A 60,948-nucleotide genomic window follows, 5' to 3' on the forward strand; every position below is an offset into this window, starting at 1 on the left:
AACAACGCCAATAAATGTTTGTTTTTGACCATGAACAGGCTAACACAAGGTGCATTTTGCTTGTTAAATAGTGCATTTGCACTGTTTCTTTCACATTGTGCCATTCTAATTTAAGAAGTCATGTGTGCTATCTGCATCAGCTGATCAGTGTTTCAATTTCGGAGGCTGCTAGGAACGACCCAGCTTGAGACAATGTTGTCACACTCGGCTATCAAAACAGTAGCACCATGGCTGACAAAACTGCTGCTTGAGCATCATCTGCGACTCAAATGTAAATGTGATGCATTTTATGAGCTTAATTACATCAAATTCTTACCGTGCATTTTTTTTTACATATATGAATGTGAGCAATACTTGCATTTATTGGTGAAGAGTCTTCTAGCTTTTTGATTTAGTTATAAATGCAGTGATGGAAGTGCTGCTCCAATTGCTCCAAACTGCTCCAAAAGAGAAATGCTGCTACATGCTGCTCCAAACTGTCATTTTTGTTAGTAACTGCTCTGAACCTGCTCCGAAACAGCGCTGTCAAAATGAAGACGAGGAACTTCAGCTGTGTGACCAACCAGTCAGCCCCAAAGAAACCAGTCTCCACGGTGCCTATGGCGAAATGTGTGTGAGAATTCTTCGATCTCACACTGATTACCAACTGCTGCTGTGGTAACTGTGATATGCGACTGATTACGTTTACATTGCGATGCTCAGCTTTATTAACTTTGATTTCATTTCTGCCACATTTTAAATATATAGCTCATTTAGCTGTATTTTTGAACTTGACATGCAGACTATTTTGGTGAAATGTAAAAGTGACTGAGATTACTTCGATCTCATATTGATTATCAACTACTGCTTTGGCAACGGTTATATGTGATTGTGGTTACTTTAATAATGCGGTGCTCAGCTTTACCGGTTTGATCTCATTTCTGCAGCAAGCACTCGTATTTTAAATATATAGCTAATGTTACTGTGCGTACGTTAACCATCTGTCCTCTTAATTGGTTTCTTCCTGCAATTTGCATTTATTATTGATGTACAATATGTTTTATAATAAATATGATACGAGACGCTTCGGTGATGCTTGTAACTCCAGGAGTCACATGGCATATTTTGCCATCTGCTCCGAAAACACTTATGGCTGCTCCAAAGTGGCATTTGTTCTGCTCCGAAATCTGCTCCAAACAGTAAAATGTCGCTTCCACCACTGTAAATGTGTATGGACCCTACCTTGCCAAATTGAAATGTTCTTCCTTGTACTGCTATTAAATGCTGTGTCAGCTTCAGAAAAGGGACTTCTGTGTTGTGCTACTTCTCAGTAAAGAAAATGGCCTTTCTCTCTTGAAGTTTACCCTATCCAATGTGAACTTCATGTGCAAACAATGATGAGATTGCTTGTCATTGTTTGTGCTGACGAGAGAGTACACTATTTTTTTTAATACCTATTATACATAGCTCTGAACCCTGTAAATATGCTATGGAGCTTCAAATTCTTGTTAATAATACACAGTATTATTGAAATTAATACATTACCTTTCAGTGTCACGGGAAGGGGGGGAGGTATTCCGTAAGTGTCACCTAGTAGACTGTCCATTTCAGCCACCGTTTATTCAGTGGAGCTGTAGCAGTGAGGAGGATACTGGCTGGGGGCGCGTGCCTCCTTCTCGATGGTACCCCAGCCCTAGCCAATCAGCACTTCAGCAGCAGCTGAAATGGACAGTCCACTAGGTGGACACTTAGAGAATACCCCCCCCCCCCCCCCCCTTTGTTCAATACATACGCCAAGTGCAGTGTGACTTCAAACGTGAAACACAAGTGTATTCTTGTCATCGAAACTTGATGTGGCAGTCCCATGGTACCAGACACAACTGACACATACACACATACACACTATGAGTATGATGCTGAAAGCCGAGACCATTCGACAGGATAACAGGGGAGGAAGTCCTGCATTTCAAAGACAAGTGCACAATTGGAAGGGTCAGTTTGAAAGCTTTTAGCGAAACTGTCATTGTATGACTGTCAACTACTACACTGAGTCAACTGGCTGGTGCTTAAGTTGCTTGTGAAGCCGCATGAGTGCCAACTAGTTGTGATAATGTGTCACAACTGTCCCCTGCTTCAGTCTCCTGCTTCACGTCTAAGGTAGTGCTGCACTTGGTGCAAATTTTAAACTAGTTGCTTAAAATGTGATGTAATATGTATTACCTAGTGGTGCTCAAGGAATTGAGGCTCCATGTCATAATTGTGGGGTCGGCAGCTACATTAAAAAAAAAAAAAAATGTGGGACACAATATTTCCATATTGGAACTCTTGTAATGGATTTCTACTAGGTGCACAGCTTGTTTTACACTGTTGACGTCTTGTTTTAACTGGTGCAGAGAACCCAAAACCATTGAGCCTGCAAATTCCTGTGTAAGCAGCTGCATCTTTCCCTAAAGTGGCACATAGAAGGAAGTTCCATACCTGTGTTCTCATCGACCAACTTTCTGCGTGGCATCCCCAGTTGTCAATAGAAGAATGCAACCAGTATTTCAGGGTGAAAATTAACCGTTTCCAGTTAGCAGAAATGGTGGTCTGCTGATCAAAACATGGCTCCAGGGCCCACAACAAGCTCCTTGTAGTAGGCTAGCCCTAGTTCAGTTGTAATTCCAATCAATAACGTTTGAAGGCACCACAAATCAGTTTGTGTGTGCGTGTGTGTGTTAAATTGTTTTATAAGCTAATGTGAATAGTGGTGTAGCTTTTGCAGTCATTATTTATGCAAAATAATCTTTTAATGCATTGGTTACTGGAAAGAGTTATTCAAAAGATAGCATTGTGAATTCACCTTTGCTGCCTTTTAAGCTTGTAATTCCATCCAAGACTTAGGAGTGTTTGCTTTATCTGAAAGTCAAGAGTACTACATACAGTGATACTCTCAAAAAAAGTTAATGGGTTCCTATACCCTTTTTCAAGAACATTTTAATTGTAATTTTAGCTAACACAACTTTATTTTTGCTGTGATGATAATTAAGGTATGTGTGAGTTCTCTATGAACAAGTTGCATTTACTTAGGACCCACTGTGTTAGTCATATTCATGCAACACTACTCCATCACACCTGTATTTATGAAATAAACGGCATTTTTACTGTTCCCTTAAGTATCTATGAGCCATAATGGAGGCTGTATCTGTGTAAAGACAGGAAACGGCCTTTCTGCATACTGTTTTGCCTCGATTAATATGCACTCACCCCACATTGTTGCACTCGGTTTTGCTGCCATTAGTACACCATGCAACCATTTATGGTTCAGTTTAACTGAGGCAATAGTATTTATTGGTTGCAATAAAAAAAAAATTATGGGTTTTTAAGTGCCAAAACCACGATATGATTATGAGGCACGCTGTCGTGGGGGACTCCGGAAATTTGGACCACCTGGGGTTCTTTAACGTGCACCTGAATCTAAGTACACGGGTGTTTTTGCATTTCACCCACCATCGAAATGCAGCCGCCGTGGCCGGGATTCGATCCCGCGACCGTTTTTTTGGTTGCATTTGGTTGCGGAAATTGTATATGTGGCTTTTGCTTATGAATACATGTATTTTCATACCAGTGCAAGTCTGCTGATGCATCAGATGCACATTCAGTGCAATCTATTGATAGCCTGTGGAAAAAGGAAAGTAGAATATAGTACATTTGTGGCAGTATTTCAGATATACATACAGTTCACTGCTATAGCCAATATGCATGATATAGTATGCTAGTACTGATACCTTAGTGTCACAGAACAGTCGTCCTTCAGACTAAGTAAAAGCAGATAAATTTACAAGCATGGTGTTCGAACGTTGAGAATGGCTGAAAAATAATTTGTGGACTGCAATGTACTATGTGGGCTCTGTGTGCTCAAGCTGAACTGCAACACCGTTTTTAGCTGTATCTCAAGTTCCTAAAAATAATGGGGTATAATGAAAAGTTGCTTTTTCTGCCACACATGCATAGCGGCAGATGTCAGAATTTGTATGAAAACCTCCAGTAATATTTCATTACCAACTTCGGGACACATTATGAAAGCCTATTTATTTTTTATTTGATTCATACTGCAGACCAAGATGCTGGCCCATGCAGGAGGGGCAATACAGTGACAAGGTAATGACAATGCAGTTAGTGAGTGTTGACTCCCTGTGACCACTAGAAGTCCTTATATGAGCACGACCACAGGCAAATTTCTTGGCACAATATGCAATGGGGTACATTGCTGTTTCACAAACTGTTGTTTTGCAGATTAAAAAGAAGGTGCGGGAGAACAATTTATACAGCACAAACACATTTCTTTGTAAATTTTGGAATAATTATTTCTGTACAGGTGCTGTGTGTTCAGAAAAAATATTCTCTTGTACCATATTTGTTAGTGCTTATCAAAGACATCTGGTATTTGTGCAATATTACAGTGGCATGAAATCAAGGGCTTGACAAGAGCTCATCTTGTTAGGAATGAACTTGGCAAAAGTACAGTCAAAGTGAAAATTTTACGGTGGTCGGTGCCTTCCTTGTGCTCTTTTAGTGACATGCAAGTGGACAATTCAACCTTCCAAGATCGTAAAAGTGGTAAGTAGAGCTAATAGCACCTGCAAAGCCGAACAAGCCTCAACATTAAATATATACACTGCTTCCCAAGGTGGCTACTAGCCGTAAGTGGAGGGAGCATTAGCTGACCTACCAGCTGGCTTGTAGAGGTCTAGAGCTAGAATACAGCTTACTACAGACGGCTACTAGCCCCGGCCTTAGCCAGGTCAAGCCAGAAGGCGGACGTATACTAGCTAGGCACGCGATTCCTGGGCTGCATTGCAACGTTACCAAAAGTACATGCTGTGTATCGTGTCATGTGTGCTTGGGTTAGGCTGCTCATTTCAGAAGCGCTAGCATCTGGACCCATAGTAAAGGCTCCTGACCTTAAAAGAGTGTTCATACTGCGCAGCGACACCTCCGACACCTGCATCGGTGCAGTCCTTACACAGGAGCATGAGGGAGTTTTACACACCGTTTCATATGCCAGCCGTCAGCTATTGCCTCGAGAGCAGAACTACTCAGCATTAGAGCAAGAATACTTAGGCACAGAGTGATTGCCCAGCGAGATAGATGCAGAATGATGGGCATATTTTGCTGGACACAGGAGTACGATGACGCCTACGAAGAACTAGCATGAATCATCTTCCTTTGCATACCAATATTGCCCTCCAGTATGAACTTCACACAATTGCATGCCACTGTGAAACAACAGCAGTTTTACGTCAGCGAGATTTGTTGCATTCACTGAACCAGAGCAGTCTCCTACTTCCATTCATACCTGGAAGAAGTGAAACGAGCCATGAAGCACCAATGTGTGTATTAAAATATTGCTGAAACGAAGGGAATGGCAGCTCACAGAGAGGGTGAACTTCAAACTGTTTTGACTTAAGAGTAAGCCATTGCTCAAAGGATGCAGACGCTACATCAAGGACACTCTTCATAGCTCCTGGAAGCAATTTGTGGACTACCAAGGTGGAAATTTGGGAAGAGACAGAGGTTCGACTTAGCTTTGATTTGAATGCTGGTAAATATCCTATCCCATTCCTACAGCTTTGGTTGTGAAGGTTTTTAGAATTGTTACAGTAACATAAAGTCAGGGTGGCCAAGACGTGTTTTGTAAAACTTGTATGAACTTAACCAAACAATTGACATTACGTTATCTGAAGCAAGACAAAGAAAAAAGTATTCGCAGATATATGCAAATCCAAGCAACTTGTACAGGCAAGGAAGCTCTTACAAACTGCGGAAATTGTTTAGAAGTCTGGTTTGCCATTGCCAAAAATGTACCCCAAACTTTTCAAATGCTTCACTACATCCAAGCTTAGTACTCCTGCACTATATCTAACGCATGTTCCTGTATGCTGTACCTGCTCTACAAATGCCATTGTCGAGCTGCTCGTTCTGACAGTGCTCTTACAATAAAGCATTCTGTGTCAGTGCTGTGTTGCTGGCTGCCCTTAGCGACGGTTCACTACCAACGCCAGCATCGACTGTGTGCTCTTGTCGTCTTGAAGTGGCCATATGCCTTGGTCATATGGTCACTTCAGGGCATCGACGTAGGCTGCACTGCAGGCTAACGTTCGATACCGACCATGCCGCAACTTGCCGCCACCATATAAAAACCATTGTGAAACTCGCCTAACAACTTCTACTTAACATCTATGTGTTATAGTCACGAGTGTACATAATGAACAGCACAAAAGATGGCGACAGCAGAATACACAAAAACACCACTTCAGGTCATTCACTTCAGCTTTGCAATGAACCATGCATTGATGGTTGCACGAGAGCGGTGGTATAGCAAGACCTGGTAAAGGAGACTACAATGGTGCAATTTACTTTCAGGAACTGAAAAACGCTTGATGATATCGAAGAGTATCAAACATCAAAGCTTGATGCAGCCATCAGATAAGTTTGCCTTCTGACGTCACGAGTTGCTGCAAAGCATTGAATCAAGTTTCGGTTCACTGCCCAGTTTATTTCGCCAGCAAATAGATTAGCCAGACGGGCGGCAACAAGAGACATCAAGTAGTATGTCATAATATACCGAATGCATGAGCTATTTGAGAGCACAGCTTTCGATAACCATTGGCAAGAACAGCATACTTCCAACAACTTCATCTTCATTGCCTCCTCTATCACCTATCTAGCATTTGTTCCTAGGTATCAGTTTCCCATTTCAAATCCGGAAACAAAAATACAAGCAGCCCTAGCCACATTAGCCACCGACCACAGCAGCATGTTGATCGCTACATTACGAAGTGTTACAATTCCTTTCATTTTCAAGAAAAGCTCACAGTCTATGGGTTATTATTAACGGCCGGTCCAACCGTCTCGAAGCCGAACTTCCATCGCACCTTTCTACGGTACCTCTCTGCCACTACCCAATTTGAAACAGCATGAATCGATGTCGCTATCTCCTGGCACTACTGCTTCAACTCTGACCTTCCTTATGCTGAAAGAGACTTACCTTAAGGTTATTCAACTTGGGTCACATATACCCGTCCATAGGTCATGCTTTTACTCTCCTCCTGAGAGGCCACTCGTAGTGCTGTCGCATCTGCCTCGGACATCTGGCCTAGCTATCTTTTGATGACATGGGCAGGTATGAAGTATGCTGTGAAGCATACTTTGGCTCATCCCGAGCACTTTGCCACAGATAGTTAGGTTCTTATCTTGCCTTGTTTTGGCCCTCTTCAACAAAAAAGAAATTCAAGTGTCTAGTGGTCGGATTGAACCTCAACCCTCCAGCACAACCACCTGCTGCTCTAACCGTTAGGCCATGACCGCTATTTTTCACCTTTATTGCAAGGATACATACACACATAATCTCTCATGCCAACAGCAACTACCTCTTTGAGGCAGTTGGTGCGTGTGTCACAACACAGCACGAACGAGAGCATGTGTGCGCACGAGTTTCTGTTCGGCCAAACAGTTGCCACTGCTAGTGTTTTAAGTCGCTGTGTTGAATTGCACAGTCTTGTAAATTGGCCCACATTCTTCAGTCCTTTCCTTGTAGCAGCTAAAACTGCATAGACGCTGTGCAACATTGTACAACCTCTGGGATCGGCCCAAGTCATGTAACGAAACAGGTTGTGAACTTTCTTTGCCAGAGAAAAAAAAAAAAAGAAAACGATTCATCGCAATTTTGCTGCTGTTTTCACACGGGCACTTAATCAGGTCGCACACAATTGGTTGCCTTACACAAACATGTTGATCCATCTAGCAACACTTTGCAAAAGCCCCAAACGATGCTGGATAGCCAACTAGCTGCAAAATGCTTCGCAGAGCATTGCTTCCTACACTTCATTGGATCTGCACAATTTCCTGCCATTTTTTTTTCTCTTCTCTCGTTTTTCTTGTTCCCTTCATTTATAATGAGAGAGTCCTTTCTTCTTTGCATTTACCCTTGTGCTAATGCAGTGGCGGGTAGCTGTGTTCATCTGGTTTTAAAGGGACACCAGAGAGAAAAATAACTTGAGCTGAAGCAGTGAATTACCCTTCTACAATAGCAATAAAACTGCTCTTACTGTGAAAGATGGTTTAGCAAGCCATAAAAAATGCCAGAACCAAAAGACTGGAGACAACGCAGCCTTAATGTTCCCGCACCAGCTTGCCATGACGCATGACATCATAGATTTTAATGGCATCTGCCCAGGCCTTAATTTTTTCTACATCCTCTTCTAAAGGTGCCAAAGGTTGAACTTGGCAAGTTTCGAGAACACTTACTGAGCCGCATCAGCCCAAATACGGCTATATGTACAAAAACTAGACCTTTTGACCACTTATTACAGTCAACCCATGACTGTGAAATTAACAAAAATGTAGTTCAGAAAGAAGAGGTTACCCATATAAACTGACAAACTCTTTACCAGGGGTAGCATCAGAATTTTTGTGCTGGGGGTCGATCATAACGTACTCCATATTTGTTGGGAGTGCAGGACACCACATCACATGGCATTCCATGTTGCTAGGAGAGGGGTGATGGGGAGGCAAGAGGAAATATTGGGGGTCACATCCCCTGTTCCTTATTGTAGAGCTGCTCCTGCTTTTTGGTGTCCCTTTATAAAAGCCGTCTGAACTCGATGGTCATCGCCACAATACTCACAGTCAAGTATTTACAGACGGCCTCACCATGTGGCACCATGCATCGACTGAATCACTAATCATCTATTCCATGAGCAAACTCGAGGTCCTGTTCTTTCATCACGAGACCATTCATCACATAATCACAATTAACCCTCTATGTGAATACCTTCTGTCCTCGCTGATCAAGCCATACGACATCAAGTGTATCCCACAATTTAATTTTCCAATGGGCTTTTGCCCCAGAATCTTGCACTTTGGTTTACCTTAAGGACCACCATTCATTTATATATTTTTTGTGGTTATAATTAACTGTTTACATTTCACTGGTTAATTATTCTGGTGATTTGCCACAAGGCTTACATAGTATATGAAGAAAAAAAGGGGGGGATATCAAATAAACGCATGCTGCATTTGCGATGCAGGCATCGCATCACCGAGTTTGTGCATTTGTTGTAGATTATCGAATGAGTACAGTCACCTGGAACATTTGACTGGAGCTTTTGTGCCTAATATTCCAAGTACATGGGTACAGACACTGTAGGTGACGAGTTTTTGCCAAAGACACAGGAGCAGGGCACTTGGGGCCAGGATTGTCAGTTATAGAAGTGTTCTCAGGTTCATAAATGTTTCAGCGAAAAGCCCATTTGGCAGAAAAACCAGAAAAACCTTTTTGCCTTCTAGTTGCATTGCAATGAAATGCAACAAGCAGAACAAATCGGGCATCAAACTTACCATGGCTCACAACTGCTTGGCTTCATTTTAAAGTCTCCTTGACATTCATTACCAGCTGTAAAACACAGCGCTGCAAGAGCATTCATTCTGCTTGCAGGTCCACTTGCAGCAAATGTGTGTTCTCATCGAGGCCACGTGTCACAAAGCAAACAGCCGTAGACTTCACATTGAGAACTTTGGTAGAAGCAAAGCCTAGTAAATCATTTACAGCCATTAGAAGTAGAGCACTGCATGGGCCCGGGTCGACCCAAAAGCCCGGGCCGGGCCGTCCGAAGCGTTTGTCGGCGGGCTCGGGCTTGAGGCCGCGGGCCAGGGGTCGGACTCGGGATTGAAGTCATGGGCCCGGGTCAGACTCACGCTTGCTCATTAAAGGGCCTAAGTAGGCCTTCGAGCACACGCGACCGTTATGCATTGCATATGGTTCAATGCATTATGTGCCAAGCTGAAGTGACACGTGCAAGATGACTGTATATCTTATCAAAGAAAATAGCAAAACAGATTTATTTTTAACCGCGGGGCTGTTTCAGCAGGGCGGAATGTGTCTGCTGAATCCAAAAATGTGGGACGATTCTGGCAGCAGTGCAGAAAGGGTCCAAGCGCAATGGCACATACACCTGTGAACTACCGAAGCTGAGCCTGGATAACTCTAGCTAAGAATGGTGGGGATTACTTAAACTTAGTCCGTCATCGATAGGCAATTGATAGCCAATCAATAGCTAATCAATAATTGATCAATAATCAATAAATTCCGGAAAATGCTGGGGACAACTTGGTAGTGCTTAGCCTAGCCCAAATACGTGGCCAATATCTTGCAATAGACAATCGATAGCCAATCAATAGCTAATCGATAATTGATCAATAATAAATAAATTATAAATAAATTCCGGGAAATGCTGGGGATGACTTGGTAATGCTTAGCCTAGCCCAAAAGCCAGGACTAGCTAGGTGCCTATCACTCCGCTGTCCTCTTTAGCATTGCGCCGCCAGTGCAAGCTACGCTAATTTTTTTTCTTTTCCACAAAAAACGGACATTGCTATATCAGAGATTTCCTCTCAGATAGAAAAGCCATCCTAAAGGTCGGGGACCAAGCCATAGACCCCTTTCTAGCTACTGGGCGGGCGCGGCACACCACAGGGCGCAGTATTATCCCCTCTTCTTTTCAATATCGCCCTAATAGGCCTCCGGCCGCTCCTCGATAACATCCCGGGGATCCGGCATGGCCTATATGCAGACGACATTACCATCTGGTCGTCCACGGGGTCCATCGGGGCAATGGAGAGACGCTTGAGGAAGCGGCAGACGTGGTGAGCGACTATGCTAAGTCTTGCGGCCTCAGCTGCGCCCCCCAAAAGTCAGAGCTACTCCTGGTCTCACCGCGAAAGAAGCATGCATCCGACTCGCCCACTATCAACATACAACTGGAGGGACACACCATCATTCCGTCTCGGAGCGTAAAGATATTGGAAATGGTTTTCCAGTCGGATCGCACCAACACAATATTAATTAACAAGCTTAAGAATACTACAGCCCAAGTTACCCACATGATCCGGCGAATAACAACCAAGACAAGAGGCATGGGGGAGGCGGACACGCGCAGTATTATCCCCTCTCCTTTTCAATATCGCCCTAATAGGCCTCCGGCCGCTCCTCGATAACATCCCGGGGATCCGGGATGTTATTGTGCACAACACGATAACATCGTGTTGTGCACGCCTAAGCGTGCACGACTAGGCGTGCACAACACAGCCGAGGAGCTGATCGAGGCACATTTATCCAGCCAGCGAACAAGGTTGGCTGTTACGGAAGCGGGGAGGTCCATCCTCTTACGCCTGAGGCTATCTGCTCCTCTCAGCCATCCGCCGCCTCAGACTGTTAGCTTACCCCATGCCATCCGGAGCAACATCACCGTACCTCCTCTACCTCGCAACATGCACCCAGTGCACCACGTACAGCGAAGGGAGGCCCGGGCTCGGGCCATACACAAGTGATACAGGACTTTGCCCTCTACAGCCTACACAGATGCGGAGTCTTACCCCAGACGCACAGCCACAACAGCCACCGTAATCGTCAACAAAAAACATCGGAGCAGCATTTCGCTCACCCGATACAATCCCCTCCAAGCCGAGGAAGCGGCCATAGCCCTCGCGCTCTCCCAAACACAGGTTGAAGTCATAGTTACCGACTCCCAACAGGCATGCCGCAACTTCGCTAGCGGCAGAATTCATGCCACTACGCTCAAGATAATAAATCAAAAGCCGCCAACCAGATCAGTCATAATCATCTGGGCGCCAGCTCATCACGGCATTCCTGGCAACGAGGTCGCCAACCACGTGGCTCGAGATTTGACCCACCGAGCCGACGCTGAGGAATCTGAACCCGAGCGTATGCACCCTCTAGTCTCATACCAAGACATCACACAACACTACAAGCTAACCCGCAGAACATATGCACCCCCACACAAGTCACTACCTAGAGAGCAGGAGCGATTCCTCCGAGCTCTACAGGTTAACACATTCCCCCACCCAACCAGAAACCACCTCATAGCCCCTACACAATTCTCTCCGCAATGCCGCTTCTGCGCAGAGCCCGGGTCCCTCAGGCACATAGTACGGGGCTGCAGAGAGGCACCACTCAATCCTCCGAACCCTTACCACACCAACGAGCTTTGGGAGAGAGCCTTGGCCAGCTCCGACCTCGAAGATCAGCAACGGCTGATTGCGAGGGCCCAGAACGCGGCCCGAGCTCAAGGCATTCTGGAATGAGGACGCCTCTCCAAAGCTACATTTAGACATTAAAGATGTTTATTCTCTCTCTCTTTAGCATTGTGCCGCCAGTGCAAGCTACGCTAATTTTTTTCTTTTCCACAAAAACGCACATTGTTTCCATGCAATGAAAAATAAATTATACAACGAACCGCTCCTCAAACCATTTCCATGTTACCGCTATTGCGATTGCACTATTACCAGTGTCGATACTACTGCATTATTTGAGTGCTAAGGCCAGCTACTTTTGTGCTTCAATGCATAAAACATCGTTTTCCATAAAAAGTTAACTGGAACGCCCGTGCATTTCATCGGACACTTTGAAAATTCATATATTGAAACTGGTTCAGTCCTGAGAATTCGTTCCGAGTGGATATGCCTTGCGAACTCAGTGGCTACAATTCGTAGATTGAAAGATGTGCCGTAAAATAATTAAGAAGTTAATTAGCGTAATTACGTTAATTATTCAATTCGGCGTTTTGACCATCCATTAGGCCATCCATGTCAGAATTAGCTTGGAACTACATAAAACAATTTGCCTCCTCAGAGGTCGTCGCATTAATGCGAACACAAGAAATCCTGAGATATGGTCAATTCCATACTTCAGAACACTCTATAAGCATCAGTCGTTAATACATAACCTACCATTCACTTTGAAGAAATAAAAAAATGTCGATAATTTCAGTAAGAAAGAACTCGGCTCATACTTCGTTCGCTTGTAATGTATCTGATGTGATTATTATACTGCCGTTGTGTATGGTTCCGAGTATATAATGTACAACCTGTTTTGTTTTCTTGGCAAATGTTAATCTTGTAATATTCAGTCTCATGCTATGTTGTATAGCTGGTGTTGCGTTGTTTTGTATAGCTAGTATTGCTATTGTAGTGTTGTTTAAAATGCATTCTGTTAAAACATTTTTCCAGTAATGTTAACTCGCCGTGACAGAAATGTTCTTTGTCTTTCCATTCATAGCTATTTCGGCCATGAGGAATTCCAGCGATAGCTGGCAATATATCTGCATTATTGTACATGTGCGCACACTGTTTGCTGTACTATTGCCCTTGCCTGGTCTTTTGGGTCACGTCAAGTTACGTATGTAGCTCTTAGTCCAAAATGACCATCCAGCATGTAAACTGGAGAATAAATTGATTTGATTTGACTGATTTCGTCGGACACATTGAAAATTAATATCTCTAAACTGGTTTAGTCCTGAGAATTCGTTCCAAGTGGATACACCTTGCGAACTCAGCGGCTATAATTCGTAGATTGAAAGATGTGCCGTAAAATAATTATATAAAAAGTTAATTAGCATAATTATGTTAATTCTTCAATTAGGCGTGTTGATTTCTCGTGGAAGTAATGGCCGCCTCATCAAGTAGTTTAGATCAAGGATTATAATTGTGCATTCTGCCACAGGCAATTTTTTAAAATTTCGTTCAGCTAAAATGAAACACCCTGTATGCATGCTAAATGACATCATGGAACCATATCGTACAAATCAAGGTTAGTGCATGCGCACCAGCGGAAAAATAGCATCACAGGCAATGGGCCGGATTACTGATGTTCCCGTGGAAGAAACAAAGATTTCGGTCTTTTATCGCTTATATACTGCAGCTGATTAAACCTCGAGAAGGTGAGGCTGACAGATACGATACAATCTGCAAGTAAAAAAAAAAGATTTTTTTTTCTTACAGGCCGGGCCTGGTCATGCACACACGGGCCCTAGCTAAGCTTAGTAATGAACGCCCGGGCTTGGAACCACGGGCCCGAGCCGGGTCCGGGCTGGTCTCGATCATGTACGCCCAGGTCCGGGTTGGGCTCGGCCCTCGTAAAGCGGGCCTGGGCCGGGCTCGGGCCGAAAAATCAGGCCCGTGCAGTGCTCAATTAGAAGCAGCTGGAAAAAATAAAAAATGCATGCGAGTATTCGGCATAGCTGTGCTTTGCAGATGTTCCTATATTTAGAGTAGCTGAATGGACAACTTGCTAGATCTACCTGCTCTGCAGCTGTCCTGCAAACACTTGGCAGCATAGTTAAAGTGGGACCTTTTTAACGTGATAGATGAACTTTCTCAATTGCTTGACAATGTGGTCATGGACAACCTAGCCAAACATATAAGCACAGAACATACAATTTCACTCGAAGGACACCTGCTTGCTCGTGCAACATTGAGGAATCTTGCACTTTCCCACCTTCCACGCCTTTGAGAGCATACAAAACACGATGGCTATTGGTTGAATTTATTTTTGGCACCCGACTAGTCAATTCCTCCAGTAAGAGCAAGAACATATCTGTTGTCCTATTAAGGAACATTCGATGCAATTCCCATTGCTTCAAAAGGTGCAATAATAGAGGACTTCAATTAGGCATTTCTGCTCTTCAGAGCTGTTCCACTTGAATTTTACCCCACAACCTGGATGGCAGACTACAGCTGTCCAACATGGGGGCCAGTAATTCCTGGCCTTGTCATTACAAGAGACCACTCAACACACCTCTGGGTCCCAGACGAACTGAAGGTAGCACCAGTTCCACTTAGTCGTGAAGAACGACACCCAAGGCGTGCAGCAGAAAGGCCCCATACAAACGGGTTTCTCCCTCTCAAGTTCAGTCTTCTCCCACGGCAGTCAATACTGTCACTAAAGTTTTACTATTTTCTGCTTCTCTTGTGAACTGCCGTTTCAGTGCCTTCTGTGAATGGGAAGTTGGCACAAGCATCACTCTAAAGACTTGCTTGGTTGACAGGGTTTCAACAATCCACAGCAGTGCAGGTGCAACGACACTTGTCACAGTGGAAGGCTCAGGATTAGCTTCTACCACATTGGGATCTTTAGCATGCACTGAAAGCTATCACACGCAAGCGTCATTTTTGCAATGCGTTCTCACTGGAATGCAGCCAGAAGTTGGGCCAGCGACCCATGTGCTCGGCAAGCAGCAGAACGCTGTGGCCACAGACTCACCACAGCAGTTCAATACTGGGCAAAGTTGTTGCTCACAGTAGAGTAAAATGCTGTCAAAAATTGAGAAAAGTGGTGCAGCAACTGTAAAGGGGGTTTATTTGGGTCGTAGAGCGGCAGCGAGAAACGCAGCACCAGCAGGTAGGGCGTAGCCAGAGAGCGAACTGGGTACGAGCCACACGATGGCAACGGGCTGTTCAGCGTGCCGATCTTCTTCCTCACACAACATTTAACAACAGTAATCTCATTTCAAAAAGAGAAGGGTACTGACCAAAATGGTGTTAAGTATTGAATGTTTTGGCTGCTGTACGAAACGTCTTTTTGGTCAGAGGCCTTTTTTGACATGAATTTACTACCCAATCCGACAACTTGTCAAACCATCGATTTCAGAGACAGTAATGGCATACTTTATCCAAGGTTGAGCCCACACTTGCAGGCAGCTGCCAGAGGTTTCCGGTGAAAGATAAAATCTCACCACTGCCACCTGTTCGTAGGGAACAGCACTGCACCAACACCAAGTGCAACAACGACGTACAGATGGGCAAAAGCTCCTCATGCTCCGTCACTGATGCTTCAAGCTAGCCAAGAATAAATAAAAATTGTGGAAGGGCCACGCTCAACTGCTTTCAACTCTTTTTATACACAACCCAACCAAGAAATCTTGATTGAAGACGATTCTAAAGGAAGTGCCCTTTAGAACCAGGCGTACTACACACCTAAGAACAAGTAGCGGGCCTCCTTTTGAAAACTAAGCATTACACACCTCAGAATGCCTATGCTACTGGCAGAACACTTAATTTGGGAGACACAAAATTGGAGAACTTGATGCCAAGACCGAAATATAAAATGCGGTGGTTTCCTTTATCAGTGTGTAAACAAGTGGCATCTAATGCAATGTGTGTAGAGCAACCGCAGTTTTTCAGTATAGCACACCTTACACGCAGAGACCTGGATTCATACCCGCTTACACTGCTCGAGTGAAATGGTGGCAGAACGTTTCAACTGAAGAAAGGTCATGTATTGCTTCCCGCTTCAAAATAGTTTCCCATTATTAGAAAAAATTACAAAAACCAGCAGTGGGCACTTTTTCCTTAAAGTGCAAACACTGACAGCGATGGGAAGGTTTAGTGTTGCACTCAAGCTCCTCAGACAGTGTTCCAACAATCAAGAGGGCGACATATTGACTCGATGCAGCACGAGGCGACTGCTGCTGCGCAGCATCAGTGTCCTGGCAGCTACCAGGAGTCTCAAAATGCTGCCGCCACGACGTGTGCCACCAGAAGCGTTGTAGGAATCGCACTGAGACGGTGCACGAGACAAGACCGGCGGAAAACCTTCGATGTTTGTCAGCACCCAGATAATTATTCGACGTCCTTGAATGAAACAGCGAAGATGGGACACAGCGAGTGGCAAACAAGAACACAGCACTGCCACTCGTCATATCGTCTTTTGCGCCGTTTTTCTCAAAGATGATGTTGCCTTACCAACTGGCTCGGATTCGGACCTCGATGATGTTTCGCTATGTTTTTAGCTAGAAGTTTACTGCATATTCCACATACTCGGCAGGAATGCTCGCATGCGTGCACACAACGCTCGTGCCCTGGCTCTGCTGCCGAGACAATTGAACACAGCGTACAATTTGCTTTATCATTTTGTAGCCAAACTGGCTATGGGTAGCTTGCATCTCTGTAGAACTAACGTGCTTGTCAACCTCACAGCAGGTAACACGGCTTCTAACACATGCAGCACGTGCGCCGTTGATACTAGGACAGCACAACAACAACACGAACACGCCTCTAGTGTTCGTGTGCTATCGCAATTAAAAATTACATGAACTCTACTACTAAGCCTTCTTGTCAAGATTTTCAGTTTTCCTCTGCTATCAATCTGAAAACTGAGCCAACTTAAAAAAATCTTCAGGTAGAAAAGCAGCACAATACGACCCCGCACAGTGGCTGCTTTCTGTCGCAAACAAGTACCACAAAGAAAGAGGCAGCCAAGCAAGGCTACGGACGCCACTCGTATCATTTTATTGGCAATTCGAAAAACGGAGAAAAAACAGATGAGGTTACACTATTCGCATGAATACACTTTGCATCACACACTAAATGTTTTGTCATGCCCCGTCAGATAGGCAAGAGTACGGATGCTGTCACAAACTATGCTGCCCGAGAAAAAAGAAATATTGTACAAGCAGCAAACAGTCTGTACCAATCGTTTCTGACCGCATTTTGCTTTGATATGGCAACAATGAAAAGCAGGGCATTAATTTACGAAATTAGCCAATTACATTAAAGGGTGCACAATGACCCGCGCTTGGTCTGACATGAGAAAGATCGCTGGGATGCAATCAATGTACGGCGAGTAATTCCTCCAGCAACGAACCGTCCTCTTGCCTGCTCTACAGTCACAGCGACAAACAGGCGATTATACACAGACTGATTATTTTTCTCCTAAAAAGATCCTGACACACTCACATCAACAGTGTTAAAAACTACAAGATATGGGGAGACATAACCAACCTACCATTTCCAAAAAAAAAAAAAAAAACGCAGCGAGGGACTTTCATCCATTGAGACGGGCAGCGCACAGGGCTACGTTTTTGCACTTTAATTTTACGCCCCCCTTCGTCGACCATTCTTTTTTTTTTTTCCTCTTTCTCCCCACTAAAACGTAGATCTCGCCAACATTTCTCACCAAATTTGTCGTATTCTCTTATTCTGAATTTACCTAAAAAATGATGGCAGCTGGTCAAATGAGTGTGGGAGAGGGTCGGTGGGGCAAGGGTGAAGACCCGTTATTAAGAGAGACACAGGTTGAAACTAGACTCTGAGGTTGACAAAAAAATAATGACGCCGTGATTTTTAGGAATGGGGTGGTAGGTGAGGCCAAGAATAATGCACAACAACACAAGGGGACCAGTTGGCGCTACAGGCAAGGTTGTACAACATGCGAGTGCTTCCCTCTCCACTGCTGTAAACAAGGGCAATGGAAGGCACCAGAACCATCGGCAAAAACAAGCAAAATTACCAAATTGCAAAAAAGCAAATTTTATCAATTCATCACACACTGCGGGGAAATAAAGCTAACCCCAAATAATACAGTGTTGGGTCTCTCTCCTTCATACTGTACTGCCAAGGAAGGAGACGCGAGCATTTCGCAAGGTTGGGATCGGGGTAAGAGGAGATCCATGCTTACATGCACACCTACAAGTTCATACCATGTGCAGCTTAACACTAATCGTTCAAAATTTTAAAAATAAATGTTGAACCATAGAGAAAATCACAGCGCAAGTGCAGCAGCACGTCTTCCCAATTTCTTTTTTAGGAGGACAATGGAAATGATTTTTACACCCATAAAAATTATGGGCCAGTAAACGGCCTAGTATAAAAACAAACAAGCAGACACTACTGGTCGGAAACAATTCTAGGCAGAAATTTCATTAATGACATTATTATAAATGGCCCAATACAGATTTCTTCGTCACACGATTGCCTGCTAGAAAAGAGGTATTGTGGCAGCTACCTTAAGGACAGGCCGTAAGAGCCAACGTTCTTGTGAACAGAAGGAAACCATTAAAAGCGAGCCGCGTAAAACCAGCGGGGAAACAAAGTGCATTAAGCAACTCTACATTGGCCGAGCCCGGTTCCAAATAAAAAGTATCCAACCAAGCAGACGCATAGTGAGGCAACCTGCTGTGGCACACAACTCAAAGACAAAGGGGGGGCAAGGACACAACCGCAACGTCTATACTTGTACAGTTCTTGAGAAGGAGGGAGGTGGGGAACAGGACATTTTCACAACAAAACAAGCAACGTTAGAAATGCAAAAGCCAAACAAAACAAGAACCTGCTCGCATTTTATGCAAGACGCGATAGCACATTTGCATTCTCACTCAGGCAGATGTGAATGACTGCTAGAGAGATGAAATATCATGCACACCGGAGGTGAAGGGGGAAAAAAAAAGGCATAGGGGAGGCGTGCCAGGTCTAGTTGCCACAAGGAAGGGTAGTGGTGCAAATCTCGTTTTATTTTTCTTCCCCTTTGAGAATAAAAAGGAAATGAGAGAACTGATGAACACAAGATGAGTGCATAAAAAGCCCAATGCAGGGCTAACTATGGGAGACTTGCATGCATGCAAAAACTTGGAAGAAAGAGTCTTTCAAGCGGCCCGCCAAACTTAAGGCCACACGTTTTTAAGATAAAGAGCCAGCTAAACCTTCACCTGCATCTCGGAACACCCCAATGACTTTCTTTTACATGAGATAAAAAGCTGATGCACGCTAACTTGGTGAAGAGGGCGGGGGCACGAATAGATAAAACAGCGGCAGGGGGCAGCATCAGCCATCCATTCAAGAATTTAATCGCCAGAAGACTGCATCGAGCCAGCCTTTCTGTATCTTTAACTCTACCTGTGCTCTTAATAAAAGAAGATGGATAACGAAACAGAAATGTAGACGACCCTGATGAAATGAAGCACAATGTGTGACAACAGCAAACTAGTAGAAAAATATAAGACAGCAGGTGGCACACACAGCGCTGACTGACAGCTGTCTCCGAAGACTGTGTGAACTGCAGTGCAAGATTAGACGGACAGCGCAGGAACACAAGATGGACAAGAGCACACACGCAAAGTGGTGTGCGCATCTGCTCCTGCCCACATCATTTTGCTGCACTAAATGTCTCAGAATCACTAACAAGCCCAATTTCCCACTCTCCTGCAGTACGAAGCTAACTATGACAGTGCCAAGAAAGCCTGTGTTGCAGACACGTCTACAAGCAATCTTTTTCGCTATGCTTTACAGCTTGCACGGAGGGCATTGGTCTCAACAGCTGCTCCCACAACTCTCTAGCAAACCTGCACTGCCGCCCACACAGGGGCTGCACATGGCTGACAAAAGCATCGGGGTAAGGCTGGACCAGCACTCGGAACAAAGGATAGCTGGCGCCACTGGGCAACCAACACGATGTGCTCAGGGCCACAGGAAGAGGAGATGCTTTCGAAAGCTCTTCTGAGGTATGAAACGGTGGGGGCGCTATCCACTACGAGAGAAGGTAATGGGGCCAGGAGGGGAGAGGAGGCTTATGAACTTTGCTGGCACTGCTTATATACACTCCTCTCTGCAGAGACAGAGAGAGCACCACCGCCCCGCCCGAAAGTGACTCCCACGACAACCAGGGCGGGGTCGGGGGAGTTGAGGGCCTGGACAGGAAGGGATCGCGCGCTCCCTTGTCATAAATAAATGACCCACAAAAAAACCAGACAAGAGTTATATACACCAAACACACGAGGCGACAACCGACACGCCAGGCCACACATACCAGGGAGGTTCCTCCATCCAGAAACCAAGACTGCACCTTTCTCGTAATTTTAAAAAGTCCGAAACGTTCCACTTGCCAGAAACATGCTGTATTGTCCCCCACATTTTTCGTTTATTCGGCCAAAGAGACCAATGGGAAGGTGCCGCACGTAAAGCCACTTCTTTTTTGTTTCAGAACCCACCCCCTTTTTTTCTAGAGCCATGGAGAGACCCGTAGCACAGCCCTGCAGGGTCACACAGTGGCGAAGGTAGCACAGAAACCGCACCACACTTAGCACTGCACACCACCGAAGCACAGTCTTGTTGGGCGACGCGCACAGGTGGCCACAGGATCTCCCGCCGGCAGTCACATCGTCCCCCAATCGTGCGGCACCTGTCAAACGGGTCGCCGTGCATCAATGCTTACGTAGGACATCATTTTGCGGTCGCTCCGAAGGACGGGCCCGGCGAGGCATCCTCCAGAGCTCGAGGAACCCCCACCCCAACACCAATGAAGGAGTGTTCACTCCGTGCCTTTTTTTATATCACTTCCCAGATGCGCCAGATGGGAAATTAGAAATTGTCCCCACATTTTCTTTTTCCTTCCTTTTTGCGTGAGTCTTTCCGGTTGTCGTCGTCGCTGATGCCACGGCAGAGCGGCAGATTGGCGGAGGAGGCGTCCCGGCACCAGTGGGTGGTGCTTGTCGCGACGCTGGTGTCACGATGGTGGCGGCGGCATGCACTTCACCGCCACCCGTCGATGACGGTGGGCTCCACCACAGCCCACCGAGGGTTTTTCTGTGTGTGTGTGCGTGTCCATGCATGCACTGGGCGAGGCTTTGGTCGGGCGGTGCCAAGGGTGCCACAGAAAAGCCCGGGCACACCACAGGCCCACGAGTGCGACAAAGGAACTTTTTTTTTTTCTTCTCCAAACAAACCCAGACACAATGTATAGCTTAAAGACGGGGCACCACATCAGTTGCCAGCATGGCAACTAAGTTAGCAGGCGAGGTAGAAGGGAGAGAAAAGCACGACACTAGTTGTCTCATGGGTAATGGGACAACTGCACCAGAGGGAGCTGAGGGACTGTTTTCAATGTACTATCCTCGACCTGTCAAGCAGACCTCAGAAAAGGGAGCGAGGGACTGTCCCTCGGAGCCAAGGAAAGTGCACAAAGCACAACGCATGGGGCATCAGTTTGGAGCCCTTTCCACTGAAAAACCTTTTTTTTGTTTCATCCCTGGAAGCACACACACGCACCGATCAGACTGCAGTTTTGCATAGTAAGTCAAAACGATTCTTTCCTTAGTTTTCGGAAGGGGAGGGGAGAATACAGAGGGAAAGGCAAGCTCATGTTTTCAGCATGGAAGGACCAACGCTCGGATGAACAATTTTTCTCCACTCACACGATTTCTTCAAGACTGCCCCGTCTATACAAACGAATGCGAAGGCCATACATATAGGCTTCTACAAGTGCACGCACACTCACTACACTCATTATGCCTACAGCACAAAACTCAGGACAACGACCAGAACCCACTTGTGACATCGAATCAGGGACAGTTCTCAGTGCACAGACCTGATACACACCAGAAGACACACACTTCCTATGCATTAAGAAAAGAAAAGGACGGGTTGGGGAACAGGGCCAAGACGAAGCGAATCGGCACAAAGAAAACAAAGGCCAAAATTTTGAAAACATGGGAGGCAAGAAACGGAGGAAACGGTGCCAGGGCACACCTGCAAGCCGTACACCTGTACGACTCACTAAGAGACAACAGCAGTCTCTCACGGGTGTGGCAAATAAAGAAAAGTGTATCAACTGAAAAAAGGCTGCCGGGTAAAAGAACAACTATCGTATGGCAGCAAGACAGCAAGGGAGCCAAGGCTGGAGACCAGAAGAACTGCCTCCAGTTGGAGAAACAGAAAAGCGGGCTCTTGGGGCACACAGAGCAGCGGAGAAGAAAAAACAGACATACAAACGCACCTGAGAGACACTAGGTGCCTCATGCCCCAAAGCACACACGTTCAAAATGCACTCTCTTCTTCGCCACAAGAATGGGGGATGCAGGCGCAACTCATCACACAATCGCACGTCTGCGTGTACATCTTGCTCAAAAACTATAGAGCACCGCCAGCCAGCCACCAGCACACCAGGAGTGTTGCCCACACAACCAAAGTCCAATTCCACTCGCTACCATCAGTGGGCGCTCCCGGGTGCGGCAGCCTGGCAGCCAGCGGGGGGCGGCACACGCACACTCACCCCCGCAAGTCCCCGGGTCGACCGCAACGCTTCGTGATCTTCAGTCGGTCACGCGTTCCAAAAGAGATTAAAAAAATATGTATACGAAAGGTGTAGGGGCTGGGAATATAGGGAGGGGGGGGATTATCAGCAGTCCTGCGCGTCAGTCGCTCGACCACGTCGCTGAAGGGCCGGCCACTCCGTAAAAGGCCTTTTTTTTTCCCTCGGGCATCCCAGGGGCGAGGGCTGGGACCGGGGCTGGGCCTCGGGGGTGGCAAGGGGGGGAGAATAAAAGGGGCGCACCAGAAACCGTCCCGCTGGCCTGGCGGCCACTCATCGCACCAACAGCGTCCTTCACAGTGTGTGTGTGTGTGTATGTGTGTCAACCGCACGTGTCCGTGTCAAGCACCACAAGCCAGGGAAAGAGGGAAGAGTGAGGCGGAAAGCGAGGAGATGAGGCACACTTGCTAAGCAGGGACAGCAGAGGGATGGGCTTGCTCCTACTCCTGCGCCACGCACCAATGCTCACTTGTCCCACAGGACGAGAAGAGGGATGCAGCGGGAGAGAGGGAATGCGAGGAAACAAAAGGAGCAAGGGGAAGCGTTCATCCAACCATGCACGACATTCCCTTCCGCAACCCAATAGGGGCAAAGCCCACTTCTAAGCATCGAGTAGAAAGCACACAGCGTGCAACGAACCGCTACACCTACATCAACTCGTTAGCCATTTCAAATGCAGGGCACCCACAATCTTTAAAAGATCAAGTAAATAACTGAGTTAACTTTTCGAGCTTCAGATCGGGGTAGTCACGATGCTAGGTGCTCCGTGTGCAAAATATCAGACAATCTTTGTTTTCACCATAATCAGAAGTTAGCAAAACTTCAAATCAAGACTTTGTTTCATTTGAAAAACAGGGACAATACAAGGAATGTTCACAGCTTTGTTTTTCACTCAACACACGATAGCACTAAGCTCTGTAGAGCTGTTCACAACACAACCTGCACGTGAAAGCCAATATTAAGTCTCCAGATCAGATCAGAACTAGTCAAAGCAACACAAAGAAAGGCAAACACACACTGCAGTGCATTAAGAAAGGAAAGCACAGACAATCATCAGAGAACTACAACATTGTCTTTCTAAGTACACCAACATCGAAAGAGCAGAAAAGAAACAAAAGGAACAAATGCCAACAACACACACTGCAACCTGCATCCCCCGACAATGACCACTAACAGCACTTCATCAAGAAAAAGAAAAAAAAAAAAAAACATCTTTCAAGAGATTTAAAAAAATGCCGACACGCACAAAGTCACAGATGACATAAAAAAAAAAAAGTGACATAGGCGGTCTTGCAGGCCAGATGGGAAACGCACCATCTGGGTAGCTGCTACTGTGTTACATGAACACAACATAAAAAAAATAACGTACATAGAAAAGTAACTCCTTGGGTTTCTCATCATTTCCGCTCTTCATAGCCACTCAAAGTCAGTTTGTTTTTCTCTGCTTTGCTACTTCAAGTTCCTGTGGGAGAGTATTCTTCATGTTCGCAGATATCGCGGATCAAGCCGTACCATGCAACAACAATTCCTCTTCCGGATGTGCTGCTCTCTTGCAAGAAGTTGCCTCGATGTTAGGAGCAAGGAGAAAGAGAGAGAGAGAAAGAGAAGGGGGAAAAAAAGGAGGCGAGGGGAGGGAGTCGCCCAAGGAGCCGACGACGTCGTGGTGATGCATTCAAAGACACTGCTGCTCTCTCTCTCTATAAAGTCAACAAAGAACAGGACTCGAAGAAAACAGTGCCCTGCGGGCAAGGGAATTGCGAGGGACAGAGCAGAAGTGTGGGGTGTGCCTCATTCTGGGTTGGCTACTTTTTTCACGTTTCTTCTCCTCTTATTTGTACAAAAATCCTATTGTCCAGTCTGCAATTCCTTAGAGGCAAATAGCAATGAAGGCAGTTCGAACCAGACAAAACCAGACTGCCCAAGCCCATACAAATTTAAAAGCCAATTGGTGACCACAACAGCCTGCAAGAACAGTTGTCGCAGCCTGGATGTCCCCCTCCCCAAATTCCACGGGCATAGCGTAAATACAACATTTGCTGGGAAAAGGCACTAGAATGAATGAAACTCATAAACAGGCGTACACCCCACACCGAGCTGCCCTCCTGGACGGGATGCTAAGCTAGGCGGCCCCTGCCAGAGCGTAAGCAATGGCATTCAGAGAGGCAGTGAGGAACAGGTATAAGACAGAAAGAGCGAAACATGCTTCAACGGCTATCAAGTTAACAGCACTCTCGTGGTAGCTTTCTACTGGCTCTGGTGGGATTAGCAGGCTCCTAAATGAGAAAACACAAGACAGCCTGCCCGTCACTTCTGGTTTCAGCTTTCCTACCACAGAGCGCCTTGAGGGTGGATGCGGACCGTCTTAGAAGCTCGCTCTCCAAATGAAGAAAGAAAACAATGGTGGCCTCGGATTGGGCATCGGAACAGAGAATGGTAGGAAGTGATAGAACAGAGGAGGACTGCAAGAGCGAACAAGAGGTAGGCTGAGACAGCGAGGTAGATGAATCTAAAAAACCTGAGCCGGCAGTACTGACCGGCGGCATGATGCGAGACATGTCTGCCTGCTCTTTCTTTTTCCGTGTTTTCTGCTGCTCTTGGAAAGGGTTTACACTCGAACGCGAGCCAGTGCGGTTACAAACGCAGTTTTCCTGGCGGCTGGCTGCAAGACAGCACAGCCAGCGGGCACGAAGTCCTCAGGGCGACGACGCGTCGGCCGAAGACATTGGGCGTGTTCAGGGGTCAGGGGTGTCGGGTGGTCAAGGGGCATTAGGGTCCGGTGGTGGTGAACGTGGGAAGACAGCAGCGGGCTGCTGGAAGACACCGGACTCCACCTGGAGGCAAAACAAACCCCGTCACAACAAGGACCACACACACACACTGAAGCAACAGCATGCCACGCTACATTTGTGCTTACATACACTTTGACAAGCAGGGCGCCATAATGGTTTGAACCTTGGCTGCAAACAAGACCTTGTTCCACCAATACCAAGCACTTTTAGTACTTTTTTTGTGCCTTGTTTTGACCAGAATGCTGGTGTGAGTGTGTGCACGTATGCATGAGGGGGCATGGTACCAGTACAGGCATTTTTGAAAACAGCTCCGCCCAAGAAGCTCCTCCATCAACCACGGGGACACATCTTATCACCGAACAACTGATTCCCAAACCTGCACCCTCAAGAAGGCACAAAAGTAAGTAGCCACTTCCCACATCTTCAGAGTAGAGAGAGGCTGAAGCATGTAGTTGAAACTGCACAGAAATTGCACAAGGGATTTGTCACTGTGTTTTAGAGGACACAAACTTTATTAATTCTACTAAGCACAACATATCGTTTTCGACATGCTGAATTTGATGCCTAACTGCGATTTAGGTTCTGGAAACCCAATGTAGAGCCCAATGTTGAGTTCATAGTTTTTGATATGCTGAAGCCAATTTTCGATTGTGATAGTTCAGCAAATCAATTACGAATTAATTTTTACTCAAGTATTCAAATTTATTTTCATCTCAAGGATAAGGGTAGGCTCGGGACAAAAGTGACGTTTGTCACTTGAGGAGAACCTGAGCCTCCCTGATACATGGAAAACAAGGACATAAGGGCGAGTACATTTCTGGTGGTGCTGCAAGGAGCCGAGCGCCACTCTGTGATTGGTAGAAACGCGGCACGCCACACTATGATTGGTAGAAAGCTTTTGCTCACGGTCAACTGATGAATAACGCCGACAACACCGAGTTTTCTGTGTCACAATACCCTTCAAGCTATCGCTTTAAAAGACTAAATGCTTGACAGCAGCACGAGGTAGCCAAAACAGTCAAACAACAAGGAGCTTTCTTTGCTCACTTCGACAATCATCTTCAATGGTTCTATCGGCGGCCGCAGACATTTCTGTCAGCTGGGTCAGAAACGACACACGCCATACTGTCAACGCTGCCTGTCAATTGTGGACATTATATGCTTATTTATTCTCGAATCAGGAATGGTGCTTTCCCACTGAACTGCATTGCACCACGAAGGTGTCAGGATGCCCTTAAACCTGTCCCCTGAAACTTTTGTCTGGCAGCACTGATATCCCTCCTGGCTCTGTGCTGTGCACACAAATGAAGCAGCGATTCAGGGCTCTCTGTACAGACGTGGTATGCAAATCAGAACGTCTAACCAAACCGGAACTGAATCGAAAGCCAGTGCTGAACTGTTATTTTCTGCTGAAAGAAGCAAACATTTTTTTTCCCCATCACCTTGGAACTAGACCCCTATTCGAAACTGGTTAAACCACAGGTTCAGCCCAGGGTGATCGTTGCCGAAATTCTCCAACCTACAATGTTGCAGCACTGATGAGAGCAGATGATGCTTCTTGCATCAATGCAGTACAGTGCACTGAGCGTTGCATCGGAAACTGTTATGTGGCTCACCACAGTGTGTGTTCAGTTGGCTCACTCAACTTTGTGGGGATGCGCGACTCTCGCACGTCTCCTGTAATCCGGCTTCACCGTTTGGCTAAGTACTGGCGGCGATCGTGGTGGTTGCGGCGCGTTGCGAGAGATGGCGCGAGTGTCGCGATGCTAACGCCACCGAACGGCGGGGGGGACTTGGGAGAAAAAGGTCGAAGGCGCTCACTTTGGGTTGGGATCGATGAGCGATGCGGACGTCCCGCGCGTGCGCCGATCCGCGCTTCGCGAGACGTCTCGCGTGGCTCGGAGCGGGGTACCGGTATGGACGAACACAGGATCGTTCGAACGCACCACCGTTCGCGTGACCGTACCCGTGAACGACTAGGCGATGGTGTCATTGCATGGGGCGAACGTATTCGCTCGCTATCGGGTCGCAGTGAGTCGGACTTACTTGATTTGTCGCGCGCCCATGTGAATGTTCTATTGGTTGTAATTCGGCTAGTGTGCATTAGTGTATGAAAGGTGCAATAAATGCCCCTTTGATTGTTTGCACTACTGTGTTGTCGTTCCTTTGTCCCAAGAGCATGTGTGATACCCCACAACTTCCAGCTTTCAGTTCGCCAAGTTAGGACTGTTGGATCACATTTTTTCCCCGTGTCTGTATATAGTTTCAGTTGATCTGGAGTTGCATAACCCTGGCCATGTGCAGTCTTGTAGGCTTCAACTGCGGTGCAATGTAAGTACTATGTGTTTTGGGTGTACCACGCCATGATGGTCGAATAGGAGAAGTGGTCAAACAAGCGCTGCAAGCATGCCTCCTCAACTCTCGAGTTTCTGCAAAAGTCGCCAGTGGCAATGCGGTGTTATGGGCCTATAGAAGCAATCTCAAGATTTCGTTGTGCTGTAAAAGGTTGGCGTTTATTGCTATTTTTCTTGCAGTAAGAGGCTGTTTATGTGTTTAAGTGCATGTAAAGGTTTTCAGCTAGCCTTGCACACGAAAGTGACTGTACCAGGATCTGTGGAGCTTAAAGATAACGAATAGGCACAGGCAATATCAACACGACTACAGTCAAACCTCGTTAATATGTACCCGCTTAATGTGTAATACCCGTGCCACACGGGCACGGAAAATGGCATTTAGTAGCTAAGGCCTTAAGATTTAATGTCATTCGCGCGGTGCCACACGCGCAGTTCAAATGGCATTCGCGTTAATGTCATTCGTACCTGAAGGCCTTCGCCAGAACTCATTCGACTGAGAAATGCGTACTCTCGACGCCATAGCTTGCTCAGTGCGGTTTACTTAAATTATTTGAAACGGCATCCTATTCAGCTGGAAACAAATTTTCCAGGTGTTTAAGCCATACAGGACACCTAAACCAGCTCATTGGGTCTTATGTAATGCAATAAAAACAACAACATTAGAAGTGCTGGTGCATTAGAAGAAGACAGCACCAAACTACACGTCGGCACCGTAGTATGCTTATTTCTACGTTTCACTAAATTTGAAGGTATATTAAAATTGTAAGTCCATGTTTATCTTTTTTATTATTGCTCTAAAATTGCTCCCTTCAGAAGACGCTGCTATCGACATCATCGGGTCAAATGTCATTAAGTTTGTACGTGTAGCAGCTCGGCCGAAAAAAATGTCATTCAGGAACTTAAGGCCTTAACTGCTAAATGCCATTTTCCGTGCCCGTGTGGCACGGGTATTAGTCCGGTTTAAACGTAGTCGCAAAGATTCCCCCACCCGGTCCCCATTGAACCCCATGTATTGGCTGACCGCTTAAGCCGTAGTCGCTTGTTGCATTACATACGGTTAGTACGTACCATTTTCTTTATTTTTATATGTTCACGGGCAGAAAATCGCCAAAATTTCAGTGGCGACGACAGGAGTTGCCGATCGAAGCGCGCAAAAGCATGGCCTTCGAGATTGGTAAACTACAATTGTCAGCGTAGTGACGTCACAACATGGCCACGTCGACGTATTTTTTGTTCGTACGGTTGTTGCCGATCAAAGGGCGCAAAAGCGTGGCCTTCGAGATTAGCTTCTGGTAGCCCGCAGGAGCTGAGGGTAGGGGAATTCGCTGTCACTTTGGAATCCAATCCAAGCATCGTAACGGCTCAAACGCCACGTTTCTTTATTCTTTTCTTTCATTCTCCCGTGTCCACCAGTGCTAACGGCAGTGGTGGTGTGCTTTTGCGTAGTGTTGTGTGCTTTTACAACGTTCTTTTGCGCGGCGTGTCCTTCTTTTTTTTTGCATGTTTGGTGTGCGTATTGTGCGATTTAATTTGCACGTGAAGACTATTATGCCGTATCACGTTTTGAGTGTAAAGGAAAAACTGGAAATCATTCGCACCATTGAAAATGGAGCGAAGAAATCTGCGGTAGCCCGTGAGAAGAACTTGCCTCTGACGACTGTGTGCGGAATATGGAACGCTCGCGAAAAGTTGCGGGGCGGCTCAGGCAGCAATCTGAAGAGGTGCCGCATCAGAGACTCTGCTTTTCCCGAAGTAGAAAAGGCCCTGCTGCTTTGGTTGAAGAAGGCGCGTAGCATGAACCTGCCAGTCAGTGGACCCCTTCTGGCTGAGAAAGCGCTAACTTTCGCAGCTCAGCTGAATTGCACCGGTTTTGCCTGCAGCAACGGCTGGTTGTCGAGATTTAAAGCTCGCTACAGCATAGTGGGGAAAGCTGTTTGCGGTGAGGCTGCTGCAGCGGACAAAGAAGGCGCTGATGAGTGGCAGCACAACGAATTGCAGGAAGCCTTGGCAGCCTACGATGCCGCCGACATTTTCAATTTTGATGAGTCGGCACTTTTCTACTGCCTGCTTTCGGACAGGACATTGGCATTTAAGAATGAAAAGTGCACCGGCGGGAAACATGCCAAAAATCGGGTATCGGTCGCTTTCGGCGTCAACATGACCGGTAGTGAGAAGCTGCCACTGATGGTGATCGGCAGGTACGGAAAACCGCGTTGCTTCAAAGGCGCCCGTTTGCCATCCGATGTCATTTACAAGCACAACAAAAAGGCGTGGATGACTGCTCAGCTGTTCGAGGAGTATGTGCGCCAGCTGGACCGCCGTTTTGCTGCCAAGAAAAGGAATGTCCTGATCGTTCTCGACAATGCGTCGGCGCATGTCGATTTGGACAACCTGACGGCAATTAAGCTGCTCTTTTTGCCCCCGAACACGACAGCGCTCGCCCAGCCCCTCGATCAGGGCATCATCCGCTCAGTGAAGCAGACGTACCGCAAAAATCTGCTACAGAGGATGTTGCTCGTTATGGATAGCGGCAAAACGTACACCATAGACCTACTGGGCGCTGTACACCTACTCGCGCACTCATGGAGGGAGGTCCAGCCGGCAACAATACAGAATTGTTTCGCGCGAGCGCAATTCAAAATACTTGAAGGCGACGACGACGCGGACGGTGAAGACGCCGAGGACTGCGAGAACCTTTTGGTTGAAGTGCTCGAGCGGCAAGGTGCAGCAGATGAGGAGGTGAACTTCGGCACCTTCCGAGATGTCGACGGCGACATGACCACCTCCCCGGACTTTTCAGACAGCGACATTGTTGCTGCCGTCGCACCTCGTCCAGCTTCAAGCGAAAGTGAGGAGGACAGCGATGTCGAAGTGGACGACGGCCCTTCACTATCCGACGCGGCGCGTGCTGTGGCAGTGATGCGAGCGTTCGCAGAGAAGCGAGGCCTAATGGACAAACTGGCTGCTGGCCTTGCTGACTTCGAAGATGCCGTCGTCGCGGCGAGACCACCACGGCGGCAAGTGAAAATAACTGACTTTTTGCTGCCTGCCAGTGAATAAAGCTAGCGTGCCTGTGTGTGCGTGAGAGTGTGTTTGTGGGGATCGTGGCGTTCTTTTCTGGCTGGTAAGTAGCCGCTAAACCGGCACTGACGGTTAATTCGTACATCGCTTAGTGCGTACCCAAACGTCATTCCCGGCCAACTACGTATTAACGAGGTTTGACTGTAACATGTCACTATTTGAGAGTGACATGCTACACGTGCACATGTGTATTTTTCCCGAAGAATGAAAATCACTTACACAATAGCTGTAAGTAAATTTCTTGTTGCGGGATTATGCAGCACTTGTTTAATTATTCTTGACCTCCCTAAAGAACAGCAGAAAAATTTGCTAAAAAATAGTAACCAAACAATTTTAATGCCGACATGGCACTTGTTAAACACTTAGAATGTGTTAGAGAGTGAATAACTGTTCCAACGTTACAATGCACAACAAAAACAAATGCCGCGGTAATAGCGACGCTGCGATTGAGCGCAGTAATGTAAAGGAGCACGAACGCTCTCATGCCTATAGTTCCGAAGCACTAGTTTACACCAGTTCTTTGTATAGTTTTGTCCTCCACTTTTAGATTTTCTTTTGTTTTGCATACTGGCACATTCTCATACTAAGATGTAATAGTGCAGTAGATTAAAGCTATGATCGTTTTCTTGTGATCTTCGAGTAATAATTAAACATGTTAACGTAGCAACAGTGAAGTAGTATTTTTATTGCCTATGGCCCGGGATAAACAACAGCTTTGAGGATAGAGATCAATATGGTGCCTGAAATATTGCACAAACATACGCACACACATATTGTGGGTATACGTGACTCTCACCCGTCCCCTGATGTTTTCCCCACATGGCTCCCGTCTCCTGTAATCCGGATTCGCCGCGTAGCTTTACGGTGGCGAAGTTGCGGTGCATTACGAGAGATGGCGCGAGTGTCGGGCTGCTAACGCCTCCTAACGGCAGATTTATTTGGGCGCAAAAGGAAGAAGGCGCTTGTCTCTTGGCTTGGGGGTCGGCGAGCAGCACGCACGGACTGTTCGCACGTGTGCCGGCCCAATTCGCAGGACTGTCCCGAGAAGGCTTAGGAGCAGGACACCGGTATTGACGATGATGATGATGATGTATGGGGTTTCTTGGCGCAAGGGCCACATATGGCCTACACGTGGCCATACACGTGGTGATGAGTTTCAAATGAATTGTTTATGAGATATAGGAATGTACTGCGAGATGGTGGATCTTGAATGGCTGTAAATAGGCATAACATCAGTCGCTGTAAATTGCGTAAAATATGTAACTATTAAAATGATGACAGTGACCGGAGATGAGGGAAATGCCCATGGATAGTTTGTTCTCAAGTGATGTCACAAAACATGTACGTGAGAGTAGCACCGGTGCCTCAACAGGACCCTTGAACGCAAGGGCTGAGAGGCACGTGCTCTACAATAATGCTGTCGCAGCAGCAGCCTCTGAAGAGAGGATGTGCTACGAATGCAGGGGCTGATGACTCTCAGTGTACCGGCATCTTCAAGCTACAGGAAGGGGGTTCATTACCAGTCAACAGGTGAGAGTGCGTGCCATACGTGTGGCCAATCCGTGACCGTATTGGCAATCCGTGTGACCGGTATTGACGAACACGGATCGTTCGAACTCGCCACCGTTCACGTGACCGTACACGTGAACGACTAGGCGATGGTGTCATAGCATGGGGCGAACATATTCGCTCGCTATCCGGTCGAGGTGAGTCGGACTTTCTTGATTTGTCACGCGCCCATGTGAATGTTCTATGGGTAGTAATTCGGCTAGCATGCACCAGTGTATGAAAGGTGCAATAAATTCCCTTTTGATTGTTTGCACTACTGTGTTGTCGTTCCTTTGTCCTAAGAGCACGTGTGAGACCCCACAATATATATATATATATATATGAATGAGAGAACAAGGAAAACCAAGGGGCTCTATTTTGTTAATCATGACCATATAAAGCCAACAGACAATGAATCGGAGATATTATCTATGGTTGAAATTGAAATGACAAAAATAATAAAGAAAAGAGAAATATAAGTGAATCAAAAGATAATATGTCGCCCATGGGTGCCAAGTGCACTGTGTATATATATCATCATCATCAGCCTATATTTATGTCTACTGCAGGACGAAGGACTCTCACTGCGATATCCAATTACTCCCGTCTTGCGCTAGCTGATTCCAACTTGCCCCTGCAAATTTCCTAACTTCATCACCCCACCTAGTTTTCTGCCGTCCCCGACTGCGCTTCCATTCTCTTGGTATCCATTCTGTAACCCTAATGGTCCACCAGTTATCCATCCTACGCATTACATGGCCTGCCCAGCTCCATTTCTTCCACTTAAGTCAACTAGAATATCGGCTATCCCTGTTTGTTCTCTGATACACACCGCTCTCTTCCTGTCGCTTAACGTTAGTCCTAAGATTTTTCGTTCCATCGCTCTTTGTGCAGTCCTTAACTTGTTCTCGAGCTTCTTCGTTAACCTGCAAGTTCCTGCCCCATATGTTAGCACCGGAAGAATGGAATGATTGTACACTTTTCTTTTCAATGACAGTGGGAAGCTCCCAGTCACGATTTGGCAATGCCTGCCGTATGCACTCCTACCCAATATTATTCTTCTGAATAATCTCCCCATAATAACAGTCCCCCCTGTGAGCGATATATACACACATAAACACACACACACACACACACACACACACACACACACACACACACACACACACATATATATATATATATATATATATATATATATATCCCCACTATTATTTCTTCCAAGTCGGAAGCTGCTTTCCAAAAAAGCCAGCTGTGGATGGATGGCACCGCGTTCACTTGCAAACAGAGTTGTATAATGTTGCAAGTGACGCGCTTTATATTATCTGAAATCCTTGCATGAGCTTTAAAGAATGAAAACAACAACTTCAATGACGTTAATAATGGCAAAAATAATAATAAACAATTAGCCCATTAAAGTAAAAATTCCAGTAAACAGTAAATCTTGTTTCTGTATATATGCTAATAAAATATTTATTATCAGCATAAATATGTAGATGATCACAAACATATACAAAAATAGTTATCTTGAACGTCGGCCCTTTAGCAACGGCGTAGCTTAACCCCCAGAACCAATCTGTATCTAGCAAAATAAATAAATAAAATAAGTAGATAAGCATAGAGTAAATGACACGTCTGCAGTCATGCACTAAGCTGCGCTAGCAGTCTGTTGCACCCCCCATGACGGAAAATATCCAGTGTCAATTAACACCTCTCTAATGTTGTATGACAATGACATGAAGCTCTTTCTCAAATATCCGCGATGAAAAAATAAAGTTTGATTGCTCGCGACGTCAGCCAACTAAGTACTTTCACATACGGTGGAGTGGTGAAATGGTCCTGGACTACCCTTGCTGCCACATTCCGGAAAATGCCGGCAACTCGAGAGCAGTCGCGAAACGCTTGGAGCATTGGCGAAACAGTGCCACTTGGCCACTTCTCCTATTCTACCACCATGTCCCGCGTAAACGGAACATCTGTACAGTCTGCAGCTCTCTGTGTTATTTTCCACACATTAATCCCTTTGTCGCTCCAGACTATAGTTGACCCAGGTTTCGTTTAATTTGTCAGGTGTGTGTGTGCCACAGTGATAAAACGTGAGTAAAATCAAAACGAATCGGCAAAAGTTTGCCGTTAATTGCGAGGTACTATAGCAGATTTTAGCACAAACATTGCAGGTTTGTGGAGTCGGTGTTATTTGCGACTGCTCACCTTTGCAAAATGATGTTCTCTTAGAACTTGACTCATTTTCTTCCATTTTTAGAAAAATGAACAAGTAACATATGGGTATTTAAGTGTTAGATGTGGTAGTTTACTTCACTGCCGACAGTACAGACAACAAGCAATAAGAAGTCAGAACATAAGTAATAAGTAAGTTTTGCGACTGCTCCTTTCTTTCCTGGAAAGACCAAATAAAGAAAATCAAATCAAATCAACATCACTCCCAATTTCTGAAATATAATGAGCTACGCAATACACCGTATACCCAATGCCACGACCCCCTTGGCACGGACTTCGAAGTCATCTGAATAGAAAGCAGGATGAAAACAGTTTGGGGGAAGGACAAACGAGCAAAAACAGAAAATAAAAGAATATACTAGAAATGTTCCCTATTTTTACATGTTTTCACATATTCTGAAAAAGCAATGAGTAATGCGGCGGACTCCTCCTAGGAAGAGAAGTGTTTAATCATACAAAGACCGGGGCTATCACCTGCTTACCCCTTTGGCTGACCCCTTACTCACAGCTCATAAGCCATGCCAGAAGCCAGAAAGCAGTCGTGTAGCTACTGAATCCTGCATCTAGAATTCACACCTCACACTCATCGAAGTCCCCATAAAACGAATGCGTCCAAGGAGTACTGTAAGCGATGACTACTTGAGACCAAGGACACCCTGGCCCATCATTAACTAAGAGAACAGTGTCTTTTTTCTTCTTTATTGAAAAAGAATTTGACCCATTCATAACAATATGGAGCTTTAATTTCTTCAGTATGCAACGAATGAATCATCATGCTATACATTAATGCAAACAATTAAAATGCACACAATGTAAAGGCATGGTTTCGGCCTTGAAACAGTCTTCCTTCTTACCTTGCAGAAACTGGAGGTTATGTAACAGTCACCAGTTACCACAAACCATGGACACCCAATTCAGACAGCTGAATGCAGTGGTCACAGGGCACGCCATTACTTTGCCGCTGAGCACTCAAGAGGTCAATAAGGATGAGAAGGTGAGAAAGGCTCTCAGCATTCCGTGAGATGCAATGGAGGACCAGGCTTATGCGATATTGATTGTAGAGAAGCACAGAGCGAAGGAGGAAAGAATGAATGATGTCACATGGTCGTGTTGTGGCTTAGAAACACTGCACCAGGCTGCACGACAAGCATGTCAGTGGTTTGTGACAACCACACTTGTATGTAACGAATTACATATGCTGTAATTCATTTACGTAGCCAGTTACTTTATTGATGACAGAAGCTGTAACAGGCTGAGGCAGCTTTGAGATGCTGAATTTGGCGGGAACTACAGTCAAATACCCGTGATCGTGCCATGCGACAGCCTTGCGGATGTGCATACGTTCAGACAGGCAAACTCGGGAGCTCAGTATTTGTCTCCTCATCTTAACGCTCCACCAGACGTTGGCAAACGAATTAAACTAGTGCTGGTGTGTCTCGATAGCGAGAGTCCAGTGACGTTAATGCCAGAAAATCACATACGGGCAATTTTTTATCTTTTCATCAAACCAACTGGGAGCATCTTCTCCAAGTCCCAGCAAAAACGAAGTGCTGCACTTCATAGAGAACCCAGGTACTGAGTAACAACCATCTTGTGCGCCACATGTCTGTACATTACAACACCACCCTACCACCCAGAGCGCACATCGAGCGAGTTTTCAATGTTGCTGCTGATGTCCTCAGAACAAAGAATCCTGGCAGAACCAATCTTGGGTTGACAGCTTTGTAAACGATAGCTGGGAAGATGACTGGTGAATTTTTTGCAAAGTAATTGTTAAAGATAAGCAATATGTGAAGGGGTACAGAGGACGCATTGAAATGGACCAGCAAGCTCGAACGTTCCATTTACTGTATCTGTACAATGTTAATAGATGTCCAGAGGACTGTAACATAGATGGAATCGATCAGTTTTGAGCAACTCCTCAAGTACTTTCGTGGGGAAGTAACTGGTAACTGTAATCAATTTAATTTGTTCAATTAAATCATTGTGATTGTAATTGGTTACTTTTTTCTTTGAGGTATGAGGCCAAGTTGAAAACATTTTTTTTTTCAAATTGCCAATTTTGTTTTTTGTTAAGTTAGATGTACAATTCATCAAGAAGCATTACTGCAGAAAACATTTTGTTCCCATATTAATATGTTTCGTTCAAAACATATAGTAACAAATGCAACCCTACCCAGCACCCGTGAAACCGAAACTGAAAGTGTCCTGTCTCCAGTGGAACAAACATGCCCAAATTTTGCAGTTTTCTTTGTTATTTCGTGTTATTATGCGTTCACTAGTGATAATGCTCTAAGGGCATTTTCAGCATGTTTTCATCTTTAATAAACAGTAACTCTCCCAAAGGGGACGCGCTACATTTGAAACAAGTTTACGTTCTGGAGGTTCTTTGCGGACCTCAAAGGAGCAGCAAACAAGCATACCTTTTTTGCTGATAAAGATTTTTTAGTGAAACTTTGCACACCTATTTCTCACACTGTTGGGTATGCAATGAACAATAAGTAAAATCGTCCGAGGTTTGATAAGGTTCCCTTTTATGGAAAGGTGAGTCGACTGGAATAACATATTTTTTGGTTATTTAATCACTGTGCTCCGAGGATTCACTGGATCTGATTAGTTTTGGTTCAGTGCACAATTCAATGGCTCACAAATATAGCTGCAATGGGGCAAATTAAAGTTATGAGTGTTGGCGAGAGACCCACATGTATTAATTTTTAAAATAAAAAATATGGTCACACACATTATGAGGGTATCATGTGTCTAAAAAAAGATGCTCTATAACATAGACTAGTAATCTGTATTCATTTTCTTTTAATTTTTTTTTGCTGCGATTTGGCCTCATACCTTAACGTGTACAAATCTGGTGACATGTGAGCATCACTTCCAATTTCTGCTATGTAATGAAACCTGCTCAACGCACCCAATGCCCAAATGCCACAATCCATTTGGCATGCAGTTCAAACTGGCCATGTTAAAAAACTATCACATTTGAGGAACCGAGGCTCTGTAGCACGATTACAGTCAACACCTATACAATAAAGGAAAGTGAAAAAAATTATGTCCCTGTGCCCTTACCTGGTCGTATGCTCCTAGTAAATATATTTCCAATTCACAATAATTTTGTCGTCACACTACTGCCTGCCAATGTCATCTTGCATGAGCAACTGGCAACTGCTAGCTCTCCACATATGGCAAAATGGGAGGTATAACTTTGACTTAGCTTTCCCTGCCACATGCAAGGTTTTCAGGTTATCAACTCGCATTTCCAGAAAGCACCTTGTCCCTTCTCTATCTGCACCCACTGTGGGGTGATTTCCCATCTTTTTTTTTGCACACACACCATATACAAAGCTTGCACCATCACACCTAGGAATCATGGAATAGCAATCTGCCATTGCTACGAAACATTCAGGGGTGGGACTGCCCAAAGTAATTTTGGAGCAATTTTTGGAGCAAGTAAAATTGCGTTCTGGAGCAGACTAAATTTACTTCTGGAGCAGTTTGGAGTAGGCCAATCTAAATTTTGGTGGAATAGTGGAATATTGCAGCACACTTCGAAACCATGATGAAACACAGAATAAACGAACACGACCGCTGAACTGCAACCGTCTTAAGCTGAATTTTGAAGCAGATTACCCTGATACTGAAACTGTATAGTGGCTGCCAATTTTGGTGATAGTGCCTGTAGATTTTAATTGGTGGTAGCAATCACACACACACAATGACCTAATGCTTAACTTTCTGGTATAACGTAAAACTATCTTAATCTGTTTTTATCGTGATAGTAATTGTATGGACACTCCAGGCGCATTTCTACCGTCGCCATCGCTGTAATGTTTCATATAACTTCCAAGGGCAATAACATTGTTGCCGCGCACCGTATGTTGTATGTGCGAGTGAAAGCGTGGCTAGATTGATTGGCGGCTCAACCTCGCGCACTCAAGGGCGGAAAGTGGGGAGGAAGCGCAGTTTTCCGTCGCGCGTGAAGAACCGGGAGGAGGGGAAGGGGTTCGGCGGTTGCTGAGTGTGGTGCGGCCAAGCGGGCCCTATCTTGAAAGCGATCTGCGATGGGGACAGAGTGCGCCAAGTGCTGATAGGTTCGTGTGCGCTGTGTTTTCGCCGCTTAGTTTGCGCTAACGCGAGAGGCAGCATGAAGGTCCATTCGCTAGCTGCTGCCGCGTTTCCTCACTCCACCGTTTTTGACATTGAGTGCGCGCGGTGATCGAGTGAGATTTGTTCATGTTCGTGCGCGCGTGGCACCATGCTTGTTAATTTAGTTAGTAAGCGAATGTTTTCAAGTTTATACGGCCGATAAAACTACGATCCGTACTTCGTGTAGCTGTCTACTAATTTTATATAGCTATCGATGCTTCGTCTTATGGCCGAAACTGCCTTTTTATTCCAAATCTGCCATTAGCTCTTCGTGATAGGTCAAAATGGCTCAGGCCACGCCCATATGGGCATAAAAGCAGATTGGAATAGTTTTATGTTAAAGCAGCTCTGAGGACAGAGACACCCGCCCGCTGAACCCACTGCAGCGCGCGCCTCCCTTATACCTAGTTCGCTCGCAGCGCCCTCAGTCTACTTTTCGTTGTTTATTTGCACCTCAGCTAGGGGGTGCCGCGCCCCTCGGCCAACTCAATCATATTCTAGCACACTCTAAACCGCAGCCGCCCTGACCATTCCAACAACAGCCGGAAGAGGCCGCCAGCGGCCACGTTGGCCACTTGCCGGAAGCGCCAAAAAAGTCCAAAAATGAAGCGTGAACACAGCAAGAAAATTACGAGAAGCTGTGCGGGAGGCGCCGTCGCACGGTGTGCGGAATGTGAACGGCTGCACTCTTTTCCCGAGAACAAATCCGCTCCCTGCTCGCGGCCACTGCCAGAGCACATGCTGAAGCCGTTCTGATGCAGTGTGGCACAATTTCGGTCAATTTTTTGCGTTTGGCCCAGTTTGGCGCAGGAACTTGCATTTGTATCAAAATAGCACAATTGGCGCAGGAGTCCCACCCCTGTACACTGAATGCTGACTGACCACTTATGGTCAGTCAGCGTTACTGAAAATGCCCAGTTGACATTCATACATTTTTCAATTCACTGTGGTTACTTACGCAGTTGTAGGGTTCTCGAACCACAGTGACAGTAAAGCGAGGAAGGAGCCAATGAACACAAACTTTTTTTTTTTAGCCTGCCGAAAGTAGTTAGGGATGGAAGTGGCCAAGGGAGTTTTGGAGCAGCAAATTTGGCACCTTGGAGAAGGTTTGGAGCAGAAGATACACGTTTTGGATCAGCTTGGTAAAGCTCAACATCAGTGAAATAATGGCAAACCAAGAAACATGTGTTCTGCCGAGGCCACAAGGTGGAGTGCTGTTCATCCACCTGACAAAGGAAACACCAACTAAATGTGGCCAAGAGAAAAAAAAACCCAGAGCTTTATGCAAACAGCGCCCACTTTATGTTGATAGGCTTTTGGTAACGTTTGTCAAGAGTAGTTCTTTTCATTTTTTTTTATTGTGCAAAAGCAACTAGTATATAAATTGAATTTGCTATTATTTATGAATTTACTTGCACCATAAGGTGCCAATGAAAAGGTTGTGGAGGACGTCGAGAGATGACCGATACCCCCATTTAAAGCAACCTAGGTCCTGTGAGATCGTTTTTCGAGGAGAGAGAGGATAAAAAAGCCCATGCAATTAAAAAATAATCTATGTGACAATGCATCCCTACACCAGTGATATCAGCAATCTCAGACGTAAACATTGTCATCTAGTATTCGTTGTGTATATTACGCACGTGCGATTCTGATTTTGTGTGGTGTGGTCGTGCAGAAAATAGAGAAGTCCAAATTTGATATTTCAGGTCAAGAAGTTTCACGAAAGCAAGCAGGCCATTTGTCAGCGTGCCGCACTAACACCTCTGTAACCAGACGTGGTGTACGTGCAAAATCTGAATGTTACACTCATGGTGTTTGCCATTAATTAATGCAGATTTATCAATAGTGCATGACGAAACTGTCACGCTACACACTAAACAGACTGTACGACTTATACAATCAGCTAGAGCGCAGCTTTCTTTCCCAACTGCCCCACAAAAAGAGTGCCAGTTCAAATCATTTTTAGCTAGTCTGCATAGTATCCAAACACATGAGACATAAAAAATTCATAATGCAATGTACAGCACAAAACGATTTTCATTATCCTGCGGGCGAGTTACAATATGCCACCAAACACACCCACACTTAAATGACGCCAACCCGGAAATGGATTGCTTAGGCTTGGGATTCCGGGGCTAAACACTAGCCAACACAAAGCTGCGTAGTTGCCACTGACCCCCCCCCCCCCCCCCCGTCCTGCAAAATTTAGCGACTTCATTCAAAATTAGCATTTTGAAGCAGGTTGGCGCAGCACTTCCCTCCCTGGTAGTGGAAAAGCAATGCAAGCGCATGAATTCTCTAAGCACAAGACAACACAGTTTGTAGCTGGTGCATATTGGACAAAGCATGCGAATTTTGACGCAGTGAGCTCCAACGTGCAAGCTAGCGGCACATAAGAAGTCCCCACAAGCTAGGAGACACGTCAATCTTCGAAGCACATGAGGTGGACTTTATCTTAATAAAGCATGAGGTACACTTTCGGCACATTTGCAGGGAGACTGTCTAAGCTTTTCAAGAATACTCATCCAATCTGGGCTCTAACCCTTCGAACAGGCTACAGCACCAAACACCGAAGTTCCACGTGTCACGAACACCAAGAAAAGTGACATGCCAAGAAGTGAATGGCCGCGGCAGAGGCACTTGTAGAGAATGCGGAAAGCTGTGTACTCACGTAGATTACGCTCCGTTGACCGACGATGAAACAGTAGCTCACAAGACATTGCACATAATGTGCTCATAAAGTTTAATTCAAGGAAAGCTTCAGCATACCTCTCCTAATAGAATGAACAAGAAGGTAAAATGACAGGCCCAATTTTAGTTATGCTTTTCTTTCTTAGCAGAAATGCTCTATCTTCCTGCAGCCATTTAGGCGATTGGCTTTTCACCTATCTACTTTTGAAATAGTACAATATTCCTACGACTTGTAGAGTTTCATTTGTTTTATCGAGGGTAACAAAGTTGGCTGAGAACAGAGGATAGCTAACTATGTCGCTGTGAGTTATCTTTTGGGAGACGCCGACATTGACAGTCGATTGTGTCCACACCCGGTATCAATGTGCATGGATCCATGTTGTCAAAAGTGCCAATATTTTTCTCAGTGTGAATGCGTTGATTTGATCAGCTGTGAGTAATACTCATCATGAAAACACTGCATACTCGAAGTTTGTGGCATTCTGAGTGAAAGGCTGAGAAGCTCGTGCCACACCGCAACTGCCACTTTACTGCTGCCATCGTTGTCATGGCTATCACAGTGGTTCATAAACATGGCCGCTGCCGCCGTACGAACCAACCAGAAGAGGTGATGTCACATGCAAGCTATGTATATGAACACCAATGGCAAATTTCCAAGCAGTGAAAGCAAACAGGAATTTAAGCACAGAAATACAGGCTGCCAGAAATAACCTTTGCGAGATTAATTAATTAAAGATATGCAGGTTTGTCAATTAGGTGGAAGTTGCCCTTGCTTACAATGATGTACGCTTGCCCAAAATGTATTGTGAGGCATGTGACCACGTGGCTATGCTCCACAGAGCTGGCACGGCTGCGCATAATACCAATTCTACGTGGGTGCAGTTACGCCTTATGGCGCGGCTTCTTGTCTGCTCCATTATTTGGGCCTGCCAAGCCTGTGTCTTAGTGCAGTGAAGTGAATTTTGCTTTCAGTGACATATCGCCCTTGCGGCCAGCCAGCCTTGAGATTATGTGTCACATGCGAACTGACGGTGGTTTCACCCCCTCAAGTCCAGTACAATGCGTCACTGACTGCAGAAAGCATGTCCATCAGCACACCCAAACATTGCAGCATATGACACGAAGCCATGACTCCTGGAATTGCTACACCTGTGCAGGTTTGCTTCAATGCGTGGCTGCGGCACCTGCACTGATGCTTTGCACGCTCACAAGCCTCGCAATATTTTGTGGCAGATTGTACGCCAGGAAAGGTAGACAAAGCACTAGGCACTGTTTGTAGATTGCTAAGACAGCACATATGCACCATTCAAACAGGACACAAATATGGGCAAGCAATGGTCACAACCAGCTGCTGATAGACAAAGGGCAAAGTAATCAAGAAATATCAATTTGTTCGGTTTAAAGGGGCCCTAAACCCCCCCTCGGGCTTGGTGAAATAACATAGTCCACGGGTAGCATACGCTGTTGTGAACATCTCAGCTAAGTTCTGCTGTCGTACCCGGTCCGTGGAGCTCGCAAGCGGAATGCGAAGTCACCTTTCTCTCAAACGCTCTCATTTCAAAAGACCCCATGATTCTCGCTCTTTTCTGTGTGCTTTATTTCATAATAAAGCACACTCCAATACACGGCTGCTATTGGTCGCTGCGGCCGGCTACACTGCGGCCGCTGGGGGGTGCAGCCACGAGTCCACTAGCTAAGCGCACTGCGGCTCTCCGAGGACAGCCGCGTTTGGCTTACATTAAGCGCGGCGTCGGCACCAAATCAGAAATTTGAACTGCGCGCCACGGTGACGTCTCCGCCGTAGCCTTCGCAGTGCAAGGCATTGAAGGAGGAAGGGGAGCACAACAGGAGGCCGTGTTTGATTGCCGGTAACTCCGCTTCTGCTGAATGCATTGAAGTACTTTTTTCAGCAAAATTATTCTGAAATAGCCTATTTTCACTTCAAATATCTTTCTCCATTTTTATAAAAAGTGGTTCAGGGCCCCTTTAATGTCCCAAAGCATCCCACAAGCTATGATGTGCAATAGTAGGAATAAGTGCTGGATCCATTTACATTACCTGGGTTAACATGCACCCAAGCCTAAGTATACGAGGGTTTTTTGCATTCCACCTCCATAGAAATGTGACCGCTGCGGCCAGGAATCAAGCCAAGAGCTCAGCAGCACAATGCACATACAGCCACTGCTCTTGGTGGAGTAAGGGGACAATGTTGGTCTGATAGAAAAAAAAGGCAACTTTACAAACATGTTGGCAAGAGCTTTTTTTTTTTCTTGCTGACAAGAAATCATAGAAAGTATGAATCAACAGCTGGCTGCAACTATTAGACCCAAGTAACGCTGAATGCAGCTGCCGTCGTGGGCACTACACCACTCACCCTCAGAGGGCGGAGAGGACAGCTCCTCCAGGCACGACGACGGTGGGCTTGTCTCCCCCGGCCGGGGGTGCGCCGCCAAGGGCGCACATGGCCGAGGAGCCGCTGCTGGGTCCGGCCCCCTGCGGCGGGGGTGGAGCCGCCGCCCCGCTAGGCAACATGCCCTTCAGGCCCCCCATGCTCTGGATGCTAGCCTGGATGTTGGTCAGGCTGCGCGGTGGCACCATGGTGGGCGGCGGGGAACCGGGTGACGAGGCCTGGCCAGGCTGCTGCTGACCGGGCTGCTGCTGCTGCTGCTGCTGTTGTTGCTGCTGCTGCTGTGCCTGAGCCTGCGCTTGGGCCTGTGCCTGCGCCTGTTGCTGCTGGGCCTGCGCCTGGGCGGCTTGTGCCGCCTGGGACGTGCCCAGAGCCAGGTGGCTCGGCCCCAGCGTCAGGTGGCTGGGGTGGTTCCCTGCTGGTCCCGTGGCACCGTTCTTGGGCACGTGGGTGGCCATGTGACATTCGAGGCTTGACTTCATTACGAACGACTTGCCGCACATGCCGCAGAAGTAGGGCTTGTCGAGGGACGGCGGACGCAGATGAATCTTCATGTGGGTCTTCATATTGCCCTTCTGGGTAAACCCCTTGCCACAGATTTGGCAGGTGTGAAGCTTCTCGCCCGAGTGGGAACGCATGTGAGTCTTCATATTGCCCTTCTGGGTGAACCCCTTGCCGCAGACCTCGCAGGCATACGGCTTGCGGCCCATGTGGCTGTTCATGTGGTACTCGAGGCTGAGCTTCTGCGAGAAGCTCTTGTGGCACACCTCGCAGGCAAAGGGCTTGACGCCCTCGTGGGCCATCACGTGGGTCTTGAGGTTGCCCTTGAGGGTGAACCGCTTGCCGCACACCTCGCACGCATACGGCTTTTCCCCGTAGTGGGTCGCCAAATGAGTCTTCATATTGCCCTTCTGGGTGAATCCGCGCCCGCAGATCTCGCAGCGGAACGGCCGGGCCCCCGTGTGCGAGTTCATGTGTGTCTTGAGGTTGCCCTTCTGCGTGAACCGCTTGCCGCACACCTCGCACCCAAATGGCTTTTCGCCCAGGTGCAGCGTGTGGTGGTAGTCCAAGCTCGACCTCTGAGTGAATCCCTTGCCGCACACGTCGCAGTTGTACGGTTTCTCACCAGAATGACAGTACATATGACTCTTCAGATTCCCTTTCTGCGTGAAGACTCTTCCACATATTTCGCACGGAAACTCGCCCCGCTTGGCGGGCGCCTTGGGCTGTGGCTGAGCGGCTGCGGAGTGGGGCTGGGGGCCCGGCGGAGGACCCCCCGTCTGTTGCTGCTGCTGCTGCTGCTGAGGTGGCGGCGGCGGACCCGGTTGCTGCTGCTGCTGCTGGTGCGGCACCGGGCTGCTCTGCGTGCTCACACTGTGCACGCTGTTGGCCGCAGCCGCGGCGGCGGCGGCTGCGGCGGCCGCGGCCGAGACCGCGTGCGTGCCGCTGTGGTGGGCGCCGGCGCTGGCGCCGCCGGCGTTGGCCACGCAGAGCGCGTTCGGAGGGGGACCCGGGGCGGACGATGCATTGGCGCTGTTCTCCCTGGGGCCGGTTTCGCCGTACAGCATAGACTCCTTCTCCAAATTGTAGAAGTTGAACAGCCGGTGGGCTGACGTGAAGAGCGGGATCTGGGTGGGCAGCCCCGATGAGAAACCGAAGGTTGGGTCCATTGTTTACATCTTGCCGCGAACGGCTACTCGAGCGACGGCCCCGGCCCGGCCGAGACAAAGGGCGAGCGGCCGCTGAGCGACTCGGCGGCTGGCAAAGTCCACGAAGAGGGCCGCCCGGGCGCTACTGGGCCTTCCATCAACCCCGGCGCGGCCAGAGCCTCACCAGAAATCGTCCATGGAGCGCCGTTTGAAAAAAGGGCGCCCCGACTGCGACGCGATCAAACAAACAAATTTCAAGCGGAAACAATAAAAAGAACCTGCTCATTTCGCTGGGCCGCCCGACGATCCGCCGCTCTCCCTGCACCACCGGCGTCCGAGATGGCCCGGGGATGCCCAGAAATAACTTCGGGCAGACCCGTTACCCCTAAAAATTTGCCCTAATGCTGTCAGCTGTCAAGAAAGGAAAGCCGAATGGAGCCTGGAAAAAATGGCCTTCTGGTGGCCGAAAGCAAACACATACAAAAAGAAAAAAACATAGCCAATTTTTTTCTGCCACTCTTTGCGACCTGATCGGGATAGCCGCAAAACTCGCCTAGCGCGAGCTTAGGCGGCTCGCACGCGCGTTAAACGCCAATAATTACTTTTTTGTATTTTTCGAAAAAGAAAAAAAAAAATGAAGGTGGTCCGTTAAAAAACAAGATGGCTCACTGCCGCTGGCTTCTTTTTTTAGGGCTCCTACTTCATCATGCGCAGCACTTGGACGCTCCTCGGACTCTCCATCACTTCCTTCGCTTTGAATGAAGTTTCGCGCTGGACTCGTGCAAAGACAAAACTATTTACACACGTCCATCGACGGAACAAAGAAAAAAACGCAATATGCGATGTCAACGATCCATTTGATCGGCGTCAGGGTTGCCAGTTATTTTTGCGGGCGGCGGCGGAAGAGAGAAAAAAAAAGCGTGTCTTTGTTGTTGCCAGACCCGAAAGAACCGCGAGCGCTGCTTTATCGCGTGAAAGCAAAAGCAAAAGTGTGTTCGCCCTACGGACTCGCTTCTCCGGACCGTGGGCCCGTACAAGTTTTGTATTGGTGCGGATGAACCTGCTACAATTAGAAGCGCTCACGAAAAAGCGACATAAAGTGAATTTTTTTTTAATGAAAGACGACGAATATGCGCGTGTTTAACCCAGCCGGCGAAAGATGGCACGGCCTGTACGGCACGGGATTGGGAGGGCGGGAACGTCGTGGAATGAAAGGAACGGAGGCGAGAAAAAAATGTGGAGAGGTTTCTCTCTGGGAGAAGGAAAGAACCCCGCCTGCCGCCCGCCGCATGGGATGCAGGCGGGCGGCCAGCCCTTGAAAAAGAGAGAGCGAGGGTGCGAGGGATTTGCGCGAACGAAATAGCTGAAACTCCGAAGCCGCTGGCATCGACGTGGGCAATCTCGGATTGAGCGGCTTTACCGAGGCGCCGTCAGCGCTGACAGACGCCGGCGCCTGCGGGCAAGAGGCTGCCCAGAAGAACGGGCGGGGTTGGAGCGCCTTGCGTGTCGTGCCCAGTGATGAAAAACCGAACGAAAAAACGACAACTATGTACACTTCGGTGGAATCGGCAGGCGGTGGTTCGATCATCGGTCACAACGACGAAGGGGGCATGGGTGGTGCAGCTCTATACATGAAAATCTGTCTACACCATACTAAGTGACCTGCGATATTTAACCAATGTTCTTAAATATCGTTTTTTTTTTTTTTTTTTGGGGGGGGGGGGGGGGGGAGGAAAGGTGCCGCGCGGTTACAGGCCAAGAATACATAATCACCAGAAGCATATTCAGCATCTACCCTTGGTGCTTATGGAGGATGCTTGTAATTAAAAACTCCGTACGTTATCGAACCGAGCTGAGTGCATATCGTAATATTTCCACCACCCGAAGAGAACCGAGCCACTCGTCATGATCATCGGCCGAACAGCATATACGCGTGGAAGAGATAGGTACATGCGCCTCGTCGATAGATATATATGTGCACACGGTACGGCTGCTTCACTGAGCGGCACCTTTTAGGCCATGTAGTACACTCTATGTACAGCCATAGTACAGCCATGTGTCAGCGGCACCCAGCAGTGGGGACACGCTCGGCTCACCGCGGGAAAGCGAGCGCTTTTTTTTTTTTTCCTCTCTCTCATTTTTTTTTCTCGCTTCCAGCCAAGGCTGCGCACCAAAATATCGATCGCAAAACCACGCAGACAAATTCTGCGCCCGCTGCTGTGGTGCGAAATGGCGCCGCACTTGACCGGACGTGCTTCCCGCGCGAGCTGTGGCTGCCAGCGACACACGACGCGCGCCACGTGCTTGCGTAAGCAGCTATGCACAAGCTCAAAGAGAAGCAGGTAGTAAAACAAAAAATGGCGCTCGCGCCTTCTGCGACCACGCGCCACCCCGCGCTCACGGCGCGCGACGAGCGAGCTGCAGAGTTCGTTGCCCCGGTTTGGGCGCCAAATGCAAAACGCGGTCGCCCGCATTAGGCTGCGCAGACGTGGTGTTACGTAAACACCGCAGTTAAACCAACACGCGTGTTTGCAAAGAAAGACTACTTAGGGGTGCGCGAATATCCGAAACCTTCGAATAACGAATCGAATAGTGTCCTATATTCGATTTGGTCTTCGACTCGAATAGTCACTATATACGTAAATACGATTTTTTTTTTCAGATACTTCTCGAATATTTCGAAGTAAAAGTACGGTAAATGCACATAAAACGCGAGAACTTGCGCAGTGGAGGCTCCGCTAGTAGGGCTACCTAAGTAGTACAGGCTACTTACTCATCCAATAGTAGGGATACCGACTACTCCAATAGTAGGGCTACTCCACCTATATATAGTTTGCTCCACTGTGGAGGCTTAGGTAGCCCTACTTTACACGCTATTGGGGGCGAGGAGTTACGGAGTCGCCATCTGTCGGAAGCGCCTCGCTTGCGTAGTATGAGGGATAACGCAGCGCGCTCCTCATATAGGTTTGACTGTTGGCGCTCAATAAAAACACCACGCGGGAGCCCTCCTGGCCATTTCTGCAAGTACTCTCCAAACGAGGGAAGTTGAAAAGTTGGACGTGCTCTAGCTCTTAACATTCTGTGCAAATTAGAAAACAAAAGGCACGACCCCCCCCCCCCCCCCTCCGCTGGTAAAGGAGGGGCTCGGCCCCCTCCTCGGCAGGTCAACTGTAGCCCTGCGGCACCCATTCGACAAGTGTCGGGGGTGATTTCATTTATTGCCAGCAGTGCCTTGTGCGGGGCAATTCTAACTCTCCCCCTTTTTTCGATTAACGAGTTTAATCGCGATTAATCGGCTGATGTGGTATGAGCAAAAAACAGGAAAGCAGGTGGTGCCGCACCGTTGCGTACATTTCCCAGAAGCACTGCACGCGACGGTCCACCACCCTTGTTCGCGACTAAGATTCTTGGCACAAGGTCTTGGAACCACGTCTGCGGCGGGTGCCCAGACCCACTATATAAGACGACGCCGGACTCGAATCTGATGGATTTGAAAATAAAGTTTACGTTCTGGCACAACATACTGTTTCATGAGCCACCCGGGCGTGAAGCTATACGCTCGTGAATCAGTGAAGATTCACCTTGTTTTCTTTAGGTTACGAGTTAATTTTAAGTCGTTTAGTTGCGCATTATGAGTGCTTTGTTGTACGAAAGATGTACGCATTTTTTTTTCCCCTTTTGTAAGTCAGCATATAGGTGTGAAACATAATATGTTGTAGTGCCTGAGGTTGTCAATGAAGCAAGGCTGCGGCAACTCGTGTTCTGTGTTAATCTTGCTAATCATGTTAATCATGCCACATTAATCATGCTTTAAACACTTCTTCGCCGGAGTGCAATTGTCATCGCCGTTTCAGCTACACCAGATATAAGTGCGATTGCGTAACACTTAGTCACTGATGACGTCACAATTTGTGTTTCTCTCGTTTGCGCTCGTCCACCACCTATGTAGAAACCAACAATTTCCATGTCGCGAGCTCGCGTCGAACGGCCGACGTCGAAAGCATGCCGCTGCCGGGCCATACGACCTTATTCAACGTGGTCGTCGTCGTGCTGGTGACGTCAGAGACGTTACGCTCGTGACACACATAAACACAACCAATCAATCTACACAACCACGTTGGTCCACCTGGTTTAGCTCTGCGGAACGTTAAAGCAATGCTATAAAAGCGCTTTAACTAATTGATGCGACAGTTATAAGGCTCTCAGTTGTAAATTAAATGATTTGCGCTTGGTTCAGCAATCGGCTGTCAAGCGGTATAGGTGGCACACCATGCGCTATTTGTCTTACGTTAATGCATGTAGTTTTTCCTGAATATGTTCGTTGCGAAGCAACTACTAATTTATAGAGTCACGTATTTTGGGGTGTTGTAATGAAACCCCTAATTTTACAATTTTGACTCTTCGGCGTCGCTTTAGGTTTACTGCTAAACTGTTTTCAAGCCTGTGCCAGGTGCTGCTGCTGCTGCACTTCCTCCCCTATACCCCCCGATGCCTTGCGCACGAGATTGAGCCACCCTCGTCGGCTCACCCTCGCACGCTTTCACTCGCACATACACCATACGGCGCAACGCGACGAAGTTATCGCCTTTACACTTTATACAGAACATCACGGTGACGCCAACGGCAGAAAAGCGCCTGGAGTGCCCATATAGTTGATATCGCAATAATAAAAACGTTAATACAGTATTTACATTACGTTCAAATTTAATAAATCGGATCAAAAGATGTTGCACGGCGAGTGGATTTTCAAGTGAGTGCGAGACCAGCCAACTCAAGGCAAAACTAGCCGAAACGTGAGCGAAGGACGGAGGTGATCACTGCATAACGGTCATGATGCACTGCATGGCTCTCGATCAGAACGCACTGAAATGCAAAAAAAAAAAAAAAAAAGAAAAGTGAGATCTCTCTCAACAGTGACAAGCTTTTCAACGGTGCAGAGACCACTTACACTACACTGCTCTCTTCGAGATGAAGTACGTATAATTAAGCAAAAACGTGGTGGCGGCAATCGCCTGTCTCGTCGCATATCCGACGCACTTTTTCCTTGATCGCGTCGAGCCACTGAATAACACAGTACATACAGTCGACACCAGCAAGTAGTGGTTGCATGTCATGTTGCTAAAACATGAAGTGTTGCTCCGGCCAGAAGCTTTATAGATTGTACCTTATCAATTCTTCGAGATTATCAATATCTGTAGTCACGACATTTGACCATTTCGTCGTGGCCCCAAACAACTAACCACACTTTGTATATATACAAGTGCTATATTCAACGTCCAGATACGAGTGTTTCCTTCAAGATTTCTCGATTTCTCTTCCTGCAGCCCCGCGCGCCGTTAAGGCACTGCTTCTCAAGCACGTACTTCAGTGACCGGCGGGCATTTAATCTTTCCAGGACACGAGACTGTTTACGCGCGTGGTCTATCGATTTTCCACGCGGCCTCAACTTCTGCAAGGCTTCCGTCCACTTGCAAAGGCCGTACAACACAAATTGTAGGGCGATCAGAACTCCGACATGCAGATGAAGTTTATTTAGTGCGAACCTTTCAGTGATAGCAGAAGCAGGACACAAAGCATTGTGTATACAGGGTGTCCCAGCTATCATGCAGCACGAAAAAGAAAAAAGAGGAACGGCGTTACGCGAAGCAAACCTAGTGCGTATTGTTTCCAGTACAGTGGAGTAGCCGCCAGTATTTTTTTTTCGTTACTGAGATTTGATTAGGTAATTGTAATTAATTATCTAACTCGAGAAGTACTGCCCTAATTATCAAAGTGTCAATGAGAAGATTGTATAGCAACATGAAAAACTCCCGATACAGCTTTCTGCTGCTCAATACGTGCTACATAAATGTGTTTTTCCGAGTGTGAAAGAAGCCCGCGAATACACGCAGAATTGCCGCGCGACTGGCCGCTCGAGGCACTTTGTGAGTATTCGCGGGCTTCTTTCACGCTCGGAAAAACACTTTTATGTAGCACGTATTGAGCAACAGAAAGCTGTATCGGGAGTTTTTCATGTTGCTCTACAACTTTCTCATTGACACTTCGATAATTAGGACAGTACTTCGAGAGTTAGATAATTAATTACAATTAACTAATTAAATCTCAGCAACGAAAAAATTACTGGCGGCTACTCCACTGTACTGGAACCAATACGCACTATAGGTTTGCTTCGCGTAACGCCGTTCCTCTTTTTTTAAATCGTGCTGCGTGATAGCTGGGACACCCTGTATATATACACAGCAATAATCTTTACTGCGAAATAATAAATCAAATATATATCCAGCCTCGCAAACCGGTAATGCGTACAGAGAACCAGCTTGAAGAAATGAAAATATAAACGACAATTTTAGTTTGCATGTGCAACTCCCAAATCCCATGCGTTCCTGTCGTGATCGGGTCAGTGAAAAGTATCCAGTCCATTCGAGGCCGGTGGTTAGCAGGGCCGCTATTTTGTAGCAATGCCTTTCCGATGCTAATGCCTTTTCGCGCTTGGTCAGTGAGCGGTGGATGATATAAGACTAGTATAGAATAACGCATCGCTACAAAATACCGGCCCAGGTCGACGCTTGCGAACTCCATCTCCATCTTCCACTTTCTTCCAACTCCTCCTCCCAAAGATTGATCTTTTCTTTATACTTTTGATGCCACGACCATGTATCGCCGTCTTCGAAGTCCCCACGGAACTACCAGGCGCGCATATCAGGCTAAGAGTTACTGTATATGGCCATATACAGTAACTCTAATCAGGCTACTTGCTCAGCGCCGTCTTTGATGAGCCGACGGTACTCTTCATACTGGTTATCAGCAACGTGTTACGGACGCGAAATTCAAAGCGAAAACTTTGTCACTATTTTTCCATTAAACAACTTTTATTTTTCCTATTAAGAAATGTATAAGTGAAGTCTCGATAGGATGATTTTTTTATATTATCACGGAGGAAGGAAATAAACTGGGCCAGAGCAAGATAGGCAAGCGAACTCACCGTGAAGCCGTTCCCCTTCGCGTTTTCCCTCGCAGTGTCGGCCCAACACGTGACCTCTGAGACTCGGCGTATTGGCCGAGAATGTTTGGTTCCCGGTAGTTTCCTTAAATCAATGGCGGGGCACTTGTTCGGCTGTCCTGCAGTAGCTCTGCCTTCAGCACTGCGTAGCGAGATCACTAAAGCTAAACTTTCATTCCGGAGGATTAGCTGCAAGGAATACGGAGAATAAAAGTCAAATAAATGCTTCCAACTCTGCATCGTGCAACCAAAACCTACGGCGCGCTCTGACGTGACGATCACGTGTTGAGCCGACTTGTTTGACTTCAGTGGTGTTGCGCAATGCTTCCTCTCCGTTCCTTCGATTCTTCATTCGTGGTTTCTATTATATATATATATATATATATATATATATATATATATATATATATATATATATAGTGGGGATGCGCGACTCTCACGCGGCTCCTGTGGTCCGGCTTCACCGCGTGGCTGGGTGCCGGAGGCGGTCGTAGTGGTTGCGGCGCGTTGCGAGAGATGGCGCGAGTGTCGCGATGCTAGCGCCACCGAACGGCGGGGTGCCTTGGGAGAAAAAGGTCGAAGGCGCTCTCTCTTGGGCTTGGGATCGGTGGCAACACGCACGAACGCTTCGCGCGTGCGCCGGCCCGCTTCGCGCGAGGCTAAAAGACCGGTATGGACGAACACGGATCGTTCGAGCGCGCCACCGTTCGCATGACTGTACACGTGAACGACTAGGCGATGGTGTCATAGCATGGGGCGAACGTATTCGCTCGCTATCGGGTCGCGGTGAGTCGGACTTCCTTGATTTGTCGCGCGCCCGTGTGAATGTTCTATGTTCTAATGAAAGGAATGTTCTAGTGTTCTATGTTCTAATGAAAGGTAGGATAGGAATAAACTTTATTTGTCCAGCGGTTAAGGCTGTTGGTGCCCGGGGCTAGGCTGCCAGGGGTCCATCGCCGGAGAAAAATCTTTCGAGATCCTCGGCAATGGCCCTGGCCCGCTGGACGGCCCACTCCTGGTCCTCGGGTGCCTCGCTGAGGAGGGCGGCTTGCCATCTCTCAGCGAGGCGCCCCGCTTCAGAAGGTCCTGCTGTTATCTTCCCCCTTCCTCTTGTTCCTTCTTCTTCAGAGCGTTGACATTCCCAAAGTATATGGGCCATATCAGCCCGTTCGTGCTCGCACCACGGGCAGCCGGGCGATGGGTGCAGCGCGGGCCATAGGCGGTGCAGGTGATAGGGGTTGGTGAAAGTGCCCGTCTGCAACCGCCTCAGGTCGACTGCCTGGGACCTGTCCAGCCGCCCGTGGGGTTGTGGATATGTCATACGTTCTTGCCTATAGTGTGCAAGAACCTCTCGGTACGAGGCCGGAAACTCCTCGATATCACAGTCGGCGTCCCCGTGGCCCCCAGCTCCGACCGCCGCGATTTGGGTTGTGTTGATAATTCCGCCGGTGGGGTCCCGCACAACAACGGCGGCTGCCCTCTGGGTGATCGCGTCGCGGCGGGTAAGTTGCCTCGCGACGAGATGGGCACGCTCGTTGTGGTTGGGCGGGATGCCGGTGTGTTTTCGGCCGTTAGTATTGTTGTTGTTGCGGCTGTTGTCTTCTTTAGTACCAAGCTCCCCGACGTGCGCGGGGAACCATTTGAGGGACTTGATCGTAATCCTGCCGGACACGAAGTCTCCGGCTCTGGCGTTGAGCATGCGCGCCACATCCGCGGAAACCCAACCTTTGGTGTAGTTCCGGATCGCTGATTTGGAGTCGCTTATGATCAAGCTATCCTCCGTACCTCCGTGGAGTACCGCGAGGGCTATGGCCATCTCCGCTGCTTCGGCCGACGGCAGCCTAGCTGATGCCGTGACTCGGATCCTTCCCTTCGTATCTACGACCGCCATAGAGAAGGCGGGCTCCGCCGCCGTCATGTTCTATTTGCACGTCATATTTGCACGTCATGTTCTAATGAAAGGTGCAATAAATGCCCTTTTGATTGTTTGCACTACTGTGTTGTCGTTCCTTTGTCCCAAGATTATGTGCGACCCCACAATATATATATATATATATATATATATATATATATATATATATATATATATATTTGTACATTGCAGATTTTCGTGAATAATGAGTTTGCATACTGTTGTTTCTGCATATTAATGTTCGGTGTAGTGTTTTGTCTTCTGTATTATTGCCGCTGTATCTTGTAATAGTTTTCATAAGCATTTGCGTGTGCTTTCTTCAAATATACATGGCCTATCGATGGGATATACTTATTGGGCCGATCTATAAACCACAGCCGTACAGGCTAACGGTCCAAATACTTATACCAAGTTTTTTCTCGGTAATGTACTGTTATATCGTTTCGACATTCGTGTGTTTGAAGATGCCGTTCTTGTTTCGTACACGTTGTCGAGCGCCTGAACCTACAGAGGGAAACTCATAAACAAATAACTCCTAGATACGTCTTTAAGGACCTGAAACTATATGTCGATCCCAGGAAATATTTTATAGATAATTAGGCACCGGCCAACGCGGCCGATACTACGAAGATCATACACACATATTGCAGACCTTTATCGCAGACCAAAGGGACATTAACGTCACATGTCCCGGGTAAGTGCATATATTCTTTTAAAATTCTTATGTGTCGATAATCTGCAACATTTAATATTGCAGCGCTCGACATTGAGGAGGGAGGTGGGAGGCCTTCACACTTCTGCTATAATGTAGTATACGTACACCATATGGAAGGAAAGTGCTACGTAATGCATGTCTTTCGCTGATTTGACACACGTTTTTCGACGTACTTGGGCTAAATCTAGGATGTCGGAAGCCTGTATGATCATGGAATATCGCCGTATTAGAAGAGACACTCACGCATTTGACTCTTACCTAACGACATGCAGTTAATGTTATCCATATATTATATATATTCACAAGTATACGATGTTCTATAGCTGGCTCTTCTAATTCTGGCGCATGGTAGCCAAAACATCCTGCCATGGGGCAGCGCCAACGGCGACTTGAGACCGCGACTCGGCAAGTGTACGTGCGCGTGTGTTTTAGTGTTCTCATGACTTAGCAGACTAGCTTTCTGCCCGCGGGCACTTTGGCAAGCACCAAGCGATCGTAGACCCGCAGAAACATGCGCCCTTGCGGGCCTGTATAGCAGCTGCACGAGCGAGTAGCTGCTCCTAGTTTGACTACATAGCAGGCATCTACCGCATTCCATTCTCGAACATGCCGGCGGCCCACTGGGCTTATGAAAAAATGTGTAATGCGTATCCGATTCGCCCTCGTGGTCCCAAAGGGGGCACAAAGCAATTTCAGTACGAAAATAGTACGAAGATCTGTCCCACATGTGGAAACCGACATCGTCCGCGTTGATCTCCTTTCCCGCGGAGTCCGGCATACTATATACACGCTGCCTGTTTGGTGGCACCCCTCGGTAGCCTGGCTCCAGTATATAGGGTAGAAACTATGGAGTTTTTGTTTGTTTGTTTGTTTTAGAGCGCAGCTCTTAGGTGCCTATTCCTGCGTTTCGCATCGGCGTCCCTCAGCGTAGCCGAGCATAGCGAAGGATGAAAGACCGAACGCGGAGCGCCGCGGTGGATGAAAGGCGGCGACAGCGAAGAGAGCGCTAGGAGGAGGCTGTAGCGGAACCTGGAGGCGGAATTAAAGCAGGAGGAGGGCATGGCGAAAGCGTAAGAAGTAAAGCGTAGTGCCGCGCAAGACGGGCTCTGCGGCGACGACCGCTACGAGATGACGCCGTCGTCTGTACACCGATGGCATGCGGCGAGCGCGTCCACCGATACCATATATGTGGAAACAAAGCACTGCATGAGAGGAGGTCTGTCTGCGGCGGCTGCTGTGAATCGCGCCTACGCTATAGTACATGACCTCTAGTAGAATGCCTACGCGTCACCCACGCGCTGCCTCTCGCGATCTCCCTATTAGCGAGGCAGTCGCACCACACTTCGCTCCGTTTGTAATGTGCTGGACGAGACAGATTGTCCGCGCCAGCCAATATATCGAGAAATGAAAACACGTATAGAGCTGCGCTCAAGTTTCACATTAGGGAGTATCGTAATTGTCGTTTTATTAAAATATAGCTTCCGTGGTAGAAACTTGAGCCGGTTGGTGTAGCGTAGTTTAAGTTAAGATTCAGATAATAACTCGAGCTCTGCTTGAGTTATCCAAAATCTCGTACCTGACTCCAATGCGCCCCTTTACCAATGGGTATCGATAAAGTCTCATCATCGTCAACTCTTTCTTAACGGCATTCGAAACACATTATGTTGACGCGAAGTTCGGAGGACGATGCCGGCAGTTAAAAAAATGAAATGTCTCTTTAAGCAATATACAAAGGGTGAATAGAATCAGAAGCTCCTTTGTCCGGAACTCTTAAGGGTGCTGTTAAGGCCGGGCAGCTGCGTTTCTAAGCCATAAATATCCCGCGAATGGAGTCGAAGGGCGATCACGAAATGAGCTTACTGCTCTTAGTGCGCACGCGTGCCGTGTCATTTACTGCATTGACCTCCCTGTATTTCATACTCGCTAAAGCCCTCGATCGATCGGTAAGTGCACGCGACTCCGCGTATGTAACTATCGCCGCTGTCATAATTTGCACGGCACATGCGCATTTATGAATGGCTTCTTGTGAATGTAGAGAGCAAGAAGTTAGCGCTATAGCTCTGATCCTCATAACGCAATTTTACTCATACGACCTGCAAACATCATGCATGTACATGCGCCGTCAAGGTCGCCGTATATATACCCACCTGTATAAGGTGGGTATATGTATATATCCCTCATGTATAAGGCGGGCAACAAGTTTTGCACCCTCAATGGTGCATGGTCTGTCGCATTGCTAAAGCCATTATCCTTAAGGCTGCAGAAAATTTTTATTTTACACGACAGCGAGCTCCAACTACAGCGGCGACGAGAGAAGCCATTATTGAAAAGTGTGTACTAATTCTGATCACCATGGTGCGCACAGAAATATCTGACAAGAGAGCTTGACAGCGACAGGTATAGAAGTTAATTTATTTCACGCGGTTTTAGTGTCGTCTGCTCTCGTGTCGTCACTAGTCTTGTTCACTTGCCACACAAAGCCACCAAGAAAGAAAACTTCGTGTGTCCCCATCAACGATTCGATATTACCCAATAAGGGTAAGCCTCGTGGCACAAGCCAGCACCTTTTAAAGGGCCCCTCACGAGGCCACAAATCAAATGTTCGTTACGCAATGGAAGTTGTTACGTGCCCTTAGGAGTGTTCTACCGCAAGAATTTTTTTCAAATTAGTTCATTAATAGCAGAGATAGAAATATTTGAAGTGCCGCGAACCCATGATTTCGGGAGGCGAGCGTCACCGCCAACACATCACACTCTCTCCACTTGCCCCGTCCAGCCTCCGCAATCCTTCCCTGCGTTCTCCCCCACTGGAGCTGGAACATCGCGTGACGCATACGTCACGGGCCCCGCCTTTCTTTTTTTTTCCCAATCGCTCTCTCGTGTTTTTGCTGAGTGGTGCACTTCCGGTGACGGTCTCGCGTGCGAGCTGTTACGTTTGTCTCGTTTCGCGCAGCGGACGATTTTGCGCGCTCTGCACTAGAACACCTGACTAGCAGTAAAAGTCAGTGCCACAGTCATGAGCTCTGAGGCAGACGCGAGAGGATGAGAGAGCATGATTGATCCAGCGCTGGGACACGGTAGAAAATGACATAGTTTCGTTCTCTGCGCCCAAGCGTGGGAACAAGCAGACGAAACGGAAGTACATCTCTGTACGGTACGAAAACAAAAACACGCCGACATTCGGTTTGTATGTTTTACTATTTCTCTAAACATTAATTGATCTGCTGAAGCAACAGATCAAACGAATAACCGATGTTGCCTTGAATATTTCTCGAAGTGACGTGACAGCACTGCAGTGTACGTAGGCGCACTTGTCCAGGGTGCCTCATGTCCTCCTCTCCCACGGAGCGGCGGGTGAGGTGGACATCGACCCTCCGGCTCGGAGCGCGGCGCTCGCGAGAAGAGCAAACGGCGTTAGGTTTGAAATTTAAGCTCTTTCCGGGACGCGTATAGGGATGTAATAGTCAGTAGACACGATCATTACCGCATATTGCGTGCACTGCGTTTGTGAGCTCAAAATGACCAGAACTGGTGAGGGGCCTTTTAAGGGTCCAATCATGCCATTGCCGAAACTTGCGATGAGACCTATTTTTGCGACTCTAATTGACCAACCAAAATGGGCTCGAGACGTTCCTCTGTTATGAGCCTATATTCCATGAAGACGAAAGCACTCGCAGAGCGCAGTGCATGCTTAGAAGCATGTATTGGGCTCGGCAAGTGTATTATAAGCATGCATTGTACTCTGCATGCAAGCTTCGGTGGTCCGACGAAAACCGACCGGCGTATTCGGCTTGGCATAACTGTATTGCGCGTCGCAAGCTGATGATGATGAATAAACATTTATTGGGCCCAAAATATATTGGTGGTGCCCACAGGCACCAGACGGGGTGGTTCGTGCATTGTAAACTCCAGGTTGGAAAGCTTGCTCTCGCCGTTTGTCCTAGTGAAACTCGAGAATTCGCTATTTATCAAGCAGAAGCAGATATCAGATCAGCAGATAGGCTGAAAGTAGTCTACTATCTAACGAAATATAACTATATCTTGCGTGATCGCAACTCTCAAAACGACCGCAAACGACAAACGAGCTCTTCCGCGTGAAGGGCGTGCATGTGACCTCCTTTCTCAGCACAATAACGCTAAAAGTTGCCAAGATGCCACATATTCTTTCTTCATTAGTGTGACCATAATGGTCTTACTTGGTCTATCCAGAGGCGACAACAGAAGGCTACTTATATTAACTGCAGAAGTTGCTGTTTGGTTCCTCTTGATGGTACATATACCGGCCGTCTGTTCTTTCTCGTATACGTACACCCAGTCCCACGGGGCACTCTAGATCGGGTCAAGCCCAATCCAATCGTCGCGCTAGAGAATTTCGACCCAAAGTGCCCCGTGTGACAGGGTATGATTGTACGGAGCGTCTACAACCCGTCGTAGCTCCTCTACGAGAAGCCGAGATCCCCTCCCAAACGTGAGGCCAGTTCTCTCGCAGGATAACGAAACCTCGGCATTGCTATACACGATGAAGACGCCGCCGTCCTGCTTCACGGTCCTGCCGCTGGCGCTCCTACTGCTGCTCGTGCTTCAGGCCTCGCCGTCGGCAGGAGTACCTGCCATGCGCACACTGGCCGTGCCACAGGCTGAAGGAGGCGAGCACACAACGCCCCCAGCAGGAGGCAGGAAGGGACGGGGCCGCTACGACTACGTCTACGAGTGCGCCAAGTGTGACGACGACTCGACCGACATCGGCGCCACAGTGTACGCCTACGACGGATGACGGCCGAAGCGTTGCAGTTGCTTTGTAAGGCAAGGTTAATAAAGCCTGCAGAAGAACCTAAAGCTCCGCGAGTTGGTAAGAAATTGTGGTTAAAGAAATGATGAAAATAGGCAGAAAATTCATGCACTCCTCATGCTTTATATATATATATATATATATATATATATATATATATATATATATATATATATATAAATTAATTTCTGGGGTTTTACGTGCCAAAACCACGATATGATTACGAGCCATGCCGTAGCGGGGGGAATCCGGATTAATTTTGACCACCTGGGTTTCTTATTTTAACGTGCACTCAATGCACTGTGCACAGGCGTTCTTGCTTTCGCCCCCATCGAAATGCAGCCGCCACGGCCGGGACTTTATTCCGCGCCCTCTGGCATAGCAGCGAAACGCCAAAGCCACTACGCCACAATGGCGGGCGGACTCGATCCTCAATAGCATTTCCAGGATTCTACCTATCGATGATTCTACACCAGATGTTGGTACCACACCAAAATGAACCTCAAATGTATACCACCAAAACACAATGCGATACGTATTCTTAGAATCTGCCCCCCCCCCCCCCCCCCCCAGATATTTCATTACGATTATTTTCCGAGTATTTGGCTGAGACGTATTTTAAAGTGACAGTCATTGCGGTAACAATTATATATATGGATACTCCAGGCGAATTTTCGCCGTCAACGACGCCGTGAGTTTTCGTTTAAAGTCCAAGTGCGATAAGGTCGCACCTAGCGCGCCGTTTGATGTTGGTGCGAGGAACAGAGTGCGAGGGTGAGCCGAGAAGGATAGCGGCTTGATACGCGCCGTCCTCCTTCGTGCCCAATGCAGGAGGTCACGTGGGGGGTTGGGCAGGAAGCGTGCGTCTCCTCTTCTACCCCAGTCGTGGCTGCGCATGGCTGTCTTTCATGCGAAAGCATTATATGTCCCAGGAGGCAGAAAATC

At 47.2% G+C, this 60,948-nt stretch overlaps 3 protein-coding genes across 3 annotated transcripts; 2 read left to right on the top strand and 1 right to left on the bottom strand.

The window, feature by feature from the left end:
• Positions 1–17,077: 17,077 nt before the first annotated feature.
• LOC119446025 (zinc finger protein 696) lies at positions 17,078–46,492 on the bottom strand. Its single transcript, XM_037710332.2, has 2 exons — positions 43,906–46,492; positions 17,078–25,509 (listed from the first exon to the last, which is right to left on the bottom strand). Exon 1 carries the CDS (start codon positions 45,606–45,608, stop codon positions 43,908–43,910), a length of 1,701 nt encoding a protein of 566 aa, XP_037566260.1. The 5' UTR covers positions 45,609–46,492; the 3' UTR covers positions 17,078–25,509; positions 43,906–43,907.
• LOC119445009 (tigger transposable element-derived protein 4) lies at positions 29,370–30,881 on the top strand. The gene has a single exon (XM_037709340.1). The coding sequence runs from the start codon at positions 29,370–29,372 to the stop codon at positions 30,879–30,881; it is 1,512 nt and encodes a 503-aa protein (XP_037565268.1).
• Positions 46,493–54,837: 8,345 nt separating the features above from the next.
• On the top strand, positions 54,838–60,048 carry LOC125944564 (uncharacterized). The gene is made up of 2 exons (XM_049665062.1): positions 54,838–57,157; positions 59,704–60,048. The coding sequence occupies exons 1-2, from the start codon at positions 57,041–57,043 to the stop codon at positions 59,986–59,988; spliced, it is 402 nt and encodes a 133-aa protein (XP_049521019.1). The 5' UTR covers positions 54,838–57,040; the 3' UTR covers positions 59,989–60,048.
• The last annotated feature ends 900 nt before the right edge of the window (positions 60,049–60,948 follow it).

The sequence above is a fragment of the Dermacentor silvarum genome, chromosome 3 (genome assembly GCF_013339745.2).
Source record: "Dermacentor silvarum isolate Dsil-2018 chromosome 3, BIME_Dsil_1.4, whole genome shotgun sequence".
Taxonomy (NCBI): Eukaryota; Metazoa; Arthropoda; class Arachnida; order Ixodida; family Ixodidae; genus Dermacentor; species Dermacentor silvarum.

What these genes read in the sequence shown, in the direction of transcription:
- LOC119445009 (XM_037709340.1), top strand. Translation starts at nt 29,370, where the DNA reads ATGCCGTATCACGTTTTGAGTGTAAAGGAAAAACTGGAAATCATTCGC.
- LOC119446025 (XM_037710332.2), bottom strand. Translation starts at nt 45,608, where the DNA reads ATGGACCCAACCTTCGGTTTCTCATCGGGGCTGCCCACCCAGATCCCG.
- LOC125944564 (XM_049665062.1), top strand. Translation starts at nt 57,041, where the DNA reads ATGGAGTCGAAGGGCGATCACGAAATGAGCTTACTGCTCTTAGTGCGC. An exon ending in CTAAAGCCCTCGATCGATCG is followed by an intron (nt 57,158 to 59,703) that starts GTAAGTGCACGC and finishes GTTCTCTCGCAG; the next exon opens with GATAACGAAACCTCGGCATT.